General features: G+C 38.9%; 7 protein-coding genes and 4 pseudogenes across 9 annotated transcripts; all 11 read right to left on the bottom strand.

Moving 5' to 3' along the window:
* Positions 1–1,529: 1,529 nt before the first annotated feature.
* Positions 1,530–4,694, bottom strand: LOC125213825 (uncharacterized). The gene is made up of 9 exons (XM_048114570.2): positions 3,960–4,694; positions 3,849–3,881; positions 3,734–3,766; positions 3,539–3,631; positions 3,355–3,423; positions 3,242–3,271; positions 3,040–3,129; positions 2,911–2,958; positions 1,530–2,825 (listed from the first exon to the last, which is right to left on the bottom strand). The coding sequence occupies exons 1-9, from the start codon at positions 4,660–4,662 to the stop codon at positions 1,669–1,671; spliced, it is 2,256 nt and encodes a 751-aa protein (XP_047970527.2). The 5' UTR covers positions 4,663–4,694; the 3' UTR covers positions 1,530–1,668.
* A 1,222-nt stretch (positions 4,695–5,916) lies between these two features.
* On the bottom strand, positions 5,917–7,172 carry LOC148930971 (rust resistance kinase Lr10 pseudogene; annotated as a pseudogene).
* Positions 7,173–9,863: 2,691 nt separating this feature from the next.
* LOC148930970 (uncharacterized) lies at positions 9,864–11,454 on the bottom strand. Its single transcript, XM_089066671.1, has 3 exons — positions 11,382–11,454; positions 10,466–10,927; positions 9,864–10,306 (listed from the first exon to the last, which is right to left on the bottom strand). The coding sequence occupies exons 1-3, from the start codon at positions 11,452–11,454 to the stop codon at positions 9,864–9,866; spliced, it is 978 nt and encodes a 325-aa protein (XP_088922797.1).
* Positions 11,455–23,743: 12,289 nt separating this feature from the next.
* Positions 23,744–26,389, bottom strand: LOC125212473 (rust resistance kinase Lr10-like). 2 transcript variants are annotated; one of them, XM_089067760.1, is made up of 6 exons: positions 25,368–26,389; positions 25,249–25,296; positions 25,140–25,169; positions 24,971–25,056; positions 24,807–24,875; positions 23,744–24,665 (listed from the first exon to the last, which is right to left on the bottom strand). In XM_089067760.1, the coding sequence occupies exons 4-6, from the start codon at positions 25,017–25,019 to the stop codon at positions 23,821–23,823; spliced, it is 963 nt and encodes a 320-aa protein (XP_088923886.1). In that variant the 5' UTR covers positions 25,020–25,056; positions 25,140–25,169; positions 25,249–25,296; positions 25,368–26,389; the 3' UTR covers positions 23,744–23,820. The 2 variants fall into 2 exon arrangements, with proteins under 2 accessions (XP_088923886.1, XP_088923887.1); XM_089067761.1 differs by having other exon boundaries at positions 25,140–25,296.
* Positions 26,390–35,195: 8,806 nt separating this feature from the next.
* LOC125212474 (rust resistance kinase Lr10-like) lies at positions 35,196–38,589 on the bottom strand. Of its 2 annotated transcripts, none has more exons than XM_048112657.2 (7): positions 37,926–38,589; positions 37,805–37,837; positions 37,682–37,711; positions 37,493–37,594; positions 37,374–37,421; positions 36,627–36,656; positions 35,196–36,472 (listed from the first exon to the last, which is right to left on the bottom strand). In XM_048112657.2, the coding sequence occupies exons 1-7, from the start codon at positions 38,566–38,568 to the stop codon at positions 35,322–35,324; spliced, it is 2,037 nt and encodes a 678-aa protein (XP_047968614.2). In that variant the 5' UTR covers positions 38,569–38,589; the 3' UTR covers positions 35,196–35,321. The 2 variants fall into 2 exon arrangements, with proteins under 2 accessions (XP_047968614.2, XP_047968615.1); XM_048112658.2 differs by having other exon boundaries at positions 37,578–37,594; positions 37,926–38,065.
* Positions 38,590–42,702: 4,113 nt separating this feature from the next.
* On the bottom strand, positions 42,703–43,679 carry LOC148930969 (rust resistance kinase Lr10 pseudogene; annotated as a pseudogene).
* Positions 43,680–44,807: 1,128 nt separating this feature from the next.
* LOC148930968 (uncharacterized) lies at positions 44,808–45,623 on the bottom strand. Its single transcript, XM_089066669.1, has 2 exons — positions 44,945–45,623; positions 44,808–44,866 (listed from the first exon to the last, which is right to left on the bottom strand). The coding sequence occupies exons 1-2, from the start codon at positions 45,621–45,623 to the stop codon at positions 44,808–44,810; spliced, it is 738 nt and encodes a 245-aa protein (XP_088922795.1).
* Positions 45,624–48,580: 2,957 nt separating this feature from the next.
* LOC148930967 (rust resistance kinase Lr10 pseudogene) lies at positions 48,581–49,576 on the bottom strand (annotated as a pseudogene).
* On the bottom strand, positions 49,567–51,513 carry LOC148930966 (uncharacterized). Its single transcript, XM_089069467.1, has 8 exons — positions 51,375–51,513; positions 51,258–51,293; positions 51,136–51,165; positions 50,938–51,042; positions 50,599–50,646; positions 50,239–50,328; positions 50,110–50,160; positions 49,567–49,586 (listed from the first exon to the last, which is right to left on the bottom strand). The coding sequence occupies exons 1-8, from the start codon at positions 51,511–51,513 to the stop codon at positions 49,567–49,569; spliced, it is 519 nt and encodes a 172-aa protein (XP_088925593.1).
* An 8,516-nt stretch (positions 51,514–60,029) lies between these two features.
* Positions 60,030–60,989, bottom strand: LOC148930965 (rust resistance kinase Lr10 pseudogene; annotated as a pseudogene).
* An 8,161-nt stretch (positions 60,990–69,150) lies between these two features.
* On the bottom strand, positions 69,151–70,000 carry LOC148930964 (uncharacterized). The gene is made up of 2 exons (XM_089066668.1): positions 69,955–70,000; positions 69,151–69,731 (listed from the first exon to the last, which is right to left on the bottom strand). Exons 1-2 carry the CDS (start codon positions 69,998–70,000, stop codon positions 69,151–69,153), a joined length of 627 nt encoding a protein of 208 aa, XP_088922794.1.
* Positions 70,001–70,579: the final 579 nt, after the last annotated feature.

The following is a 70,579-nucleotide window of genomic DNA, read 5'->3' as shown; positions in this document are numbered from 1 at the left end:
TATAAATTTTATAAAGTATTTAATTTATCACCAATTAAATTTAAAAATGAAATCCTATAAATATCTATCCAGCCAAATAACTCGACAACAATTGATTTTGCGTACTAAACTAAATGTGAATGGAGATTTGATTTGGCCGGACTTATTCATTTTGGACAGATTATAGTCTTTTTCAATTTTAATGAAATCAATGACGTTGTTTGATTGAAGAAATTCTGAAAACTGATCCATCACAATTTATAACTCTGCGTTGAAATTTCTGTAGCATTAATTTCTATTGTCGCTATGAAAGTGCTACCTAATACTATAATTCTGTACATCTTTTTAAAATTCTTCTATCCAATAATGAATTAATTGACGGATATTTTGCATAAATTTAACCGACGAGGACTACCAAGTCACCAAACCAAACTATTTACTAAACTCATTGGTTAGATCTAGATCTATAATCTAAAAAATAAATGCTCAAAAGCATTAATAACCGGTACATGGACTTGTCTAAAATACACAATGATAGTGTGAATTTCTTTTAAGGAAAAAAATGATTAAAAAGACATTAATATTCAAAATGAGAGGTACTACTTAGCCTTCAATTAAAATATTAATTTCACTACTATAAATAAAAAATTCATTCCAATTAATTTTACCCTACAAAATATCTCCAGTTCATGTCCACAGTTAGAGGTGCCCACGGTTCAGGAACGGGCGGTTACAGTTCGGAACTGCCGCTTCTGTTTTTTCTAAATTGTTGAACCGGAACCAAACCGCGAGGGTATTTCGTGGTTACGGTTCCGGTTCCAAAACCGCCGGTTTCGGTTTCGGTTCCACACCGGCGGAGTTCCGATGGTTTTTTTTACGATTTTTCATCGTTCCGAACCGCTGTTTTTTTTACGGTTCCGGCTTGATTTCACGATTTTCCGGTGGTTTTTCGCGGTTCCGGTTTGGAACCGCTCAGAACCAACGGTTCCGGCACGGTTTCGGTTCGAAAATTTTTAAACCTAAACCGAACCACGGTTAAAAAATCGACGTTTTCGGTTTAGGTAAATTGTCACGGTTTCAATTTTAACCGCCGGTTTGATAAACCTTGGGCAGATCTATCCACGGTTCCTTGTACATGACTTACATGAGTTCAGTTTTCCTTAATTTTTTCTACTAATATACTTATCATACTTAAATTGAATAATTTCAAACAATATTATGAGCATAAATTGTTTAGGATGAAGCCAAAGTGCCAATTACCGAATCTTGAACATCTTAGTACGTAATAACATAATACTCCCTCCGTTTCATAGTAGTAGAGTCATTTTACCATTTGATACGTTCTATAGTAGTGGAGTTATTTCCTTTTTAAATAAATGCCAACACATTCTTTCTCACTTGCTTTTCCTCTCTTTTACTTTCTTCTCTCTACTTTTTCCTCCCTCCATTACTTTATTATCTTTTTATTAAATACATTACACACTTTTTTCTTAATCTCCGTGCCGAAAATAAATGCATCTGCTACTATGGAACGGAGGGAGTAGCAGATAAATTCCAAGTTCCTGATCTTTAAACTTGGATGAACATATGTAGGATTTACTATATATTCAATACCTATTTCACAAGGAATCTATACATAAGTTGTTACAAGAGCCAAGTCTATATTTATATATACTCTTGAGCAGTAATCTATGAAGAGGAAGAAACATCATAAGGTAGCCTAGATATAGAACTAGTGGAATATGAAATCTCAGTTTGATCAACATTAACAACAATATGGTTGGACTGAGATGAATACTTAGGAATCCGTAGATGTTGAACATCCCCTTCCAACATTTCCAATACCATACTCATTGATGGACGATCATTTGGATTCATTTGTATGCACCACAAGGCAACTATCGTCAGCTTCAGAGCAATATCCCTAATGCTATCATCATCGTAGCCAACACCTTCAATAGCTTTGAGCATTTCAATTTCTTTGCTTTGGTTAAAACACTCATAAATCCAATTTGGAAAATACTGATCTGGATCATCATTCACTCCTACCAAGTCTTTCTTTAAGTTTACCATTTCCACCAACAACATCCCGAAACTATACACATCAGCCTTGTATGACACTTCCCCAATACTCCTACTAATCAGTTCCGGAGCAACATACCCTATGGTTCCTCTAGCAGCCGTCATGGTCACTGCCTTCTTATCTGTGGAGAAAAACTTTGCTAGCCCAAAATCTGATATTTTGGGTACAAACTTATCATCAAGAAGTATATTATGCGGTTTGATGTCGAAATGTAAGATCTGAACATCACACCCTCGGTGTAAATACTCAATCCCTCGAGCAGCTCCCACTGCAATCTCAAACTTAGTGTCCCAATTTAAGGAACTCTTCTCTTTTCGATTGAAAAGGTACTTTTCGAGGGAACCATTTGGCATGAAATCGTAGACAAGGGCACGCTTGGAGCCTTGTGCACAATATCCCACCAATGTCACTACATTGACATGGTGTATCCTTCCAATAGTAGCTATTTCATTCATGAAGTCTTTCCCATTTCCTCCTGATTTCTCCAGCAGTTTGACTGCTACATGAAGGCCACTTCGGAGCTTCCCTTTGTAAACAGAACCATAGCCTCCTTCACCCAGTTTTTCTTGGAAACCTTTAGTCATTCTTTTCAGATCCGAATATGAGTACCTTATTGGCACGAGTTTGTTATCGCCTTGTAGGTAGCTTTCTATAGCATCATATGTGGAATAACGCCTTCTTCGGAATTTGTAAATCAGAAACCACACAGCAAAAGGACCAATGATGATCCTTGGTGCACATATGATCATACTTGAGATGACACCTAACAAAAACATAAATTTCTCCAAATCTTCATAGCGAAGAAAAAACCGATGCAATTCATAATTAGACATAGATGTAAAGCGCACCAGTGAATATGAATTTAGGTGCCACACCCGCTCCAAATGAATAGGTAACTGCAAGAACGAATATTTGACTATCAAAACAGATAAATGAATGATACTAGTAAAAAGACAAACGAATGTAAAGTTTCTTACAGTTTTCCATCAAAACAAATGACAGTACCAAAGCACCGGCAAATCCCACTGTGATCGCCACAAGGAAGTTCACTGCTGCAGTAAAACAAACTGAAGTATTTTTGACAAAATTAGAACTATAGCAATCAGACCCACTCTGTCTTCATTGATGTCACAAATTGATAAACAAGACAATACTATCAACCATAAACGAAGAGCGCACCTACAATGACGAGAGAAAGCACGAGAAGCGCTGCACATAACAAATTTCAAAATCGTAACTGCAACATAAAGATATAGCCCCCTTAAAAAAACATAAATTTAGAGATTAATTACCAATGATCACGAAATCAGATCCAATTCGAACTCCATTAGGAAATAAATAGTAAGTGAAGTAGTATGGCCCTACACAAATGCAAGAGAAACAAAAAGAAACTTATTTTTATAAACAATAGTAGAAAGACAGATAGTGAGATTATAAAATAGGGATGATCTAAACAAGATATGTAAAGATTCTCACAGTACTCCGGAAAGGTAGTCAATGAGAGTACTAAAACACCGATTAGTCCGATGATAATCGTCACTGGGAGGCTTACCCCTGCAATTAAAAATACTGGAAATGCTCTGAACAAATTAGAATTATATATATGATCTTAATTATGCACTTATTAATGTCACAAAATTGATAAATAAGATCAAATTCTTAAATAGGCACCTAGAATTGCCAAAGGAATTAGGAGAAGAAGCCCTGCAGATATATAAAGTACAATATTCAGTTAGTGAGGATCATTGAATTTGAATATGCACAGAAATAGGAATTAAGTAGTTACCATTAGTTCCTAATAACCAATTTGTGAATTTCTCTGCATTCAATTTCCAGAATACAAAAAGCGTTAGCAGCATAAACAGAGAAATTAGGATGAAATGATGAAAATCCATACCCCAATTTGTGGTTGTTCTTTCGCTGCACCACCACCACGAACACACGTAGAGTTCAAATCCGTACAAAAGAGATTCGTGAATTTCCGAAAGCGATGCGTTTCTTAAATCCCTAAATTCCCAAGACGTGAAGGCCATCAGATCAACACTGCACATGTATGGCACCTCCGAGGCTCTCATCCTGCCGACCTTGATGTAATCAAATGTGGATTGGGAAGAATTAGAGGCGCATTGAGTGTTAATCTCAGTAAAATTGGAAGAATTGGTCGAGGGATTTGGATTCCGGCAGCTTATGAAATTGATAGGCCAGGCAACATAACCACCATATGGCGCGCTATGATGGCTAAGGGTTCGGTAAGGAGAATCGGAATCGGTGAAGAAAGTGTAATTGGGGAAAGAGCAGAGAGTGCGGTTGTCAATGGAAGCATCGACCAGTCTAATTCTGGCGATGAGGTAGTTGATATCTTTGACATAATATCTGTGAGAATTTTGGTAGAGGAAGGTGATGTTGTCTTGGCAGGATAGCTCAAATCTCCGATCGCCGCAGTGGTTGGGATCGGTCTTGAGGCGGAAAGGGGAGCTGATATTGCGAATGGCGCCGCAGGCTGAAGGAGCGCAGTTGGAGTTTGCATCGCCGGTTTGAGCTTGGTAGAAAATGAGAGAGAGAATGAAGAGATATGAAAAATTGGTTGTGAATGTGATCATGATTAACCAAATCGATTGAACATCAAAACCCAAAGATATATACAAACTTACTGTTCAAAGCAGATACGCCAAGTTTAAACAACATAGATTCACTGATAGTGATTACTATTAGTGACTATGAGTCTATGAACATTTTTATTTATTAAATTTTATTTTTTATTATGAGAATGATAATATATCCGCATTAAAAATTTTATTTTAGTAGTACTTCTTAATTAAATCGATGTATTTCAAATTTCAACAGTATGCATTTATTTTTATAAGTATCAAATAAAGTTTTCTTGTGTACTATCAAATATTTTCTTCGCGCTTCATATTTGATATTTCTAATTCACGTTGAGTGTTTAAGCCTTTTTTATAATTCTTTTTAAATTATATATTCGCCCATACATAATTTTGTTATTCATGAGGCCGACCTTCATAAGATTAATTCGTGGAATTGTGTCGGCGAGCTAAACATAGATGAATCATTCAATTTGGATAAGGTAATCCAATAATGATAAGATTTTTCAAAGTAAGTTAATGATAGTTAAGTGAAGAGAAGTCTACAAACCCATCCATCAGAATTTACAACTACTGAACTACGTGTTGAAATTTTCGTCCCATTAATTTTGTTTTGGCATTATGACATATATAATTATTAATCCTATAAAATATATATTTCATATTCTCCTATAAAATAGTATATTTCTAATACACAGATAAATTAATGTTTTTTTTTTTCAATAATTCACCACCAAAAACATTTACACTGTTGAAATAATCATTTTTAACTATAATTCACCACCAAAAAAAGGTAATTAGCATATACTCAATCCGTCTCATTTAAAATAGAACATTTCTAATTCGACACGAAATTTTATATAGTGTTGTTTTGTAAGTAAAGTGAAGAAAATAAAGTAAATAGGAGAAAAAAGTAAAAAGAGTGATATTTGTATATTTAGAAATGTGTCATTTAGTGTGGCACATAACAAAAAAAATTTATGAGTAGAATATTAACTTTATACATTTTAAACTTCATTGCCAAATTAAGATAATATCATTCTAATTTGTTACAACTTATAATTATATTTTCATATTTTATAAATAACTACTTGGCATAAATGAGGGTTGTTAAACCTTTCACAACAATTCTCACACTAGTTATATATGACATGAATAAAGAATTCTTCAATATAATTAACAACACTATGAAAATAAATAAATAACTGACTAATAATATGGTAGTTCACATGTTACATGTGATTATGAACATATCACAAACACACAACCAGTGGAACCTGTTTCTAAGTAAAAATAAATGATAACACAAATACACAAATATTTCAAGCAGTACTAATAATCTCAATAATACTGCTATCATTATTATCATGCAACAATGATATGGAAGCATTTGAATCCGTAGCCCAGTTTTCTTCCTCATTTCCTGCCATAGACGCTAGATAGTTAGGGATCTCAAGATGTTCGACATCACTGTCTAACATCTTCAAAACCGTATTCATTGATGGATGATTGTTTGGGTTCGTTTGTATGCACCATAATGTAACAATAGTCATCTTCCGACCAATGTTTCTATCGTCATTTTCATCAATATTTCTAATGTCAATGTCCCTGCCTTGGTTCAAGTGATCGTAAATCCAATCTGGAAAATACTTACTAGATTCATCATTGTTCCCTGCCAAGTCTTTGTTTAAGTTTACCATTTCCACTAACAACATCCCGAAACTATACACATCCACCTTGTAAGACACTACACCAATACTTCTATTGATAAGTTCAGGAGCAACATACCCTATGGTTCCTCTAACCGTCGTCAATGTCACTGCCTCCTTGTTTGCGGCGCATAATTTTGCCAGACCAAAATCTGATATTTTTGGCACGAACTTATATCAAGAAGTATATTGTGAGGTTTGATGTCAAAATGCAAGATCTGGATGTCAAAACCATTATGCAAATACTCAATCCCTCGAGAGTCGAGCCACTTCAACGGCAATCTTATATTTCATATCCCAATCAAATGAAGAGGCTTTTTCTCGGTTGAAGACGTACTTGTCAAGCGAACCATTTGGCATAAAATAAAAAATGAGGGCACGTTTGGAACTTTCAGAACAATAGCCAACAAGTTGGACAATGTTTACATGATGGATTCTTCCAATAGTTGTTATCTCATTGATGAAGTCTTGCTCATTTGCTGCAGATTTTTCGAGCAATTTGACTGCTACAAGATGGCCACTTCGAAGCTTTCCTTTATAAACAGAATCGAAGCCTCCTTGGCCTAGTTTATCTTCAAAATTCTTAGTCATCTTCTTTATCTTCAAACCCTAATAGGAATACCTTATTGGTGCGAGTTTGTTGTCACTTTGTAGGAATGACTCTACTCCCTCAAATAAGGACATGCGCCTTCTTCGGAATTTGTAGATAAAAAACCAGAATACCAAAGGACAAATGATTATCCTTAGTGCCCATAAGATGATTTCCATGTTTACGACTGCGATAATATGAAAAAGAAAAACTTATAGACATCGTAAAGAGGCCAAGAAACTTGTGCTACAACAGTTTCATAGTTACTGGCACTAATTAATTAATACTATTGAAATGGTAATTCAAACGTACCATGTGACACGAGGTAGTAGTCTTCAATACCCCATGCATATGATTAAGAAAAAAGAATTAGAGCGTATGATAAGAAACGATAATTGATTTAGTCTTACATAAATGTAAAATATAGATAAAGCAAAAATAATAATCTTCTCCACTTCATCTTGATGTGAAATCGCCGAAGTGGTCCGGTGGACGTCTCTGGCACCGCGACCGATGCTTGGCGATGAATCGCTCTGGTTCCTTGCCGTCACCTCCGGTCATATCAAACTCTGCCTCGTCCACCAAGTGCTCTGTGTCCGTCTCCTTTAGCCTAGTTGAGGGTTGCACCGTAACAATAACCATATGAAATTTCGTATACTGCAGCGTATTGATTTTTTTATATATACCGGAAATTATGGTGTATACCATAATTTACAACATGTGACATATATGTGATTCGATACTAGGTGCGATTATATCAAACTACTACACAGTGTGGTCCAAATCTCGTAGCCAAGTGATTAGCCAGTGGCTGATGGGAGTGAAGGCAAGACTCACATGTGTAACAGCCGGCTACAGCTATACACGAGTTGTCTCACCATATTTTGTGTATACTCCATCTGTCTCATGTAAATTGAGGCATTTCTTTTGGACAGGAAGATTAAGAAATTGTGTTAAATGGGTTGAGTGAAGATAAAATATAATCTGAGAGAATAAAGTAGATGTAGAGATTAATTGCTTAGCTACAATGATCCAAAGCAAACCAATCAGAGAGGAAGTGAAGGAGCAGCATCGATCCATTCCAGCTGAATCAAGCTTCAGGAACCTTCTGATGTTGAGTTAGTCGAGATTTAATCCTAGCCGTAGGATTAGTTGTTAGTAGCCGTTAGTTTCAAACAGTATTTAAAAGGGGTTAGTTAGGCTTTGTTATTTGAGCCGAGTTATCCCGCAATTTTCAATCAAGTGTGTAATTTCTATCTGAAAACCAATCAACGAATTGTTCTTCAATATTGTTCAATCCTCCATCTTTCATTATCTTCTCCGATCGCGGCTTACAAGTGGCGCCGTCTGTGGGAAGGAGGTGCGCGGAGGAAGTTTTCCAGTTTGAGTCGGTTGCGCCCTAAATTCGATCACGATGGATTCAAGATTTGAAGTCGAAAAGTTTACTGGAAAAAATGATTTCGGTCTATGGAGGATGAAGATCCGAGCGATGTTGATTCAACAGGGGTTGGTGGATGCACTCACCAAGGAGGATCTGAAGCTGATTCTCGACGACAAAGCCCAATCAAAGCGAGCGGAAGTTCTTGCTTAAGCGCATAGCGTGGTGGTGTTATCTCTTGGAGATAAAGTATTGCGAGAGGTGTCGAAGGAGACTACGGCGATGGGGATCCTTGAAAGATGCGAAGAGTTGTACATGACCAAGTCGCATGCATATCGGCTCTTCATGAAGCAACGATTATACTCATCGATTTTCGGAGGAGAGGAATATTCTTGAGCAATTAGAAGATTTCAGCAAGGCGATTGATGATCTTGAGAACAACGATGTCAAGATCGATGAAGAGGATAAAGCCATCCTCCTACTGAATGCCTTGCCGAAGATATATGATCAAATGAGGGACGCGATCCTTTTTTGGCCGAGAAGGGACTGTCACATTGCTACAAGTCCAGTCAGCCTTGCGGGCTAAGGAGCTTCAAAGAAACGGAGATCCGATTAATCAGTGGCGGATCCAAGATTAAAAAACGGAGGGGGCGGAATAAAATAATAAAATAATAAAATAATAAATATAAAATATTAAATATAATACTTCAATATGTTTTGTAAGAAAAATGAAAGTCTATTACAATTCAAGTAGCTCTAGCATATATTTACCGAGACAACTGATTTCTACGGGTATCCATATCTTGAAAATGTTTCAAGATTCTTTCATTAGAAACACTAGCAAAGATGGATCTTTCATTGTATACTACCAAACTGTCATTCAATCACTCATCTCCCATCCTATTCCGCAAGTCAGTCTTGACAAATTTCATTTTCGAAAATACTCTTTCAACAACAGATGCAGTCGCTACAGGGAAGATCAATACCAACTCAATCAGACGATAAACCAACATAAACACTTTATCTTTCTTGGTTTCAACAATCTTCTGAGATAGGGTAGCCAAATATTCAATACCATTGAATCGTGCATCTCTTCTCACAACATCAACAAAGTTTCAAGTTGTTTAAACAATTCAGTACGTTGAGTCGATGTGAAGTCCTTTGGGTAAAGAGTAGCAAGATGAACAAGCTTATCAACATTAAAAGTAGCAAAATCATTTTTTGGAACTTAGCAACTCTGTGGATGCCTCAATGAAACGATTTTCCATTTCTTGTATTAGTAAGTCGATGACCTAATTGACACACAAGAAAGATTAAATATCAAGATGATACTAATTAATTAAATGAATAAGATATTAAATTTTGAAATTACCAAACAAAATATTTCAACGCGATAATGATGGTAGTTCTTGATGTTTGAACCATTCCTCTTACTAATCCGCTTTGGAGCATCATCATCCATGTTTGTTATTGAAATGTCATTTGCCCCACAAAAATCATTCACTTCTTGTAAGAAAGTATCCTATCCAAATTCTCGAAATGATCTTAAGCTTTCTTTAACATTCTCTTTCAAGAAAATCACATTTAAAATATCTTGATCTCTTTGTTGCAAGGCACAAGACAATGGTTGAATCACCCCCAACAAATGTTTCATCAACATAAGGATGAATACAAATTCAAAAGTCTCCATCTTCTGTACGAGACCTACAACTTTGCCCCTTGTTTCATATTCTTCTCCATCAACAAATATGTTTTCAAGTACTTCGGTTACTGACTGCCACATATTTGCAAGACGAATCACAATGACATAATGAGATCCCCATCGAGTATCACCTGGTCTCTTCAAAGAAGTTTCTTGATTTTGGCCTCTACCAGTACCAATTTCCCCATTCTCTATCATTTCAACTAGTCTATCATGCTCAATTTGTCGAATCATATCAGCCCTTTTGCAAGAAGATCCACATACTGTGACAATCAAGATAAGATAACTGAAAAAATCACAAACATATTGATTTTTCTTGCACACAGCCACACATACCAATTGAAGTTGGTAGGCAAAACAATGGACATACCAAGCTGATGGATTTTCCTTTAAAATTAGTGCTTTTAATCCATTGCATTCACCTCTCATGTTTGATGCTCCATCGTATCCTTGGCCTCGCAATCTTGACAAAGATAACTTAAACTTAGCAAATACGGAGTCAATTGCCTCTTTCAAACAAACTGCTGTAGTTCTTTTGACATGAACCAAAGCTAAAAACCTTTCAATTATATGGCCATCCTTGTTCACATATCTTATGACAATTGCCATTTGCTCCTTTGTTGAGCAATCACGTGACTCATCAACTAGGATTGAAAAGTGTCTATCTCCAAGTTCTCCCAATATATCAAGTGTGGTTTCTACCGCACAAGCATTAGCAATATCTTTTTGGATTGATGGAGAAGTCATTTGGTTATTTCCAGAGGCATTTTTCAAAATCACTTTACCAACTTCATCATTCCTCAAACCATACCATTCTAATAACTCAATAAAATTACCTTTGTTCAAAGACGTAGATGCCTCGTCATGTCCTCTAAAAGGCAAACCTTGAATCAAAAGAAAACGAACTACATCAAGAGTTGCAGTCAATGGAATTCGATATTCCTTTTCTTTTGTTGTCCTCTACTTACAACATAAGTCACACTTTGCCTTTGATTGACAAAATTTTCATATTCTATCCTTGCTTTGTTGTGTGCACTACTTTTATCCCCAACATGCACCTTGAATTTTTCTAGTGTTTTTTTTCCAATTAGAAAAACCACAACTAGTGAAGGCTTCATCTCCCAGTGCCACATAACCACGCTTGAAAAGAAAACAGTAAAAGCAATATGCGGCATGTTTCGCTTCACTATATTCTAGCCAATCATAATCTTTGTACCAAGCATCTCTAAAACTCTTATTATCTTTTCCTTGACGCGTTTTTTTGAAAAATATTATCCTTTGGTAGACAAGGGTCTTTCGCTACATATTCTCTACGAATACGATCCTAGATATTCACACCATATTCTGCAATTGGTTTTCGCAAACCAGGATCAACCTTGATTTCACTTTCATCTATATCATCATTCTCCATTAAATTTTCTTCAGCTTCTGGACAAGAATCCAAAATTGTCTTTTTCCAAAATATTTCTCCATACCTAATGAAAAAATAAAAGGTATAATTATTAAATATTATAACAAAGTAACTATCATTTGCTCACTTTATACTATCCGTGGGACCACACTTGTCATTATCATTTAGCACATGAAACCAACCCAATATTTATTACATACACTACTTCGGCACTTTCCAATATCATTTTATAGCCATTCCAATTTCCAATTCAAATGCAGCTCTGTATATTTTTTTTCTTATTCCAAGTTTCAACTATGAGTGGCTGCTGCCTTTTTAATCTTCCAAGCTACTTTCTTTATCTATTCCAAAAGGTATATTTAATCTTTCCTGAATGGCTAAATGCCTAAATCTACAAATTCAAAGACATGAATTTGAATTTTAAAACACAACACACCTTCAAATTTATAAAATTATGCTTCTAGAATTTGAGAATAGTTGGGCTTCTTCTTGAGATGAAAATTGGAGAGGCAGCAGCCAGCAGGGGCGGACTTGTGGAGTCCGGAGAGGCAGCAGCGAGCAGGGGCGGAGGAAATCGGAGCTTCGCTGGAATTTGTGGAGTCCGCAGACTCGTCACTCCCTCCGCTATGAATTTGGGGATTTCTTTGGGGCTCAAGTTTATTAATTATTACTCCCTCCGTCCCAGATAATTCGTCCCAATTTTCCATTTCGGTTCATCCCACATAATTTGTCTCATTTCACTTTTACTATTTTGGTAGTGGACCCCATATTCCACTAACTCATTCCTACTCACATTTTATTATAAAACTAATATATAAAGGTAGGACACACATTCCACTAACTTTTTTAACCCACTTTTCATTACAATTCTTAAAACTCGTGCCCGGTCAAAGTGACCCGAATTATCCGGGACGGAGGGAGTATTTATTAGAGTTTAATTTTATTGAAAAGGTGGATACTAGATTGGGCTTTTAATTCTTTTTTAATTGGGCTTGTATTGAGTTTTAAAATTTTATTTCAATTGAGCTTAGGGCGATAATGGTTATTTTTTACGGTCAATGGGGCGACGTCGGAGGCAACGGAGGGGGCGGATATGGAAAATATACATCCGGGATAAGAGAAAATTAGTCGCATGGGGGGCGACCGCCCCCTCTTCCCCCCCCCCCCCCCTCCGCCACTGCGATTAATAGTGCAGCTCTAGAAAGTTTGAATTTAGGAGACCCGGTCTTGCCATTGGTGCAAGAAGCCGGGACATTTGAAGAAAGATTGCTTCACTTAGAAAAAGAAGCAAGCTCAAGAAAGTCAGAATAAAGTGGGAATCCAAAGCCCAGATTGCATTGAAAAACAGGAGACCACACACGCCTTGAATGTCTTGGATGGCCCTTGTGGAGGATCATGGATTCTTGACTCCGGTTGCAGCTTCCACATGTGCCCGAATATCAATCAGTTTAAGGAAATATTAGAGGCAGAGGGGTTGGTTGTTTTGGGAAATAATCAGGTATGTCAGATTAAGGGCATTAGGAGCATAAGATTTTTGTTTGATGATAATTCAACTGTTATTACAAGTGAAGTTAGATACATCCCTAAGGTCAAGAAGAATCTTATTTCCCTTGGTTTGCCGGAAATGAAAGGCTCCTCTTTCTATTCTTTTGGTGGTTGTATGGAGGTCAAAAGGAATGAGGTACTGATGTTGAGAGGAGTTAGAAATGGCAGCCTATATTATCTCTGTGGTCTGGCCAGCGAGTCAGAAGATCAGGCAAACACTGTGAAATCTGAGTCCATAGAGGTTTGGCACCTAAGGTTGGGACACCCCGCTGATGGAAGTGTCAAAGAACTGATGAAGAAAGAGGTGATTAGGGGACACCAGAGCGAGCAGATCAGCCTTGTGAAGAATATATTCTTGGCAAAGCAAAGAAGTTTCCTTACCAGAAAGGTAAACATACTTCAAAGGCTCACCTTGATTATGGGCATAGTGATTTGTGAGGGTCTTTCCCGGTCTTGTCTATTGGTGGAAGAAAGTATTACATGTCTATTATTGATGATTTTCTAGAAAGACTTGGTTTATATTCTTAAAGAAAAGTCATAAGCCTTTTCAAAATTCATGGAATGGTGTCTTATTGTTGAAAAAGAAAAGGGATCTTCAGTGAAGTGTCTAAAGACTGACAATGGCCTAGAGTTTCTCTCAAAAGAATTTGAGGTTTTCTATCAGTCTAAGGGAATTAAGAGGCATAGAACTGATGCACAATTTATTAGCACTAAAAATACCTGCAAGTATACAAGATAGATCTAGTATAGCTAAAAGTCAGTACCGGGATATCGAACACAGAGATAAGATTGCAACTGACTACCATATACTAAGCGTAATATACTATCTAGAGACACGAAGATTTTTGGGTTTGGTTTATTAAACTAGACAGAAAATAAATAAACAAATAAAAGAAAACATAAAAACATATGATACAAAACAGGCGTAAGAAAGTAGAATTTTAGGATTCAAAACACAGTTGGCTTCCTTGATTTACGGTCTCTAGAGTTATTAAGTCGGTCACTTAACTAGATTAAACCCCCTCCCGAGGTGAGAAATCCGTAGATTAGGTGTAATAATTGAAGTCCCCTTCTAATTTTTAGACCTAACTCCTAAAAGATTGTAAAGACCAATGACCTCACATGAAACCTCAACTCTCCCGAGTTCTATTGAATTAAAGTGTGAATTAAACCTCGTCCAAGTCGATTATTTCGTCTCCCGAGTACTCTAATCAACTCTAGCATGTATTAAAAAGGTAGCTAATCAATTGAATTTAAAAGGCACAAGGATAAATCAAATAACTGCAAGAGCTAACACACAATCCATTGAATATCTTCACCAAAAAAATCCACGAAAGATATTCTACTCATAGACAAGTAAATACACCAATTAAAGTACAAGACACAGAAGAAATTGATAAAACCCAAGGTTGAATCTTCAATCTTTAGCCTTCTCTTGCTTGGATCTGCAGAGCTCCGCTCCAATGGAAGATGGATGGTTATGTGTGGAATATGGGATGGATGGATGAATGTGTAGAAATGGGGAACGATTGGATTATGAATTAGGTTAGAGGTATTTATAGAATGGAAAAAGGTTTATTTTTTATAATTTTTGTGGTCTACAAGAAATAGGAGAGATTTGGCTTCCCAATATACTAATTTCCTTTCTTTCGTGAATTTCCGCCTAAATTCCCGTCAGCTTTGACTGCACTGCGCAACGTTCGTAGAATAGACATAACTTTCTCCACAGAACTCCGATTGAGACGTGCGAGATATCCACGCGAAGCTATTTCGAAGATGAAGAGAACGGTATGAATTGAGAACTGATTGGACTTCAAACTCGCTGGAAGAATGGGCTCAAACAGAGGCTGCTGCACCTTGGACTTTTTGCACCTTTTTCTATCATTTATTAACAAACACATCAAAGTACCAAATGTGTAACATATGAATTTTAAGAACATAATTTGCATGATTGAAATTTAAAATAAGTTAAATCTAGCTCTTAAAAACATGCAAAATCCGTGTTTGTCAAGAACCGCCCCCTTAAATCACCAACAGAATGGGGTGGCAGAGAGAGCCAATAGAACCATTATGGAGAGGGTTATGTGCATGTTGTTCAGTTCTGGTATGGAGAAGAAGTTCTGGGCAGAGGTCCACTGCTGTAAAATTGATGAATAAATGCCCTTCCTCAAGCATTTATGGTGACACACCAGATCTGAGATGGTATGGCAGTTATGGTGATTATTCACATCTCAAGATTTTTGGGTGCAAAGGCCTTTGCATATCTGAAGCAGACAATGCTGGATGCAAGAGCCTTGAGGTGTGTGATGCTGGATGCAAGAGCCTTAAGGTCATAGGCTATGGTGTGTTGAGAACCAGAAAGTAATTGTTAGCGGGGATGTTGTTTGTGCAGAATCTGAGATGCTTTTTAAGAAGGTAGACAAGCCCATTGAAATATCTCAGACTATGGCTGAAGTTGAGGTGGAGAGCCAGGGATCAGCTGGTGTTAAGCCATCTGATGCTTCTGATGAAGATTAGTCAAAGAGTGAAGTTGGGCAGGCTGACCTAGGGAATTATCAATTGGCACGGGATTGGACCCACCATCCAGATTTGCTTACTCTGAAATGCTCTATTTTGCTTTGTGTGTGGCTGAAGAGATAGAATTTTCGTAACCTGCTTCATACAATGAAGCAATGAACTGCAAAGAGAGGGACAAGTGGCAGAAAGCAATGATAGATGAAATTGATTTCATCATAAAAAAATGGCACCCGGATTCTGGTGGACCGAGTAGAGGGCATAAAGCTAGTCAGTTGCAAATGGTTATTCAAAAAGAAGATTCGGTTAGCTGACAATGAAAATATAAGGTTTAAGGCCAGGTTGGTAGATCGGGGGTTCACACAAGAGCATGGTGTTGACTACCAGGAAGTGTTCTCACACAAGAGCATGGTGTTGACTACCAAGAGCATGGTGTTCTCACCTGTAGTTAACCACCTGTAGATCGGGGGTTCAATAAGAATCTTGTTGGCTGTGGTTGCAAAAATGGATTGAGCTTGAGTAATTGGATGTAAGAACTACATTCTTACATGGTGATCTGGAGGAGACTATATATATGTCTCAACCAGAAGGCTTTGTGAAGCCAGGCATGGAGAACAAAGAATGTCTGCTCAAGAAGAGCATATATGGCCTCAAACAAGCCAGTAGACAGTGCCATAAGAAATTTGATGATCATATGCTGAAAAATGGGTTTGTGAGGTCTAAATATGATGAATGTGTTTATATAAAGAAGAGGAAGGGAGTTGTTGTTGCTTATTTGCTCTATACATTGATGATATATTGGTGGTAGGGGCATCAAAGCTTGAGGTCCATAAGGTGAAGGATGATCTGGGCGCAGCTTTTGATATAAAGGATCTAGGTAGAGCTAAGTGGATATTGGGAATGAATATAGTAGAAATAGAGCAAAGAAGGAGATTTGGTTGAACCAAACTGACTAGAGGATTCTAAGACATCAGGTACTCCTATGGCTTTGCACTTCAGATTGTCAATTGAGCAGGCTCCAAAGAATGAAAAAGAAAGGCTGGAGATGCAATCAATCCCATATGCAAATATTGTGGGGAGTGTGATGTATGCCATGATTGGAACCAGGACAGATGTGGCACAAGCTATCAGCACCACCAGCAGGTTTATGAGTAATCATGGTAAAGAGCACTGGTTGGCACTGAGATGGATTCTCAGATATCATACGGGAGCAGGGAACATAGGGATCTTATTCAAGGCTGATGCAAACACTAAAAATGATGCTCTGATGGGGTTTGTGATAGTGATTTTGCAGGTAGCATTGACACCAGAAAGTCCCAATCTGGATACATCTTCACCATATTTGGTGTGGCTGTAAGTTGGAAATCAAGTTTGCAAAATGTGGTGGCTCTGTCTACTACATAGGCTGAGTATATTGCCCTAACATCAGCTGTAAAGGAATGTTTTTGGCTTAAGGGAATTGCTGCAGATTTTGGGGTGAAGCAATTGGTTGTGGCTGTTATAATAATGGAGCTTTGAGTTTAGCAAAGCACCAAGTTTTTCAATGAGCGAAGTAAGCACATAGATGTGCAGCTACACTTTGTAAGAGAAAAAGTTGAGAAGGGAAGAGTCAAGCTTTTTAAGGTTGATACTGCAGAGAACCCTGCAAACATGCTAACAAAGCCATTGGGAAGAGAAGAGTTTGAGTTTGAAGCTAGTTGGTATGTGCATGACAAACACGGATTTTGCATGTTTTTAAGGGCTAGATTTGACTTGTTTTAAATGTCAATCATGCAAATTATGTTCTTAAATTGCATATGTTATACATTTGGTATTTTTAATGTGTTTGTTGACAAATGATAGAAAAAGATAGAAAAAAAGGTGCAAAAAGGCCAAGGTGCAGCAGCCTCTGTTCGAGCCCATTCTTCCATCATATTTGGAGTCCAATCAGTGATTTATGCATATCATTCTCTTCCTCTTCGAAAGAGCTTCGCGTGGATATCTTGCACGTCTCAATCGGAGTTATGTGGAGAAAGTTATGACTATTCTACGAACGTTGCGCAGTGCAGTCAAAGCTGGCGGGAATTTAGGCGGAAATTCACGGAAGAAAATAAATTATTATATTGTGAAGCCAAATCTCTCCCATATCTTGAAGGCCACGAAAATTAACCTTTTTCCAGCTTATAAATACCTCTAAACCTAATTTTAATCTTCATCTCAGAGCCTCCAATCCTTCTACACATCTACACCTTCTTCCGTTCCATATTCCACACATCAATTCATCCATCTTCCATTGGAGCGGAGCTCTGCAGATCCAGGCAAGAGAGACTGAAGATTGAAGATTCAACCTTGGGTTTTATCTATTTCTTTAATGTCTAGTACTTTTATTGATTTTTACTACTTGTCTATGAGTAGTTAAATATCTTTTGTATGGTTTTTGGTGAAGACTATTATGAACATATTTTGATTTATTGAATTGAACTTTTTCCTAGCTCTTGTGATTGTTTTGCTTGTTCTTGTGCTTTTATTGTTCTTTTGTCTGGCCAACTTTAGAACTATGTCCGTTTAACTAGATTAATCGAGAGATAGCTAGTTTTACGTGGTAAAATGAACGAGTACAACACATAGGTTTATCTACACTCGAGAGAGGGGACCCTTTGTGAGGGCTTGAGTCTTAGGAACTTAAGGAGTTAGAAACTAATCTATTAGAAGGAGACTTTGATAGTTAGAGTCTAATCTACTGGATAGGTACACTCGAGAGGGGGCTTATCTGATAATCGCGACTTTCCTAATAATCCTAGAGACACATAAAGGTAAAGGTTCTATGAGATTAATCATCACTAGGTCGTAGTGGTTGGATCCTAAAACTCTACATTCTTTAGCCTGTTTTGTATTATTTTGTTTTCTTTTTTTGTTTATTTATTTTTGCCTAGTTTATAAATCCAAAACCCAAAATCTTCGCGTCTCTAGATAGTATATGATGCTTAGTATATGATAGCCAGTTGCAATCTTATTCCCTGAGTTCGATATCCCGGTACTGACATTTAGCTATACTATATCTACCCTGTAAACTTGCAGGTATTTTTAGTGCTAATAAATAGTGCATCAAGTTTTTGGCGCCGTTGCCGGGGAATATTATTGCTTTAAGCTGATATTGTAAAACGGTTGATAATACTAATTTAGAGTGTAATATTTTATATAGTTTTGTTTCAATTTTTTTTTATTTGTTTTGCAAGGAGCACGAAGCACAACAATGGATTACTCTCCGCTCCTATGGAAGATGCAATTATCTGCTACAACATTTGATATACTCCATAGAGCGTGGGTACAAAAGGCATCCCAAAGGAAGTCCCGAGAATGCGGGCTAACTTATGAGCTTCAAAGAAAGTCAAGCTAAAGACGTTAACCAAGCGCTTGTTGGGAGGCAACCCAACATTGCTATCATTTTTTTTCCTTTTTTTTTTTTTTTTTTAGTTTACTCACGTCCCTACCGACTTTTCAAACTTATTCTTAACGTAGTTTTGAATAAGTTTGGGGGGATGAAGTGGTGGACCGTGAGGTTAGTTGTTTTTGTTTGTTTTTTTTAAAATAAACCCGGGGTGAATCTTGTCATGAGCATAACATAGAAAACTTAGAAATACTCATGTTTAGGGACATCAGACCGAGTTGCCTATGATAAAAAGTTCGTTTATGTGTTGGTTGAGTTGACTTGATGCATTGATTTGAAGGTTTAGTGAAAAGGTGCACAATTAATGAATTGCTTGTTTGCTTTGAATCATACTAATACCTTGTGAGACTTGAGCCATAAATTTCTTTCTTGTGTGATTTATCTGCATTCATGTATTTGTTTCTAGAACTTGCTCCTAGTCTGCCTAAGTCTACATAGTGTTTAAATGATAAAAGAGGACGTTAGGCCATCCTTATTAGCTACTTTATATATCCAAATTATTGACCTTACTCAAAATATTTTTCTCTAGCTAGCCACTTTGAGCCTTTAAAGCCTTTTTCATTGGAAGCTAAATAAAGGGGAATATCCATACACTCGTGGTGAATTTTAGTTTATATTTTGTGAAAAGAGTTGGAGAGATAAGGTAGAGAGAAAATTAGTGTGCTTACATGTGAAAAGTGCATAGACATCTGCGATATGAAAAAGAAATTTGGTTGTGCATAAAAAAAAAAAGGATGTACAAAAGAAAAAAAAAAGAAAAGAAAAGAAAAAAAATCAAAGGAATTTGGAAAGTGAGAAGAAATTTAGACAAAGTCTAGAATTTACTGAGATTCGAATTGTTGGTGGGTTGCTAAGTTTGATGTAGTAGAACTTGATCACTTTTGCTACGTTTGGGTTTAGTCATTTTTTAGCCATATTTCCTCACCTTACCAAAGAGCCTACATTATAACCTAAAATAAAGACCTTTCGGATTTTTGATTTTAATCACATAAAGTAGAGGAGGGATTAGACTTCGAGCAAGCCTATGGTAAACGTTGCATGTTGCATGATTTGAGAGCATATATTATTTACCTTATACACTTTGAGAGTGAGTGATAAACACACTTCTAAACACGTGTGAGCGCATGTACTTCAAGGTGATCAACGAGCTAGTAATGAAAATGCACTAATAAGCTTTGCTTGATTTGATATGTATTCTTGTCAAACTCTTTATTTCTTGTTAAAATTTTTGAGGCAACTACGAAGTCTAGTTCTTAGCATCCGTGTTTCTTTATTAGTTTTTCTCTTGTTTTGTTTGAGGACAAACAAATAATTAAGTTTGGGGGAGTTGACAAACACGGATTTTGCATGTTTTTAAGGGCTAGATTTGACTTGTTTTAAATGTCAATCATGCAAATTATGTTCTTAAATTGCATATGTTATACATTTGGTATTTTTAATGTGTTTGTTGACAAATGATAGAAAAAGATAGAAAAAAAGGTGCAAAAAGGCCAAGGTGCAGCAGCCTCTGTTCGAGCCCATTCTTCCATCATATTTGGAGTCCAATCAGTGATTTTTGCATATCATTCTCTTCCTCTTCGAAAGAGCTTCACGTGGATATCTTGCACGTCTCAATCGGAGTTATGTGGAGAAAGTTATGACTATTCTACGAACGTTGCGCAGTGCAGTCAAAGCTGGCGGGAATTTAGGCGGAAATTCACGGAAGAAAATAAATTATTATATTGTGAAGCCAAATCTCTCCCATATCTTGAAGGCCACGAAAATTAACCTTTTTCCAGCTTATAAATACCTCTAAACCTAATTTTAATCTTCATCTCAGAGCCTCCAATCCTTCTACACATCTACACCTTCTTCCGTTCCATATTCCACACATCAATTCATCCATCTTCCATTGGAGCGGAGCTCTGCAGATCCAGGCAAGAGAGACTGAAGATTGAAGATTCAACCTTGGGTTTAATCTATTTCTTTAATGTCTAGTACTTTTATTGATTTTTACTACTTGTCTATGAGTAGTTAAATATCTTTTGTATGGTTTTTGGTGAAGACTATTATGAACATATTTTGATTTATTGAATTGAACTTTTTCCTAGCTCTTGTGATTGTTTTGCTTGTTCTTGTGCTTTTATTGTTCTTTTGTCTGGCCAACTTTAGAACTATGTCCGTTTAACTAGATTAATCGAGAGATAGCTAGTTTTACGTGGTAAAATGAACGAGTACAACACATAGGTTTATCTACACTCGAGAGAGGGGACCCTTTGTGAGGGCTTGAGTCTTAGGAACTTAAGGAGTTAGAAACTAATCTATTAGAAGGAGACTTTGATAGTTAGAGTCTAATCTACTGGATAGGTACACTCGAGAGGGGGCTTATCTGATAATCGCGACTTTCCTAATAATCCTAGAGACACATAAAGGTAAAGGTTCTATGAGATTAATCATCACTAGGTCGTAGTGGTTGGATCCTAAAACTCTACATTCTTTAGCCTGTTTTGTATTATTTTGTTTTCTTTTTTTGTTTATTTATTTTTGCCTAGTTTATAAATCCAAAACCCAAAATCTTCGCGTCTCTAGATAGTATATGATGCTTAGTATATGATAGCCAGTTGCAATCTTATTCCCTGAGTTCGATATCCCGGTACTGACATTTAGCTATACTATATCTACCCTGTAAACTTGCAGGTATTTTTAGTGCTAATAAATAGTGCATCAGTGCAGCCAGTGAGTCATTCATCTAAGCAATGAAGGTGGGGATTTGTGGAGATTAATTGCTTATTAGCTGCAATGATGCAAAGCAAATCAATCACAAAGGAAGTGAAGGAGTAGCGTCAAGCCATTCCAGCTGAATCAAGCTTTAGGAACCGTCCGATGTTGAGTTAGTCGAGATTTAATCCTAGCCGTAGGATTATTTGTTAGTAGCCGTTAGTTTCAAACGTTGTTTAAAAGGGGTTAGTTAGGCTTTGTAATTTGAGCTAATTTCTTCCCCAATTTTCAATCAAGTGTGTAATTTCTCTCTGAAAATCAACCACCGAAGTGTTCTTCAATCTTGGTCAATCCTCCATCTTTCATCATCTTCTCCGATCGCGGCTTACAGTAGAAGAGATAAGAGAGAGGGATTGCAAAATAAACAGCAGGAGATGCACCAGTGCAGATCCAAACCATTCAATTATAAATGAAATAAAATAATACAAGTATGTGGAAATCTATGGGAGATGTGGATCTGCACAACATCCCTTGCTGTGGATCTCAATCCAAGAGAGAGTGAATGAGGGGAAAGAATAAAGTAAGAGCGATTAAATATTTTAATCAAAAAATAAATAAATGATTCAACTTTGTTGAAAATCTAAAAAATAATACGGCTCATCATCTTAGTTAGGGCGAATTAAGTACATTTTTTTTAATATATTTACTACATTCAATATGTGCTATAAATGAATATGTGTGATTATAGTATAAGGTTTAAAACGTTCATTTCTCATAATAACATTATAATTCACCCCATGACCACTTGGGAAAACACTTTTGCATTTATACTTCTGCTCTCTTAATCTGTACTCAACTTGACCAAGTGGCATTCCTGAGTAATAAATGACCAGTTTGTGCATTATCTCCCCACCAAAACATAAAATTTGACAAAAAAACTCAATGCACTAAACATGCCTTATTAGTCATCATTTTCGAGTTTGTTATCACCTTGTAGGTAACTTTCTATTGCATCATATGTGGAATAACGCTTTCTTCGGAATTTATAAATCAGAAACCACAAAGTGAAAAGACTGTGATGATCCTTGTAGCACATATGACCATACTTAAAAAAACATAAATTTTTCAGAATCTTCAAAAAAAATACAAAGCCCATGCAATCCTGGACTTCCAATGCACAAACCGAACGCCCGATCGGGCGTTTCTCGACAGTCCCAGCACGCGATCGGGTGTTTCTCTGTTTTGCATCCTTAAGCCCCGTTCCAAGCTCGTTTTCACCTATTTTCACTCCAAGACTTCGACAAACTCGTTAGCTATATAAAATAGCAAATGAGTGAATGTAACCTATACTTTACACCTCAATTCACTCAACAAGTTGTGTAAATCACCCAAAAAACCATCCTAAACTATGAGTTTCTCAGTAGAGTGTACCATTGAATATGAATATGTGCCACACCCATATTATAAACAGAATCTTACTTCTCAGAGCGAGACCCCTACAGCACAAAGATTGAAAATAAATAATTAACTAATAATATGGTAATTCACTTCACGTTACATTATATTATGAACGTTTCACAAATACACAACCATCGGAACTTGTTTCAAGTAAAAATAGATGACAATACATATTTCAAGCATTACTAATGATATTAATAATGCTGCTACCATTGTCATCATGCAACAATGATATGGAAGCATTTGAATCTGAAGCCCATCTTCCTTCATCATTTCCAGCAACATAAGCTGGATAATTAGGAATCTGCAAATACTCGACATCACCTTCTAACATCTCCAACACTTTATTCATTGATGGACGATTGTCTGGACTCATTTGTATACACCATAATGCAACAATAGTCATCTTCCGACCAATGCTTCTATCATCATTTTCATTAGCATTTCCAATGTCAATGTCCCTGCCTTGGTTCAAGTGGTCGTATATCCAGAGTGGAAAATACTTACTCCCTCCGTCCCGGAGTATTAGACTCACTTTTTTGGGCACATGATTTAAGGAATTGATATTTAAATAGTTAAATTGGAGAGAGTAACGTATGAGAGAGGGAAAAAGTAGGAGAGATAAGAGAGAAAAAAGTAGGTGGAGAATAAAATAAGATAAATGCTTTTTGCTAAAAAAGGAAACGAGTCTAATATGTTGGGACATCCCAAAAAGGAAAGTTGGTCTAATACCTTGGGACGGAGGGAGTACTAAATTCATCATAGTATTGCCTCAAATATTTGTTTAATCCCACCATTTCCATCAACAACATCCCAAAACTATACACATCAGCCTTGTAAGACACTACACCAATACTTCTATTGATAAGTTCAGGAGCAACGTACCCTATGGTTCCTCTAGCTGTCGTCAATGTCGCTGCTTCCTTGTTTGTGGCGCATAATTTTGCTAGCCCAAAATCTGATATTTTTGGGACGAGCTTATCATCAAGAAGTATATTGTGAGGTTTGATGTCAAAATGCAATATCTGGATGTAACAACCATGGTACAAATACTCAATCCCTCGAGCCACTTGAACTGCAATTTTAAATTTTATATCCCAATCCAATGAAAGTGCGTTTTCTCGATTGAAGATGTATTTATCAAGGGAACCATTTGGCATGAAATAAAAAATGAGGGCACGCTTGGATCTTTCAGCACAATATCCAACAAGCTGGACAACATTTACATGATGGATGCTCCCAATAGTTGCTATTTCATTAATGAAGTCTTTCCCGTTTGCTCCGGATTTTCCTAGCAATTTGACTGCTACAAGATGGCCACTTCGGAGCTTTCCCTTGTAAATAGATCCGAACCCACCTTGGCTTAGTTTATCTTTGAAATTCTTAGTCATCTTCTTTATGTCCGAATATGAATACCTAATTGGAGCGAGTTTGTTGTCACTTTGTAGGTATGACTGCACTCCCTCGAAAGAGGACAAACGCCTTCTCCAGAATTTTTTGATCAAAAACCAGAATATTAAAGGAGAAATGATTATCCTTGGTGCCAAGATGATAATGCCAGAGATGATAGCTGAGATAACATGGAAAAACAAGACCATGTACATTTAGTAATAAGGCCAAAATACTTGTGCTAAAACAGTTTTACAGCCACTTGCATGAAGTAGAAATAAAATGTTAATTGATGGTCATTCAACACAAATACAGAGCGCACCAGGGAACTGGAGTTCGTCTACTTCATTTGGAACTTTGTAATAAAAGTTTGGCCGTACATGTATACCAGCTATACACATAATTAAAAAACATGAATTTAATAGTACAAGAAAAGATGATCAATTTACTCATCTTAGAAAGAGAAATGAGTGTAAAGATTCTTACAGCTGTGGATGTAAATAAGCAAGAGAAGTATTCCACCTCCAGATCCCATGATTATGAAATTGGGTTTAATGCTGCTGTAAAACAAACTGAAGATTTTTTGTGACACAAAATTAGAAGATGTATCAATCAATCTTCTCCATTGTGATGGCAGTGAGACTTAAGTGCGTACCTATAATTACCACATAACTCACGCAAGAGGCTGCAGACATATATAGAAATTCAAAGTCATCTGATCACTAAAGTCTGTAGCATTTACAACGTAAATTTAGAGAGCATACCATAGAATGTAATGTAATCAGTTGCTTCCTGAGTCTGATAGTAGTAGTCTGCGAATTACAAAGGAACCTTTGAGAACTTAAGAGAGGTTTAAGAAAAAAATGAAATTGATGATTCTTACATTCTTGTATCCCTGAAGTTAATGAGAGTAGTAATAGATAAGTAATTCCGATGATGATAGTAACAGGAAGGCTTTCCCCTGCAATTATGAAAACTGACGGTATTTCTTTCACAAAATTAGATCTTTTTTTGACTGATGTGACAAAATTAGAACTATTCAACGGAACGGGGCAGCTAATCAAGTTAACCAACCAATCCTCAAAAGTAAACATAAGGAATATAGTATGGCAAATCAGGAGGTGTGTAAAGCAATGAGTTGTATGAAGAATTGATAAGGGAAGATGTTAGGAACCTAAATTCCTAACGAATTGATAAAACGGAAAATAACAATATAAAGAGAATCCGGTGACCGTGAGGGTCGGCGGGGATAAGCATCTGGGCGGCTGTGACGAGTTCCAGCCCGTCGGGCAACGGCTACAGATCAGATATACGTTTCCGGCTGTGCACGGAGAGATTCCGTCAGGCAACCGGTGACGTATGGAATTTATGAAACGTATCACACATGGAACTTCGCCAAAATAATGTATTCATTGAATGAATATTATGCAAGACTCACACATATTTATAATATGAAAACTGACGGTATTTCTTTCACAAAATTAGATCTTTTTTCGACTGATGTGACAAAATTAGAACTATTCAACGGAACGGGGCAGCTAATCAAGTTAACCAACCAATCCTCAAAAGTAAACATAAGGAATATAGTATGGCAAATCAGGAGGTGTGTAAAGCAATGAGTTGTATGAAGAATTGATAAGGGAAGATGTTAGGAACCTAAATTCCTAACGAATTGATAAAACGGAAAATAACAATATAAAGAGAATCCGGTGACCGTGAGGGTCGGCGGGGATAAGCATCTGGGCGGCTGTGACGAGTTCCAGCCCGTCGGGCAACGGCTACAGATCAGATATACGTTTCCGGCTGTGCACGGAGAGATTCCGTCAGGCAACCGGTGACGTATGGAATTTATGAAACGTATCACACATGGAACTTCGCCAAAATAATGTATTCATTGAATGAATATTATGCAAGACTCACACATATTTATAATATGTGTGGATACAAAAAAGATATGATAATCCCTAAAATAACTCAACAAATTAAACAACTAAAGACTCGTATCAACTCCCCCTCGGTTGAAATCCATCTTGTCCTCAAGGTGGGAACCACATAACAAGTTGATGATAACAAAAGCATTGAGACTTTCCCTCCTGGATCGAACGCGACTACATACACCACCTCCAAATCTCGGCGCCCTTTCCCAGCCGAGAATCTCGGCAAAACAGAGTCAGCCCTTGTTTTGCCTGCTGTGAATGGCTTAGTTTCCTTTAGTTGCAAGAAACAAATAGCAGCATGTGATGCCCGGTAATTCAAGATGTCCTGTTTTCTCATTTCTTTTGTATAGCTCTTGTAGAATCTCTGGATTCCATCCCTCACATCCTTGAACCTAATCGTGTGATTAATTTTATGAGGCCTCAAATTTTCAATCATCTTAGGAGTTACAGAGTCCTCAGATATCGTTGGAAGACATCCGATTTCGCAGCTCTCAAGCTCCACCGTCATCGGCTGTACCAAATTATGTTGTTGGGACGAAACATCTACTTCATCAACGTCTTCTTCATCATCTGAACCCCAACTCCTCTGTTGTGAACTATTATCAACACATGATGGTGATGATGATGAATCTCTCTCTCCAAATTCAAATCCACATCATCGCTCACGTTCACAGATCGATGCTGCATTTCTATTAACTCATCACCATCAAAAGTGGCCTTATTGTCATAATCTTCATCTAATAGAGATGATTTTGATTTATCAACCTTATCAAGAAAACTGCCCATCCGGTTCAAGGAATTATTTTTTTCCATTTTGTGATGAGCATCCAATTCTTGATCAAGGCTTGAAGAATGGTAGCTGGGAATCAATTCGGTTTCATAGCACAATTCAACATCTACCCTCTCCCCTTCACCTCGAAAATTCTTATCTTCCTTAATAGTTCCACTCAATGGATGCTGGCACGAGGGCTGGCGAGCAGATTCATCCTGCAGCTGCTGTGCATAAGGGGGCACACCGTAGGGCTGATCATGGGCCGCAATTCCCCGTGATTGCCGCTGGCCAGGAGGGTCCCAACAAGTAGGCCTGTGGGTCTGCACAAGTGGCTGTTGATGAAATGGTGTAGGCGTGTACTGTGCCGGTGGATCCGGCAGCGGAGGAGCACGAATCTCATCAACACGGCGACCGTGTGTTCGAGATGGTGGATCCCAGCATGTTGGACGACGCCTGGGCGGTGGTTGTGGTGGCTAGGCAGCGTTGTTAACTCCAGAATTGAAGGCCGCATAAGGTTGCCGTCCATGTGCTGCTTTTGACGATTGCAATTTTTTTACACGACGATTGATTTCTTCACATCGAGATTCCTGCCTGGAGGTAGCGGCGTCCAATAGATCGACCAGTTGTTCATAACGTCCCATTCCGGTGTGGTGCGGTATCTGCCCGGAGATTTTGCTGTTGCGGCATCTCGAGGCGAGAAGGCATCCTTCGGAGATGTGGTGGCTGAGGCTGGTCATAGGTCCGTACTCCCCTCGATCGTCTCTGTTCTGGCAGGTCCCCGGTCGACCGTCTCGGCTGCACCAATTGCTGGTGGTGGGACCGATATGGCGGATCCCAACAGCTCCGGAGAGCAGTCATGAAATGATGTTAACAAGGAAGATGGAGGGTATAAAATAGAGAATTTGTGCTTCTGTTCGGAGGTGTAGGGTGATTTTTTTATTTTTTATTTTTGATATTGGTGATTTATTTGGGGGATATGGATGAACGAAGACGGAAGATGAGCTCTGAATGAAAGCACCAGTTGCCAGTTGTTAGGAACCTAAATTCCTAACGAACCCATAAAACGGAAAATAACAATACAAAGAGAATACGGCGCCCGTGAGGGTCGGCGGGGATAAGGATCTGGGCGGCTGTGCGCGGGTTCCAACCCGTCGGGCAACGACTATAGATATACGTTTTCGACCGTGCGCGGAGAGATTCCGTCTGACAGCCGGTGACGTATGGAATTTATGATTCAACGTATCACACATGGAACTTCGCCAAAATAATGTATTCATTGAATGAATATTATGGAAGACTCCACACATATTATAAATATGTGTGGATATAAAAAAGATATGATAATCCCTAAAATAACTCAACAAATTTAACAACTAAAGACTCGTGTCAGAAGAGTAGATTGTATCATCGTTTATGGAAGCATCAACCACCCTAATAGTGTTCTTGTGGTAGTTGATATCTTTGACATCGTATTTGATAGAATTTAGATAGATGGAGGTCACATTGTTTTCGCAGGTTAGTTTGAATTTGGGATGGCCGCAGTGGATGGGGTCGTTCTTGAGGCGGAAAGGGTTGCTGATATTGAGAATAGCACCACAGGACGAAGAAGGACAACTTCTGTTGGGGTCAGTGTTGACGCGGAAAGGGTTGCTGATATTGTAAAGAGCATCACAGGCAGAAGGACTGGACTTGTTTGCACCAGCAGAATGGAAGAAATGGAGTGAGAGAGTCAAAGTGGTGAGGAAGAGGATAAGCTTCTGAGTTGTGATCATGGCTAGATAATGTGATTCACCTACCAATAAGGCCAAACAATATTTGTAAGTTCATACTAACACAAACACAAGCTCTAATTATATAGGAAATTAAACCAGTTACTACATTTTCCAAGTTTGCCATATACGACACAACAAAAAAACGCTTATTGGAATTAATGACGGCGACTGACAGAACAAGATTTTGTGACGGATAAATGGCTTGAGCTTCAGTCATTACTTATTGACAGATAACACAAAACTTACCATGGCAACCGCTACGTTTGCCATCATTGAGTGGGTAGTGATGGACAAATCCGTCACTAAAAATTTGTAGGGACAAGCTTTTTAGTGACGGATCCATCAATACTTTATCTTTCAATAAACGCGTTTAGTGAAGAAATTTCACTGATTAGTGTCGGAACTATCCGCCACTAAATAGTGAGTTTTTTGTAGTACAATTTTTCAATGGTGCTGGATAATTTTAATGTGGCTCTGTCCTTATTATTGAGTGGAGTTATTCATTTTGGACAGACTAAGTCAATGATCGTAGTTGATTGCTACACACATGGTATATTAATGTTTATACTTCACTCGTCCAAAAAAACAGTGTAATTTATAGACGGCACGGGTTTTAATGAAAAATTGATAGAGTAAGAGATAAAAAAAAGTTATAGGTAAAGTAAGAAACTGGATTAGATAATTAGGTTTATACTCCCTCCTTCCAAAAAAAATTACATTAAGGTAGTAATCATCCTAACACAATCTTTCCTACTTGTTAAACGAAAGAGTTGCTCATCTGTATCATTCTTATTCATTGTAATTAGACGATAGAGATTACAAGGATATATAGGCTACACAATATCTACATATGGTAAACCTAATTTACAATAATTACTCCTCTATTTTAGGTTGAATATACTCCCATATCTTCTCATGATTTCTTGTAATATCTTCAAACACTCCCCCTCAAGCTATGTAACGGGATTGCCGATACTTAGCATGCACAGTACATCTTGAAATGTAATTTATAGACGGCACGGGTTTTAATGAAAAATTGATAGAGTAAGAGAGAAAAAAAAGTTATAGGTAAAGTAAGAAACTGGATTAGATAATTAGGTTTATACTCCCTCCTTCCAAAAAAAATTACATTAAGGTAGTAATCATCCTAACACAATCTTTCCTACTTGTTAAACGAAAGAGTTGCTCATCTGTATCATTCTTATTCATTGTAATTAGACGATAGAGATTACAAGGATATATAGGCTACACAATATCTACATATGGTAAACCTAATTTACAATAATTACTCCTCTATTTTAGGCTGAATATACTCCCATATCTTCTCATGATTTCTTGTAACATCTTCAAACACTCCCCCTCAAGCTATGTAACGGGATTGCCGATACTTAGCATGCACAGTACATCTTGAAATGACTTCGAGTTCATTACCTTTGTCAATATATCAGCCAATTGATCTTCAGATTTAACATAAGGCATTTCCACTACCTTTGCTTCAATGTTCTCCTTTATGAAGTGTCGGTCTACTTCCACATGTTTTGTCTTGTCATGTTGTACCGGGTTTTCTGAGATACTAATAGCCGCCTTGTTGTCACAGAACAGTCTGCACGGATGGGTCGACCGAAGGCCTAGTTCTGTCATCACAAACCCTAAAACCTAAACCCTAAACCCACTCTTAATTCCTCTAAATTCTGCCTCGGCACTTGAGACGGCTACCACCTTCTACTTCTTGCTCCTCCACGTTACAAGATTTCATCCTACAAAGGTGAAATACCCGGCAGTCGATTTTCGGTGATTTGGGTTGCCCGCCCAGTCTGCATTAGTAAAACCGTGTATCTCCATGTGTCCGTGTTTCTTGAACATAAGCCCATGCTCCAAGTTCCTTTCAAGTATCGAACAATCCTTAGAACTGCTTCCCAATGTTCTTCCTGTGGTGCATGCATGAACTGGCTTACCACGCCGACTGAGTAAGCAATATCTGGTCTAGTATGAGAAAGATAGATCAGCTTCCCAACTAGCCATTGGTACCTCCCCCTGTCCGCCTGTTATGCACCTTCCTTTATCTGCAATCCATGGTTTTGAACCATAAGAGTGTCTACTGGCTTACAATCGATCATCCCAATCTCTGCCAATAAGTCTAGTATATACTTTCTCTGATTTATAAAGACTCATTTTCTTCAATCTAAGTACCTCTATTCCCAAGAAGTATTTGAGGAGGCCCAAATCCTTCATTTCAAACTCCTGAAAAAGATTCTTCCTCAATTCAGCTATTTCATCCTCATCGTCTCTTGTAATGATCATGTCGTCTACATAGATAATCAAACAAGTGATCTTCCCATTCTTCTTCTTAAGAAAGAGAGTGTAGTCTGAATTACTTTGTTTATAGTCATACGTCTTCATCACCTCGGTAAATCTTCCAAACCATGCTCTTGGAGACTGTGTCTTCTAGAGTCGACAGATCTCCCCTGCGCCGAACTCACCAGCAAACCCGGGTGGGGGTTCCATGTATATAGGTTTCGGCAGTTCTCCATGCAAAAAAGCATTAGTCACATCGAACTAGTTTAGTGGCCAATCTTTGTTTGCCGTGACTGAAAATAATACTCTCACGGTGTTGATCTTCGCTACGGGTGAGAAGGTCTCGGCGTAATCAACTCCATACGTTTGAGTGTGCCCCTTTGCCACTAGTCATGCTTTGTATCTTTCAATTGTACCATCTGGCCTTCTTTTGATTGTGAATACTCATCTGCATCCAACAGTCTTCACTCCTTCCGGTAACTTTCCTTTCATCCATGTATTGTTCTTCATAAGTGCCTTCATTTCGGTAAGCATCGCTTCTCTCCATTTTTTTATGTTTCATTGCCTCTTCTGCTAACCGTGGAATTTCCTCTTCCTCATATGGTGCAGCCTTGAATGCCCGTGTCATTTTAGTCAGATTCCTTTGCACAAAATTTGCTACTCTATAGCGACTTTTCTTCCCAATCTTCTCAGGGGAGTAACGTTTTGGAGGAACTCCCCTTATAGTCCGATGAGGAAGTATGTGATGCAAAACGTATAGAAGAAATTGACTTAACGGAGAAGAAACTCAGAGAAACCCTAGTTTCAATGAAAAACGAAATATTATAATCAAAATTCAACTGCGGCCCGATACAAAAGCAACGCTATTTATAAGCGTCTAAAAAACCCTAGAAGTTCATAAGGAAATAAACATAAAATTAAAAATTAAAAATAATATCGAAAAAACAGTAAATTGCAGTTTTCGCCCCCTAAACGATGTCAGATGGCCAAAATCCATCGTTCATTAGCGCGACTGGGTCACGATGAGTTCGATCCCAAATTGCGTTTCGCATGTACCGTGCGAATTTCAAAACAATCTGACACCGCCACTTTTTGCCCGATTTCTACGTTGAAACTGCATCATACTCCCCCTCTTGAAAAAGACTCGACCTCGAGTCTGCTTCATCCGCTGCTGCCACCACTTCATTCATGTCAACTGCTTCATCCTCACTACCACCTTCATATGGAGATAAATCAGCAACATTGAAGGTAGCTGACACATTGTACTGACCTGGCAAATCCACCTTATATGCATTATCATTTATCCGTTTCAGAATACGGAAAGGACCATCCGCCCTTGGCTGTAACTTTCCCCAACGCCCTCCTGGAAAACGTTCCTTCCTCAGTTGAAACTGCATCAGGTCGCAGGTCGCCCAGAGTTCGATCCCAAATTGCATTTCGCATGTGCCGTGCGAATTTCAAAACAATCTGACACCGCCACTTTTTGCCCGATTTCTACGTTGAAACTGCATCAGTATGTATCGCCCCGTGTCACCATCAACTGTGTTATCCTCGTCCATGGGCTTTGTATCAATAGATTCAGTGGTAACCAGATTCTTAACTAGACTTGGTTCAGGATTTACCTCGGGTATCGTCGGAGGGGGATTGCCTGGGCTTGGATGAGATGACTCTTGTGGTGAGACATGCTCGGCGTCGGCAGTGATGACCTCTGGTTCTGTTAGATCCTCAATCGAGGAGCTTGGCATTGGCACAACCCAACTTAGGTAGTCCATCGTACTACCTGATCACTCCCCCCTGACTACTAAGGTGGGTATGGTAGAAAAATTCGGTTTCCAAAAAATTGCAGTTCATGGTTGTGGTAATTTTCTTGGTAAGTGGATCAAAATAACGATAACCTTTCTGTTTTACCCCGTACCCCACGAATACACACTTAGTCGCACAAGGTGAAAGCTTGGTTCTCTCATGTTTGGGAATATGAGTGTAGACGGTACATCCAAAGACTCTGGGTTTGAGGTTCAAATGTTTAGGGATGTTGGCTTGTATAGATAGTATATCGAGAGGAGTTTTCATGTGAAGGGTTTTGGTGGGTAGACGGTTGATGAGGTAGATGGAAGCGGTGATTGTCTCTGGCCAAAAATGTTTGGGGACTTTAGATTCAATCATGAGAGCCCGGTTAATTTCTAGAATGGTTCTATTTTATCTCCCAGCCACCCCGTTTTGTTCCGGTGTATATGCACAAGAAGTTTGGTGGATTATGTCGTTATGTTTACAGAACTGGTTCATGGTACTGTTAACAAATTCCCTCCCATTATCTGACCTAAGGGTTTTGATAGTGGTATGAAATTGTGTTTGGATATGTTTAAAGAAAGCGACAAATCTATCATATACTTCAGATTTTTATGTTTCAAGAAATAAATCCACGTCATTCTAGTACAGTCATCAATAAAAATCACAAAATATCGATAACCGTTCCCCCCAACAATAGGTGCTAGCCCCCATACATCAGAATGCACCAAAGAAAACATGAATTTCACACGAGTGTTTGTTGGTTTAAATAATTGTCTGTGGCTCTTGGCCAAAACACAAGTTTCACAAGAAAAATCAGACGGAATAGAAAGGTTCGGATAAAGCAATTTAAAATAACCAGGAGAAGGGTGTCCTAGTCTTCGGTGCCAAAGCCAAGTTTCCTGTTTCGTGGACCCGTGAGCCAGCATTGCACTGCCATGTTGAGCTATCTCGTCCACGTAACAGAGCCCTTCCTTCTCAGTGCCACGCCCTCCTCGTCTGAATATCCTGTAAAATACAAAAGTCGGGATGCATCAGAAGTTTGCAATTCAATTCCTTGGTCACATGACTAATAGACATCTGCCTTTGAGATAAAGTATGGACATATAAACAATTTGTAAGTCGCAGAGTAGGTGATATTTGGATTGTGCCCACCCCAACAACGGTGATCAATTCCTCATTGGCAGTTCTTATATATATTTTTGCCACTTCACTAAAATCAATAAAATCATCTCTGTCGGGTGTCATGGTATCAGTTGCTCCACAGTAAAAAATCCAACCCTTGAACATGGAATGCAGCGGAAATTAAGGGGGCAAACTAATTTTTAGACTCAAATTTCGGCCCAGTTTGGGATATTTGAGAAGTTCTGGGTTCAATTTCGGATACATAGTAAACTGGGGGCCGACATGATATAAAATGGGGTCTCATTTCATATTTTAACTTTTCATGGGGAACAAAATTAGAATATCCAAACTTTGAATTAGGGTTTGGTTTAAAACCTAAGCCTTTACCTCTACTCGCGGCAGCGCCGCTGACCGATTTCGTCCGTCCCATTCGTCGAACCCTTTGCTCCCTGGGTTCGGTGGCTTGTTTCGTGACCAAAGGGGGTAGTTCTTTCCATTCAGTTTGAATGCGACAGTGATGCTTTTGCTATTCCTTAGGCTTGTTATCTGTTCTAGAATTGATTTTGTATCCTCCAAGTCTGACATTTTTTTGATGTAGGGTTCTGATTTCTGGATTGGTTTGGTTTTGGCTGAAAAGGATCGGGGAAGGTTTTGATTTCTGGCTTGATTTTGGCTGGAGAAAGGCCGGGAAAGGTATTATCGGCTATGATGAACTTTTTCTGAGGCAAGGATCGATCTGCTCTGATACCATGTTAAATTAAAGAGTTGGTAACCTGTATCATTCTTATTCCTTGTAATTAGACGATAGAGATTACAAGGATATATAGGCAACACAATATCTACATATGGTAAACCTAATTTACAATAATTACTCCTCTATTTTAGGCCGAGTATACTCCCATATCTTCTCATGATTTCTTGTAATATCTTCTAACACTACTTATATTTAATATTGCGATATTTTATAAATTAAACTGGATTAGATAATTAGCATGTATAGACATGTGTCGGCATGAATTACACCATTAAAATAAACTACTCTATTTGATAGTAATATGGTAATTCATTCCACAATACATCTAATTATGAACAAATTACAAATACACAACTAGTGGATCTTTTTTAAAGGAAAAGTAGATGACATTCCAAATTCAAACATTACTAATAATCTGAATAATGCTGCTATCGTTGTTATCATGCAACAATGATATGGAAGCATTTGAATTTGTTGCCCAGTTTCCTTTCTCATTTCCTGCCATATGCGTTGGATAATCCGGAATCTGCAGATTTTCGACATTACCTTCTAACATCTCCAAAACTTTATTCATTGATGGACGATTATTTGGACTCATTTGTATGCACCATAACGCTACAATGGTCATCTTTCTACCAATTTTTCCATCATCTTTTTCATCAGCATTTCCAATGTGAATGTCCTTGTCTTGGTTCAAGTGGTCGTATATCCAGTTTGGAAAATACTTGCTAGATTCATCATTATTTCGTGTCAAATCTTTGTTTAAGCTCACAATTTCCATCAATAACATCCCAAAACTATACACATCAGCCTTGTAAGAGACCGCACCAATACTTCTATTGATAAGTTCCGGAGCAACATACCCTATGGTTCCTCTAGCCATCGTCATTGTCACTGTCTCCTTGTTTGTTGAGCATAATTTTGCCAACCCAAAATCTGATATTTTTGGAATGAACTTATCATCAAGAAGTATATTGTGAGGTTTAATGTCAAAATGCAAGATCTGGATATCACAACCATGGTGCAGATACTTGATCCCCCGAGCCACTTCAACTGCAATCTTAAACTTCATTTCCCAATTTATTGGTGATGTTTTTTCTCGATTGAAGATGTGCTTGTCAAGGGAACCATTTGGCATGAAATCAAAAACAAGGGCATGCTTTGATCTTTCAGCGCAATATCCAACAAGTTGGACTATATTTACATGATGGATCCTTCCAATAGTTCCTATTTCATTAATGAAGTCTTGCCCGTTTGCTCCGGATTTTCCAAGCAATTTGACTGCTACCAGATTGCCACTTCGAAGCTTTCCCTTGTAAACAGAACCGAAGCCACCTTGGCCTAGTTTATCTTTAAAATTCTTAGTCATCTTCTTTATGTCGGAGTACGAATACCTGATCGGAGCCAGCTTGTTGTCACTTTGTAGGAATGACTCTACTACCTCGAAAGAGGACAAGCGCCTCCTCCGGAACTTGTAGATCAAAAAGCAGAATACCAAAGGACAAATGATTACCCTTGGTGACCAGATGATGACTCCAGTGATAATGGCTGAGATAACATGAATAAACAAGACAAAATACATGTTGTGATTAGGCCAAAAAAACACTTGTGCTAAAACAGTTTATAGTAAATTTGCATGAATGAAGTAGAAATGAAAGGAAAACTGATGCAAATTATAATATAGAAATGGAATTCAACGTACCAGGGAGTTCGAGGTTCTTAACTTCATTCCCTATATGCATGAAAAAAGAAAAAAAAAATGGAATCAGAGTATAAGAAGCGATAATAGATTTAGTCCTATCGAAAATGAGAAATGAATTTTATAGACTCTACATTAATACCAAAAGAAAAAAGAAAAGAGAAATGAATTTTATAGATTCTACATTAATAGATGAAACTACTTCTGTTGCATAGGGTAGATGGACTTGTGCAAATTAGAATTCAAAGTAAATAGTACTCCTAGGTGGTGTTCGCATAACAAAAAATTCGCTTATTAGTGACGTAATTAGTGACGGTGACTGCAGATCAAGATTTTATGATACATGGCTTGAAAGCGTCTGTCATTAATTATTGACAGATAAATCCGTCACTAACACAAAACTTACCATGGCAGCCGCTACGTTTAGTGATGGATCTGTTAGTACTTTATCTGTCAATAACAGTGTTAAGTGAAGAAATTTCGCTGATTAGTGACGGATAGTTCCGTCACTAAATAGCGAGTTTTTTGTAGTGTTTTGTTTCCAAGATCACATAATACCAAGATACAATCTAGGATTGAGATTATTTTAGTCATATGAGGTTAGCTATGACTTATTATTCCATGATTATTTATCTAGGATTGAGTTGTGGGGTTGAATCTCTTGAACCAAACACACTACAAATTTAATCTCGGATACAATATTGCAAACTGAACACCCCCCTACAACATAAATATAAAGAGCATACGTACCATCGAATGCTCCGTAACTTTGAGATGGCCGTACCTGATAGTAGTAGTCTGCAAATTAAAAAGGAACATTTGAGAAATTAAGAGACACTAAATAGAATAATGAAATTAAAAATTCTTACAGTATTCTATATCATCCCAAATTGTAGCAAAGGAGAAAAGTAATAGACCAGTAGTTCCAATGATGATCGTCAAAGGAAGGCTTACCCCTGCTATTATGAAAACTGAAATTTGTTCGACAAAATTAGATATCTTCTTGATTAATTGATGTGATAAAAATTGATGAAAGGAAAAAAATGTTAAGTGGGCACCTAGAATGGCCAGAGGAACTAGTAGATACCCTGCAGATACATATGACATATAATCATTAATTATGTTGTTATAAACACAATTATACTATATATGTTGTTAGAAATCCAAGGGTGAATACTTACGAGTAGGTGCTAATATGCGATTCAAGAGTTGCTCTGCCATTGTCAAGAATTAAAAGTGTTGTTAATGATGAAATAACATATCTTAATTACCATTGTGAATAAAAAATATTAGTTTTCTTACCCCATATTGTGGATTTTTTGTAGCGATTATAACCGTATTGGATTTCAAAGCCATACAAGAAATATTGGTGGATTTCGGAGAGTGAAACTTTCTTCAGATTCATGAATCCCTGCCCTGATATCTCGACTGCTAGATCTACTCCACACATATGTGGTACCTCTGAGGCCTTGATGCGCCCAACATTTATGTAACGAAATCCGGGATGTGATAAATTAGAGGCACAATCTTGACTAATATCTGTAAAGATGGAAGAATTGTTCAACGGATTGGGGCAGCTAATCAAGTTAACTGACAATTCTCCACATAGGTAAGAATCGTAGTATGAGGAAGTGATAGGGAAAGAGCAGATGTCGTCGTTGTTTATGGAAGCATCAACAAGCCTGACGGTGGAGTTTTGGTAGTTGATGGATTTGACATAGTACTTGGTGGAGTCCCATTGGAAGAAGGTGACATTGTTTTCGCAGGTTAGTTCGAAGTTGGGATGGCCGCAGTGGATGGGGTCGCTATTGAGGCGGAAAGGGTTGCTGATGTTGCGAATAGCCCCGCATGCTGAAGGACTGCAGTTTGCATCAGCAGCAGCATGGAGTGAGAGAATCAATAGAGATGAAGTGATGAGAAAGATGAAGTTATGTGTTGAGGCCATGACTGGATAATGTGTTTCACCAATTTAGGCCAAACAATATTTGTAAGCAAATAATTTACTTTTTCCTATTTTTTTACTCTATTTTTCATTGTGGCTGTCCTTTTTAATTGGTGGAAGAATTATTCATTTGTGGCTGACTAAGTCAACGTTTATAGTCTTCCTTTTTTCAGTTGAAGTCAATGAGTCAATGCGTGTAGTTGATTGCTGAGAAATGACCATATTATAATATTAATTGTAGTTAGTGGACAGATAGAGATTACTTTATTAGAATACTTTTTTTTTATATATATTTTAGAATCAATACACAAATTTTCACATTCATGACCAAAATATTTTTAACTTTGAAAACTTATCAAAACAAATAACATTACAATAGGTGTTAGAGCAATTCCTTTATGAAAATCTAAGCATCAATTGAATTCAAAAGATAAGCCTAGAAAATAGAGAACAAAAATTTCTTCACTGATATATTTTATTTTAATTACTATACCCTCTGTTAAGGACCTTCTCTTTAACTGCGATCTGCAGCGTGTTTACGGCGATCGAAAAGTATTCCGGTGCCCTTCTTTGGTTGGCGGAAATAATAGTTTCGAGTTGTGCGCGGGTTCCTCCCGTCGGGCGACGCAATAACTAGGCGGCTGATAGAATACTCTGACGTCCAATCAGGATCGACGGATGGAATCCAAATTAGGATTGGAAAACATGCGTTATCTTTGGAGAGAAATAATAATTCATTAATTGATTGAATGAATGAATACAATATCTCCTATTTATAAGACTAGAATACTAAGAAACAAATATCTAAACAAATATATAAAAGATACGGTAAATCAAAATATAACTAAATAATTGGGATTTCTAAAGATATGATATGGGATCGTATCAACTTCCCCACGGTTAAAATCCACCTTGTCCTCAAGGTGGAAACCAAGAAGCAACGGAGAGTTGAAAGAAGAAGCTTTGGCGAATAATCTCCTCTTGGATCAAACACACACCGAGCAGCTGAGCGTTTCCCTTCATCATCCCCATTAAATTTCCGAGCATTAGTGAAGACAACATGTTTGGCAAGCACATGTAGCAAGATGCGAAAGGTTTCTACGGCGGCAAACAAGCACTTGATAACTTCTTCTAGTGGCAGCTCTTTCTCGCTCTCATGTAAATCCGATTTTTCCATCTGCATAGCAAGAAATCCATACTTTCGTTTGCTAAAACTGACACATATACCAGGATCGAATGCGCGCAAAATGGTCACTTTGATCATCCTAAATATATCACTGTCTTCCTCATCTTTACTCCCAACTAAACCCTTCGACCCCATCTCATTTTCTTTCCATTTATCTTTAACAATGTTCTTCTCTCCCACGACATCATGAGAACAAGGCACAACTTTCTTTATCAAACCATACTCATCAACATTTTGCAGATTCGTATGCCGCTCCTTTGAACTTGAGCTCGTGACAGCAACTTGCGGAAGACGATTAGAAGCCAACAATGGAGCTTTCTCCGGCAACGGTTGCAAGGGCTGAGAAGGTCCTGGAGCGGAGCAGGGCAGCAGCTCCAAGGGCGGTGGAGGACTCGGCTGCTGTGGCTGGCGATCTGATCTGGGCAGTGTTGGCGGCGGTTAGTAGTCATGGTGGGGCTGCTTTGCGACAATGGTTGCTGGTTAGGGCAGATTCGAATATCGGACAGAAGCTGCAACGGGCAGCAGCGCTACTGAATTGCAGTGGCTCGTCATGCTCGAGCGTTGTAGTGATTGGAGATCCGATCTGCAATTGGTATCCTTGATTGTGCAGTGTCGCGGTGGAGTCGACGAGACATTAGGGGGTAAACCCGACGGCACAAAAGAAACCATGGTACTTCTCGATGGAGGATATTCTATCTTCCGAAGCGACGGAGATATATATTGCCAATCAAGATCGGGCTGTTGCGACGATCGGGATTTGCTCACCCGACAATCAGCGGCAACGACACGAGCGTCCATCCTGTCAAACGTCTACAATTTTGTGTGAATTGGGTCCTTCGCTGTGGTGGCTGGACCATAATCTGAATATCCTCGCGATGCACGGCGAGGCGGTGGTTCCCAACAAGAGGGCTGCCGCGACTGTGGTGGCACGTAACACGTGGCTGGCCAATTAAAATGCTGATCATACCCACCTATTAGGTGACGATGTTGTTGAAATCCTGGTGGGTCCCAACATGCTCCCCTGCGATTTCTCCCCTCGCGACGATATTGATCTCTCTGCGGGCTGTCACGCGCGCCAAAATTAGGGTTTCTGCGGGACACCCCATCTCCCAATTACGTCTTCGTCGTGCCCCATCACCATCAAAATCATCGTCGTCGTCATACCATGTTCGCTGATCACGCCTACGGTTCGGGTTTGGTTCAAGATTATCGAACCGGCGATTCGTTTCATCACTCCAAGAATCAAATCTATCCAGTCCTAATGGCGTCGTCGTTGTTGCCGTCATCCAAAGGTCGAGTAGACGGCTCCTCGTCCAAGGGCGGTCGCTGAAGTCCCAGATAATCACAACGGACACCGACGTTGTTGCGGCGGGAAGAACCGTTCGGAAAGTGTCCGGGCGGTGGCTCCCCCAAGTTCCTTTCCCGTTATTATGAAAGCGGAACATGAGTAAACCGATGAAAGCACCGGTTGTTAAGGACCTTATCCTTAACTGCGATCTGCAGCGTGTTTACGGCGATCGAAAAGTATTCCGGCGCCCTTCGTTGGGTCGGCGGAAATAATAGTTTCGAGTTGTGCGCGGATTCCTCCCGTCGGGCAACGCGATAACTAGGCGGCTGATAGAATACTCCGGCGTCCAATCAGGATCGGCGGATGGAATCCAAATTAGGATTGGAAAGCATACGTTATCTTTGGAGAGAAATAATAATTCATTAATTGATTGAATGAATGAATACAATATCTCCTATTTATAAGACTAGAATACTAAGAAACAAATATCTAAACAAATATATAAAAGATACGGTAAATCAAAATATTACTAAATAATTGGGATTTCTAAAGATATGATATGGGATCATATCACCCTCAAGTCTAAATAATCTAATTTTTTTACTTTAAGATTTTCATAAAAAATAGTCTAAATTATTTAGCTTATTTAATCTCATTTTTTAGCTTATCACCAATAAATAGGATATATAATTGCAATTGACATTTTTATGCTTAATGAAATGAAAACTATCCTTCTCTCTTATCTCTCTCTCAATACGTTGTAACTGCCGGTGAGCATCTCCGGTCAGGCTCCGGTACCTTCTTCGGTGGCTGTTCAGATCCCAGCCGCCCTAGTCCGTACCAACAAATAAACTAAAAACTAATTTATGGTCAGCCACAATGTGGCACCATTTACTGAAATATATATCCCATCTTCTATCCAAAAATGAATTACAAAATAAATGCTCAAAAGAATCAATAACCGATACATGGACTTCATTAAAATAGTCAATACCTCCATGCAGCATGTAATTCAATGACGATTGATTTTTCAAAGTAAGTTAATGATGATAGTTAATTAAGTGCAAAGAAGTCTACAAGTACAAACCCATACATCAAAATTTATAACTCCGTGTTGAAATTTTCGTCGCATTAATTGTCTTTTTGGCACTATGAAATATAATTATTGATCCCATAAAATACATCTTTCATATTCTTCTATTAAAATTAATAAATAAAAAGAAATCTGTAATTCACCACCAAAAATATTTACAGAATTGTGAATTAATCTGTTTTTAACTATAATTCAACACCAAAAAGGTAATTAGCACATACTCTTAACTCTGTACATTTTGAACTTCATTGCCAAATTAACATAATATCATTGTAATTTGTTACTACAACTTATAATTATATTTATATACTTTATAATTTTAAACTGGACAAGGTAATTACCATGAATTGCTATACATGCTTGGCATAAATGGGGATTGTTAAACCTTTCACAACAATTATCACCCTATTTATATGTAGGATGACTAAAGAATTCTTTAATATGTAAGTAAATAACTAACTAATAGCAATATGGTAGTTCACTTCATGTTACATATGAGTATGAACATATCACAAATACACAACTAGTGGAACCTTATTCTAAGTAAAAATAGATGAAAGAACAAATAGTTCAAGCATTACTAATAATCTCAATAATATTGCTATCATTGTTATCATGCAACAATGATATGGAAACATTTGAATCTGTAAGCGTAGCCCAGTTTTCTTTCTCATTTCCTGCCATATACGCTGGGTAATTAGGGATCTTTAAATGTTCGACATCACCTTCTAACATCTGCAACACCTTATTCATTGATGGACGATTTTCTGGACACATTTGTATGCACCATAACGCGACAATAGTCATCTTCCGACCAATGTTTCTATCATCATTTTCATCAATATTTCCGGTGTCAATGTTCCTACCTTCATTCAAGTGGTCGTATATCCAGTTTGGAAAATACTTACTTGATTCATCATTGTTCCTTGTCAAGTGTTTATTTAAGTTTACCATTTCCATCAACAACATCCCGAAGCTATACACATCAACCTTGTAAGATACTGCACCAATACTTCTATTAATAAGTTCAGGAGCAACATACCCAATAGTTCCTCTAGCAGCTGTCAATGTCACTGCCTGCTTGTTTGCGGCACATAATTTTGCAAGCCCAAAATCCGATATTTTTGGAACGAACTTATCATCAAGAAGTATATTATGAGGTTTGATGTCAAAATGTAATATCTGGATACCACAACCATGGTGCAAATACTCAATCCCTCGAGCCACTTGAACTGCAATCTTAAATTTCATGTCCCACTCCAATCTTAAAGAAGATGCTTTTTCTCGATTGAAAATGTACTTGTCAAGGGAACTATTTGACATGAAATCATAAATAAGAGCACGCTTGGATCTTTCAGCACAATATCCAACAAGTTGGACAACATTTACATGATGGATCCTTCCAATAGTTGCTATTTCATTGATGAAGTCTTGCCCGCTCGCTGCAGATTTTCCAAGCAATTTGACTGCTACAAGATGACCACTGCGAAGCTTTCCTTTATAAACAGAACCAAAGCCTCAAGTTTATCTTCAAAATTCTTAGTCATCTTCTTTATATCCGAATAGGAATACCTAATTGGAGCAAGTTTGTTGTCACTTTGTAGGAATGACTCTACTCCCTCGAAAGAGGACAAAAGCCTTCTCCGGAATTTGTTGATCAAAAACAAAATTATCAAAGGACTAATAATTATCCTTGGTACCAAGATGACGATTCCGGAGAAGATGACTGAGATAACATGGAAAAACAAGAACAAGTACATTTAGTAATAAGGCCAATAAACTTGTGCTAAAATAGATGCAAGAATAGAGCGCACCAGGAAACTCGAGTTCATTAATTTCATTTGGAATTTTGTAATAATAATTTCGCCGTATACCAGCTATACACATAATTAAAAAAAAAAAAAAAGTGAATTCAATAGTACAACAAATATGATCAAATTACTCATCTTAGAAAGAGAATGTAAAGATTCTTACACTCGTGGATGTAAATAAGCAAGAGAAGTATTCCACCTCCAAATCCCATGATTATGAGATGGGGGTTTAATACTGCTGTTAATAAAACTGAAGATTTTTGTGAGACAAAATTAGAAGTTGTATCAATCAATCTTCTCCAATGTGAGACATACTAATAAATTAAGTGCGCACCTATAATTGCCACACAACTCACGGCAAAGGCTGCACACATAAATACACAAATACAATATACAAGGATTAATAATGTTGAAATTTAAAGTCATCTCACTATGTAAACTCTGTTGATTTTAAGATAGTTATAAATTTAGAGGGCATACCAATGAATGTAATGTAATTAGTTGCTTCCACAGTGTTAATGTAGAAGACTGTGAATTACAAAGTTACATTTAATAAGTAAAGAGAGACTTAACAGAAAAATGAAATTGAAAATTCTTACATTTTTGTATCCCTGGAGTAAAAGAGAGTAGTAATAGTACAGTAATACCGATTATGATCGTCACAGGAAGGCTTATCCCTGCAATTATAAAAACTGAAATATCTTTCACAAAATTAGATCTCTTCTTGATTGATGTGACAAAATTGATGAAGGAGGAATAAAAAATGTTAAGTAGGCACCTAGAATGGCCAAAGGAATTAGGAGATACCCTGCATATAAAATCATTAATTAGGTAGTTATATAAATATATAGAGAGAGTATGTTGTTAGAATTCAAAGTGTTTATCCTTACGATTAGATCCTAATAAGTTATATCTGATTTTCTCTGCATTTAACAGAACCAAAAGCGTTAGAATATATGCAAAGAAAGGATTAGTCGATGTGATAAGCAAGCGTGTCATACCCCACAATGACCGTATCATTGTAATTCTACAAGTAGAACAGAAGTAAAGATCAAGTCCATACAAGAGAGACTGATGGATTTCTGAAAGTGAAACATTCTTCACATCCATAATTCCCGGCCACGATGTTAGGACAATTAGATCTACTCCACACATATGTGGTACCTCTGAGGCCATGATTTGTCCAACATATACATAACGAAATCGGGGATGTGGTAAATTAGAGGGGCAATCTTGAGTAATGTCTTTAAAGAGGGAAGTATCGTTCAACGGATTGGGGCAGCTAATAAAGTTAAGTGACAAGTTTAGAATGGGATTCGGATAGTAGTATAGACTAGAAGTTAATTCGAGATACGAGGAATGGATGGGGAAAGAGCAGATGTCATCGTTGTTTATGGAAGCATCAACCACCCTGATGGTGGAGTTTAGGTAGTTGATTGCTTTGACATAGTACTTGATAGAGTCTATATAGACGAAGGTGGCATTGTTTTCGCAGGTGAGTTCAAATATGGGATCTCCGCAGTGGATGGGGTCGCTCTTGAGGCGGAAAGGGTTGCTGATATTGCGAATAGCACCGCAGGCTGAAGGACTGAATTCCTTTGCAATAGCACAATAGAAGGAATGGAATGAGAGAATCAAGGTAAAGAGGAAGATTATGAGCTTCTTCTGAGTTGTGATCATGCTTGAATGTAAACTAGTGAATCAACAACTAATTATGCACTACATTTATTGAGTCTTCTTAAAATCAATAAGAATGGGATTAGTAAAATATTATGATAACTATTTTGTGTCGATAATAATAAGATCCAAAATATAGAATAACTATATTTAAACATGCAGGCGGGCAGAAACGCCTTCAGTTATGGACTTATAGTAAAAGTCAAAACATATCAAAGGAAACGTAGAATAATTAAATTAAATAACGCATAAAGTTGATGAAAAATAGGCAAAAAATGACTTATCATAGTCCCTAATCTGGCTGGAAGCTTTGTCATTCTTCTTGGCCTTGCCCTGATATTGTCATCAAAGACCTTTTGTTTTCACTTCTTGGTGTGCACCACAGTCTGTAGTCCTTGACTGTTGACTCCCTCTTGATACCCAAGCATCACTTCACACACATTACTGCTCTACTTCCAAAAATTTTGTACCTGCTATAATTGTCAAGCCTGCCATGCCATCCATAGTTGGGAGTGTCATTCAAGAGGGGCAGATATTTATTTGTAATTTCTGGCATCCCAGCAGTGAACAACTTACATATCATTTGACAAAAACTCCATGTCATTGTCTTTGAATTTATGCACATTCATTGCTTATTCACGGTTGATTTTTGCATCTCCTTCAACTTCCTCAAGAGTTACGGTTTTTGCAGCCCCGTCTTCTCCTTCGGTTCAATTTGCCTAAATGCATCAAACAACCCCGGTTGAATCAACATGGCTTTCTCAACCATGGTGCAAATACCTGATCCCTTGAGCCACTTCAACTACAATCGTAAACTTTGTATCCCAATCCAATGAAGAGGCTTTTTCTCGATTGAAGATGCACTTGTCAAGTGAACCGTTTGGCAATGATGAGGGCATAGATAACATGGAAAAACATGACAAAATAATACATTTGTGATGTGCTAAAACAGTTTTACTCAACTTGTAAGACGAAGTATAAACGAATGGAAAACTCATGCAAATTTTAATATAGAGCGCACCAGTGAACACGAGTTCACTAACTTCAGAGGTGAGAAAGAAAAAGTAAATAAAAAAAATACGAGAGGGAGTAGAAAAAGTAAGGAAAGAATGAGCCAAAGTGAGTTAAGTATAACGAAAAATTTTATTTTTGAAATAAAACTAACAAATTGAATGGAGTATAATTTAAGTTTAGTGGCGGAGTCACATGAGAAAAAGGTACCACTGTACCCCCAAAATTTGTAATTATAATGTATTTAGATATACCCATTAACAATTCACATACTTGGTCCAGCGGTAGTCGACGCCAAGTTCGAGACACGGCAAAAGCCCCGAGTTCAAGACCGTCAACATCGTCACTATATTCTTTTATGTTTTGTTTATTTAATATCCTAATGCATTTGAAACCTACACAATTCACATATATATTTATTAGGGATGTAATCAATTGCTAACTAACCGTCAACATCGTCACTATATTCTTTTATGTTTTGTTTATTTAATATCCTAATGCATTTGAAACCTACACAATTCACATATATATTTATTAGGGATGTAATCAATTGCTAACTAATTATCAATCCCAAATTAAGACCAATTTTCGACCATTAGATTAGAAGATCTTGTGGTTAATATAATGTCAAGTGTAATATATTTTAAATTTAAATAATTATTAATTAAATTAAAAGGGTATTAATGTCAAATCCTACGTATAGTAATTATAACTAACTACTTTCTCTCTCCTCAAAATCATCTCAAATCTTTAAATTTACGTAACTCTCTCAATTTAAATTATTTTTTTGCAAAAGATATATCAAATTAAAGATAATTTAATAAGGATTCCAACGAGATCTCAATTGCATATGTTTCGACGATGTTCAGGTGATGAAATTTGATAAATTATATTTCAATTTTCGTACATGTTGATAAGCAGCTTTTATCAACAAATGCAACAAACAATCTCAATATATTGTAGGCAAAATCTCAATAAAAATGTGTTGATATTTTCTTGTCATTGTATTGATATTATAATGTCATATTGTTGATATTTGTAATACACAATGTTGATATAAAAAAACACCCACGAAAATTATCATATGATAACATAATGACGATATTAACCTTTTGTTGATATTTTGTCTACTATTTATTGAGATTTGTGAGTTTTAATCTCATCCACTCATTTTAAAATCCAAGGGTGGAGATTTAGTCTTGATTTTGGATTAGGGTGTTATAAGCATTAGAATAGGACCCCTATATTTATTATTCTATTCAAAATTTTTAAAACATTTTTTATACCTTCATCGCTTTAGCTTTTTTAAAAATATTTTAATGCATTTGAAACCTACATAACTATGACTCACACATGTATTTATTCTTTCTGTTTTTCCAATCGTTAAAAGAATATTTTATATCTTCTTTAGCCTTTTTGAAAATATTCTAATGTATTTTAATTTCATATCGTTACGGTATAATATATAATTAGTTGTTATCTTTTTAAATCTCTTCTAATACACATCTTTGTGATGTTTTTAATAGTAAAATAAAATCATAAATTTTGACTGAGAAAAAAAATTAAAGAATATAAAAAGATCGGTTAAATTTGGAAGCTTTGAAGTGCCATAATTATTTTCGTACCCTCGAACGAAAAATTCTGAATCAGCCTGTGATTTAGTTTACACCTCTAATATCCACACAACTCACTGCTAGCGCTGCAATACATACACAAGTTCTCTTCACTACTTGTGACGATTCTCTTCAAATAACTCAAAACCCTTTTTCTGGCTCAAAAACATGCCAAAACTATCCTCATATTGTAACTTGGTTAATCACTAGTTATATGAGATGAATTCAATAAATTCATCAATATAATTCACAAGACCATAAAAGTACATAACTAATTAATGGCATGGCAATTCACTCTGATTACGAGAAGCAATATACTGGTACAAGAGAGGCCGATCAAGCATTGCTAATTATCTCGATAACGCAGCTACCACTGTCATCATGCAACAATGATGTGGAATCATATGAATCTGTATTCCACCATTTTTCCCCATTTTTATCCATATACACTGTTTGTGACGGATAATCAGGAATCTGCAGATGTTCAACATCACCTTCTAACATATTCACTACCTTATTCATTGATGGACGATTATCTGGACTCATTTGTATGCACCATAACGCAACAATAGTCATCTTCCGGACAATATTTCTATCATCATTTTCATCAGCATTTCCAACATCAATGTCCCTACCTTGGCTCAAGTGCTCGTATATCCAGTTTGGGAAATACTTACTAGATTCATCATTTTTTCGTATCAAGTGTTTGTTTAAGCTCACCATTTCCATCAACAACATTCCAAAACTATACACATCAGCCTTGTAAGACACTCTACCAATACTTCTATTGATAAGTTCAGGAGCAACATACCCTATGGTTCCTCTAGCGGCCGTCAATGTCACTGCCTCCTTATTTGTGGCGCATAATTTTGCCAACCCAAAATCTGATATTTTTGGAACAAAATTATCATCAAGAAGTATATTATGAGGTTTGATGTCAAAATGCAAGATCTGGATGTCACAACCATGGTGCAAATACTTAATCCCTCGAGCCACTCCAACTGCAATCTTAAATTTCATTTCGCAATCCATTGGAGAAGTTTTTTCTCGGTTGAAGATGTGCTTGTCAAGGGAACCATTTGGCATGAAATCAAAAATGAGAGCACGCTTGGATCTTTCAGCACAGTATCCAACAAGTTCGACAACATTTACATGATGGATCCTCCCAATAGTTGTTATTTCATTGATGAAATCTTGCCCATTTGCTCCGGATTTTCCGAGCAATTTGATTGCTACAAGATGGCCACTTCGAAGCTTTCCTCTGTAAACAGAACCGAAGCCCCCTTGGCCTAGTTTTTCTTCAAAATTCTTAGTCATCTTCTTTATGTCCGAATAAGAATACCTAATTGGAGCGAGTTTATTGTCACTTTGTAGGAAGGACTCTACTCCCTCAAATAAGGACAAATGCCTTCTTCGGAATTTGTAAATCAAAAACCAAATAATAAAAGGACAAATAATTATTCTTGGTGTCCAGATGATGATACTAGAGATGATGGCTGGAAAAGAAGAAGAATGCATTTAGTAAGATGACCCAAAAAACTTGTGCTAAACAGTAAAAAGTAGAACAAATTCCTTGATTCATTATAAGTGAAATGACTGGAAAACTAATGGAAATTATATCCCTAGGTCCATGATTGGTGTCTTATTTTCTTTAGATACAAAATTACAAATTTTAAGAAATGTAAAGATGAAAAAGTTAATGAGACATGAATAAAAATGAATTAGTGGAATATGAGGTTATATTACATTTTAAGTAAAAATGAATTAGCGGAATATGAGGTTATATTATATTTTAAGTAAAAATGAAATGCAATTGGTACTAGTAGAATGACCGAAATGACAAAATGAAACTCCTATTACCATACCTGAGAACATGAATTGAGTTGCCAAGCGCGGCATATATCTGTTCCCAACAACTACATCAGATACACAAGACATCACCATTATCGTCATCATTATAAGTAACTAAGAGAAATGAATTTAAAGATTCTTACAGCTATGGACGATATTATAGAGGATTAGCAATACAACTCCAGATCCGATGATGATAATAACAAGGGGATTTAGAGCTCCAATAAAACAAACTGGAGTTATTTTTAAGAACACAATGTTAGTAACTTTATCCGTTGTGTTTGTAGTGAGACATTAACTAAATTGCTTACCTATAATTGCCAGACATGTCACGACAAGCACTGTGGATATACATAACACAATATATAAGAAGCTAGGATTATAAGACACCCAATATGCTAAAATTCACTAAACTTGGTTGCATTTAATTCAGGTAATACTAATATCTTTTCTTATTTTGAATTCTTCTTTCAAATACTACAACATAAATTTGTAAAACTTACCAATGAATAAAATGTAATTGGCTGATAACAGACCTTGATGGTAGAAGCCTGCCAATTAAAAATGAACATTTGAGACATCAAGATTAGAAAGAAAATAAAATGTGTAGTAGTCATTTAAACCACGTTTAATTGAAAGGAGAAAATAAATATTTATTTTAATGAAACATGTTTTAAACATTATCAAAAGACACATTTTGTACAAAATGGGACCATTGAGAAATATTGGAACTTAGTAACTTATATTTACGATTTCAAACTTTACCAAAATTTGATCAAATTACATAATTTAAATAAGGACAATTAATTAACTCAAAGAAAAATGAAATCGAAGATTCTTACAGTTTAGTATCCTTCCCCAAACGGAACTGAATACGAATATTACTAATAGACCAATAATTGCGATTACGATTGTCACAGGAAGGCTTACCCCTGCAATTATGAAGACTGAAATTTCTTTCACGAAATTAGTTCTATCGTAATCTTATGGCCATTATTAATAAATCTTGAGAAAATTGATGAATGATAAAGAAAAATAACCTAGAATGGCCAGAGGAATTAGGAGAACTCCTGCATAAATTGATAATAATCATTAAATTAGGTAGTAGTGATTAATGTGAACATAATTATATGTTGTTAGTATTCAAAATGCAAATCCTTACGTGTAGGTGCTCCTAATAACTTATATAAGAGTTTCCCTGCATATATTTTCCATAATCAAAAGGATTAGCATTAGCAAATTAAGATTAGCAGTGATGAAACTCAACTAACATTCTTGCTTGGTTTCTTACTCCACATTATGACTTGTTCACTGCAGTCAGAACAGAAGGAGAGTTCAAATCCATACCAGACAGATTGCTGGATTTCTTCAAATGAAACATTCTTCTTCGAATACTCGAATCCCGGCCAAGATGTCATCACTATCAGATCCAATCCACATGTGTGTGGCACCTCTGAGGCCATGAGGCGCCCGACCTTTACGTATCTAAATCCAGGAGTGGATGAATATGAGGCGCAGTGTGGAGTGATGTCTGTGAAAAGGGAAGAAGAATTATGTAATGGATCAGGGCAGCTAATTAAGTTAACCGAGTGTTGTAGAATGGAATAGTAATTGTAGTAAGGATCCATGGAGTTGGAAGGAGCTGGAGGAGGAGGAGATGAGGAAGGGATGCAGAGTGTGTCATTGTTTATGGAAGCATCAATCAGCATGACGGTGGATTGTTGGTAGTTGATGGATTTGACATAGTATTTGTGAGAGTTTAGGTGGAGCGAGGTGGCGTTGTTTTTGCAGGTTAGTTCGAATCTGGGATGGCCGCAGTCGTTGGGATCGCTCGTGAGGCGGAACGGGTAGCTGATGTTGCGAATAGCACCGCAGGAAGAAGGAACGCAGTTTGCTTCGATGGAGAGAATCAAGAGGGATGAAATGATTAGGAAGATGAAGTGATGAGATGTGATCAAGGCTGGATGTGAAGTTTGCATATTTGATTGAGTCTAGCTTCTCCAAATCAATATGAATATGAAGGGTAGTAGCAGGCTTGTATTCAGCAATGATAACAAACACTACAATATCTAATTATTATACTCATGATGGAAGTTCAAAGTCATCCAAATTAAAAATATAATAATTTGAATGATGCAGGCCAAACAGAGTGCAAAAAATAAATGAGCCAAATATAAAGATGTGAATTATGGTAATGACTTATAAGTCCAATAGCAAGCAATGCACTTGAATGTTTGATCATCCAATAGTTTCTTCTCAAAGAAAAACAACAATAGTGTCAAAGTGATAGAGAAAGTGATGTTAGGACTATTAGATCTACCCCACACATATGTGGTACTTCTGAGGCCTTGATATGTCCAACATATGCATAACGACATCCGGTATGTGATAAATTAGAGGCGCAATCTTGAGTGATGTCTTTAAAGAGGGATGTATCGTTCAACGGATTGGGGCAGCTAATCAGGTTAAGTGACTAGTTTAGAACGGGATTCGGATAGTAGTATAGACTAGAAGTTAATTCGGAATACGAGGAATGGATAGGGAAAGAGCAGATGTCATCGTTGTTTATGGAAGCGTCAACCACCCTGATGGTGGAGTTTTGGTAGTTAATTGCTTTGACATAGTATTTGATAGAGTCTATATGGAAGAATGTGGCATTGTTTTCGCAGGTGAGTTCAAATATGGGATCTCCGCAGTGGATGTGGGTCGCTCTTGAGGCGGAAAGGGTTGCTGATATTGCGAATAGCACCGCAGGCTGAAGGACTGCATTCCTTTGCATCAGCACAATAGAAGGAATGGAATGAGAGAATCAAGGTAAAGAGGAAGATTATGAGCTTCTTCTGAGTTGTGATCATGCTTGAATGTAAACTAGTGAATCAACAACTAATTATGCACTACATTTATTGAGTCTTCTTAAAATCAATAAGAATGGGATTAGTGAAATATTATGATAACTATTTTGTGTCGATAATAATAAGATCCAAAATATAGAACAACTATATTTAAACATGCAGGCCGGCAGAAACGCCTTCAGTTATGGACTTATAGTAAAGGTCAAAACATATCAAAGGAAACGTAGAATAATTAGATTAAATAACGCATAAAGTTGATGAAAAAAAGGCAAAAAATGACTTATCATAGTCCCTAAATCTGGCTGGAAGCTTTGCCATTCTTCTTGGCCTTGCCCTGATATTGTCATCAAAGACCTTTTGTTTTCACTTCTTGGTGTGCACCACAGTCTGTAGTCCTTGACTCCCTCTTGATACCCAAGAATCACATCACACACATTACTACCATAAGCTCTACATCCAAAAATTCTGAACCTGCTATAATTGTCAAGCCTGCCATGCCATACCATCTATAGTTGGGAGTGTCATTCAAGAGGGGCAGATGTTTATTTGTAATTTTTGGCACCCCAGCAGTGAACAACATACATCTCAATTGACAAAAACTTCATGTCATTGTCTTTGAATTTATGCACATTCATGGCTTATTCACGGCTGATTTTTGCAGCTCCGTCTTCTCCTTCGGTTCAATTTGCCTAATTGCGTCACACAACCCCTGTTGAATCAACATGGCTTTCTCAACCATGGTGCAAATACCTGATCCCTTGAGCCACTTCAACTACAATCATAAACTTTGTATCCCAATCCAATGAAGAGGCCTTTTTTTAGATTGAAGATGTACATGTCTAGTGAACCGTTTGGCATGAAATCAAAAATTACGGCACGCTTGGATCTTTCAGCACAATATCCAACAAGCTGGACAATGTTTACATGATGGATCCTTCCAATAGTTGCTATTTCATTGATGAAATCTTTCCCTTTGTCTGCAGATTTTCCTAGCAATTTGACAGCCATAATATTGCCACTTAGGAGCATTCCCTAGCCTAGTTTATTTGGAGTGAGTCTGTTGTCACTTTGTAGGAATAACTTTACTCCCACGAAGAAGGACAAACGCCTTCTCTGGAATTTGTAAATCAAAAACCAGAATACCAAAGGACAAATGATTATCCTTGGTGTCAAGATGATAATTCCAATGAAGAGGCCAGAGATAACATGGAAAAACAAGACAAAATACATATTGAGATAAGGACTTGTGCTAAAATAGTTTTACTCTTAACCTGTAGTAGTATGACGTAGAAATGAATGGAAAACTGATGCAAATTCTAATATTGAGGGCACCAGTGAACACGAGTTCATTAACTTCAGAGGAGAGAAAAAGTAGATAAATAAAACGAGAGAAAGAGAAAAAGTATGAGAGGGAGTAGAAAAGGTAAGGTAAGGAGAAAAAGTGAGTAAAATATGAAAGGAATTTTTTATTTTTGAAATAAAACTATTTTTCGTGGACGTATGAAGTATAATTTAGTTCGCACCTGTAATATCCACACAACTCTGTGCAAGCGCTGCAGTACATACACAAGTTATCTTCACTACTAGTGAGAATTCTTTTCAAATAACTCAGAACCCCTTTCTCTAGCTCAATAACATGCCAAAACAATCCTCACATTGTAGCTTGGTTATTCACAAGTTATATGGGATGAATTAAATAAATTCATCAATACAATTCACAAGACCATAAAAGTACATAACTTATTAATGACATGGCAATTCACTCTGATTACGAAAAGCAATATACTTGTACAAGAGAGGCCGATTCAAGCATTGCTAATTATCTCAATAGTGCAGCTACCATTGTTATCATGCAACAATGATGTGGAATCATATGAATATGTATTCCACCATTCTTCCCCATTTTTATCCATATACACTGTTTGTAACGGATAATCAGGAATCTGATCTATGTTCAACATCACCTTCTAACATATCCACTACCTTATTCATTGATGGACGATTATCTGGACTCATTTGTGATAAGAATAGGTTTTGGGAAATTGATTTCATTATTGGTTGAGGAAATACAAGGATTTACACGCCTCATATAGGCTTCAACATTCTCACATAAGGTAAGATAATAATGCTAGACCTAATTCTATACAAGGTAAAGATATCAATCAATTACTAATTTTCCTCTTAATTTTGATTGTGTAGGATCTCCTCAATATTTGATTGTGTAGGATCTTTCCTTCCAACACTCCCCCTCAAGTTAAGTAACGGGATTACCGATGCTTAACTTGTCCAATACTCCGTGAAAAGATTGAGAGCCCACGGCCTTTGTCAAGATGTCCGCCAGTTGATCTTCTGACTTAACGTATGGTAGCTCCACGATTCTGGCATCAATTGTATCTTTTATAAAGTGTCTGTCTACTTCCACATGTTTGGTTCGATCATGTTGAACTGGATTTTCAGATATACTAATGGCTGCCTTGTTATCACATAGCAATCGACACGGTTGGGTTGATTTGAGCTCCAGCTCAGTCATGAGTCTCCTAAGCCATAGTACTTCAGTCAATCCACTTCTGATCCCCCGAAACTCTGCCTCAGCGCTAGACAAGGCCACTACCTTCTGCTTCTTGCTTCTCCAACTCACAAGATTACCTCCTACAAAAGTGAAGTAGCCAGCTGTCGACTTCCGATCATTCAGATTTCCTGCCCAATCCGCATCTGTATATCCATGTATCTCCAAGTGATCATGTTTCTTGAATAACACTCCATGTCCCGGTGTGCCCTTCAAGTATCGTATTATTCTCAAAACAGCCTCCCAATGTTCTTCCTGTGGTGCATGCATGAACTGGCTTACCACCCCCACGGCATAGGCCAAATCCGGCCTTGTGTGGGATAGATAAATGAGTTTTCCAACCAATCTTTGATATTTTCTTCGATCAGCTCGCTTAGCCCCTTCACGGATCTGTAATCCGTGATTTTGAACCATTGGAGTGTCCGCTGGTTTACAATCTATCGTTCCTGTTTCTGCAAGGATATCAAGCACATACTTCCGTTGATTGATAAAAATACCCTGTTTCGATCTCATCACTTCAATGCCTAAGAAGTACTTCAAGGCACCAAGGTCTTTCATTTCGAATTCTTTGAACAAATTCTTCTTCAACTGACTTATCTCCTCTTCATCATCCCCAGTAATAATCATATCATCAACATAAATAATAAGACAAGTAATCTTACCATTTCTCTTCTTAAGGAATAGGGTATGGTCTGAGTTGCTTTGTTGGTATTCATACTTCTTCATCACTTCAGTAAATCTTCCAAACCAAGCTCTCGGAGATTGCTTCAAACCATATAAAGTCTTCTTGAGTTTGCAAACATCCCCATTAAGAAAATCTCCTTCGAAACCCGGGGGAGGTTCCATGTAGACTGGTTTAGTCAATTCGCCGTGTAAGAATGCATTTGTTACATCAAATTGATGTAGAGGCCAGTCTCGGTTAGCTGCAATTGAGAATAACACCCTCACTGTGTTGATTTTGGCTACTGGTGAGAAGGTTTCAGCGTAATCAACACCGTAAGTCTGCGTGTATCCTTTTGCTACCAACCTTGCCTTGTATCGATCAATAGATCCATCTGGTTTTCTCTTGATAGTAAACACCCATCTGCATCCCACAGTTGTTGCTCCTTTGGGTAGTTTGCTGACTTCCCAGGTTTTATTTTTTAATAATGCATCCATCTCCACAAGCATTGCATCCCTCCAATGCCTTTTTTGCCAAGCTTCTTCCGCTGTATATGGAATTTCTTCCTCCTCATAAAGGGCCGTCTCGAAGGCCCTTGCCATCTTGGTTAAGTTTGCCTGTGCAAAATTTGCTATAGCATACTGACTCCTTCTTCCTATCTTTTCTGGGGAGTATCTTTTTGGTGGAATTCCCCGAGTACTCCGTGGGGGACGAATATATCGCCCCGTGCTCTCATCTAGAGCAGTCTCTGAATGAACAAGGTTAGGGGAAGTATTTTCTTGAGGAGGATCAGAAATTACCTCAGGTGCCTCGGATATTGGTTGAGGAGGATCATTGGGCGGCGGCGGTTGAGAAGACTCGGTGGTAGAGACATGCTCGGTGGCCGTGCTAACCTTTTCTGTTGAGTCCTCGTTGGAGAGATTTGACCGAGGCACAAACCAACTTAGGTAGTCAAAAGTTTTGTCTGACTCACTCTCCCCCTGGCTACTAAAGTTGGTGTGGTAAAAGAATTCGGTTTCTAAAAAATTGCAATTCATTGTGGTTATTACTTTTTGTGTGCTTGGGTCATAGCATCTATACCCTTTTTGATTAATTCCATAACCCACAAAGACGCATTTGGTGGCACAAGGTGATAGCTTGGTTCTCTCGTGTTTTGGGATATGGACATACACTGTACATCCAAAGATTCTGGGCTGGAGGTTCAAGTGTTCAGGAATTTTGGTGAGTTTGGTCAAAAGGTCAAGTGGTGTTTTTTTGTTTAGAATTTTTGTAGGGAGTCGATTTATAAGAAAAATGGAGGTGGCAACAGCTTCGGGCCAGAAGGATTTTGGGACTTTGGATTCAATCATCAAGGCTCGGGTGATTTCAAGAATGGTTCGGTTCTTTCTCTCGGATACCCCATTTTGTTCGGGTGTATATGGGCAAGAAGTCTGGTGGATCAGGCCTTTTTCAGTAAAAAATTCGGTCATTTTTTGGTTCATAAATTCTCTACCATTGTCAGATCGAAGGGTTTTTATGGTGGTCTGGAATTGGGTTTGAATAAGTTTAAAGAAAAGTATGAATTTATCAAGTACCTCGGATTTGTGCTTTAGGAAATATATCCATGTCATCCTAGTGCAATCGTCTACAAAAATCACAAAATACCTAAAACCATTCCCACCAACAACGGGTGCAGGACCCCAAACATCAGCATGAACAAGGGAAAAAATAGAATTCATACGAGTATTTGTAGGTTTAAACGATTGTCTGTGGCTCTTGGCCAAAACACAAGTCTCACAAGAAAAATCTTTTGGAATAGAGAGTTTAGGAAAAAGTAAACTAAAATAACCAGGGGAGGGGTGTCCCAGTCGTTGGTGCCAAAGCCAAATCTCCCTTTTCGTGGACCCGTGAGCCAGCATCACACTTCCTTGTTGAGCTATCTCATCCACGTAGTAGAGTCCTTGGCTCTCAGTGCCACGCCCAAGTATCCTCCTCGTCCGAATATCCTGTAAAATACAGAAGTTAGGATGCATCAGTAAAGTACAATTTAACTCCTTCGTCACATGACTTATAGACATCAATCTCTGGGACAAGGTAGGAACATAGAGGCAATTTGTAAGTCTCAAAGTCGGGGATATTTCAATAATTCCTGTTCCGGCTACAGTGATCAGTTCCCCACTAGCAGTCCGTATATGTGTCTTAGTAATATTACTAAAACTAATAAAATCATTTTTATTTGGGGTCATAGTGTCGGTGGCCCCACAATCAAAGATCCATCCCTTTTTCTCATCCCCATTTCCATTTTTCACAATATATGCAGCGGAAATTCGGTCTAAGGTCTCAAACTGATTTTGAAGGTCGATATGACTAAATTGGGCAGTTCTAGAAATATCAGGGGGCTCTTCACAATAACTCATAAATTGGGGGTCATCATGCAAGTCATTATAAGTCAAGGGACCATTCAGCAAATTATGGGGTCTAATATCTAATTTATCAAAAAATTGGGGATTAATTGGAGAAGTATTAAAGAAGTTAGGGTTAGGGTCGTGAATCCCCAACCCTTTACCTCCAATTCCGCCGCCTCCCCCTCTCTCGGTCCATGGTGCCCTCTCGGCAAAGTTGCCGGCGCCGACGCCTCCGCCTCCGCCGGAAGCTTCCGGCCCAGCGTCCTTCTGTTTCCCTCGCCCATTCGGCATCTCCCGGTTGTCTGGATTTTGTTTTCCCGTCTCATTTCCGACGGTGAAGCTGACGGCCATCTTGCCCCTCGCCGTCTGCCTCTCCTCCCACCAATCGGGATATCCTACTAGTTGAAAGCATGTCTCCCGCGTGTGCTTTTGCATTCCACAGTGGGAGCACCAAAGTTTCGATTTATCCACCGGCTTGCTTCCCGGGCGTTGAGTAGCGGCGGTTGGCCGTGCGGTTCCGCTCCGATGAACTTGTCTCTGTCCATGTGCTGCGAGTCCGTGGCCGATGCCTCCTGCCGATGAATCGGCTCCAACGTGACCGGTAATGGCAGTTGAGTGGTCCGGTGGCCCAAGTCGCCGTCGGGCGGCCTCCTTTTTAACCCACCCATAGGCGGTTTCTACCGGAGGGGGCGATACCTCCTTTAGGATATCACGCCGGACTCCCTCGTGCTCTTCATTCAGCCCCGCCAGAAATCGGAGCAATCTCTTGGTGTTTGAGTAGACTCTGAACTGGTTTACTCCCTTCTCACAGCAGTCGACCGGTTGTTTCTGACACCGGTCGATATTGATCCACATCCCATGGATTTTCCTGTAATATGTCTCCAGATCCATGTTCCCCTGTTTAATTGTGTTTGCCTTGTCCTCCAGGTCGTACACGAGATAGAGATCAGCCTCACTCTCGTATGTGGTGGCTAGGCTATCCCAGATTGCCTTGGCTGACTGATGATGAGCGAAGTCCGCAATGATATCTGTTTCAATATTATCCACAATCCACGAGAAGACGATTAGATCCGTCTCCTCCCAGTCATCGTACTCCTTGCTTCCCGGCAGCGGCGGTGCCGGTTTTCCGGTTATATGAGAGTAGCCTCCCCTACTCCCTATCGCGACTTTCATCAAGCGCGACCATAGTGGGTAATTTCCTCCGTTGAGTTTGAATGCAACTGTTACATTCTTGCTTGCTCGTATCTTGCTGTTTGATGATTCTGTCGGTTTTTCGTCGTCTGACATTTTGGATACTGATTTGGTATGGTTTGCTCACTCGTTCTTTGTTGTTTGGCTGAGATTGGTATGGGGCGATGATGAAAAGAATTCTGAGCCCTAGTTTAAAACCTGCTCTGATACCATGATAAGAATAGGTTTTGGGAAATTGATTTCATTATTGGTTGAGGAAATACAAGGATTTACACGCCTCATATAGGCTTCAACATTCTCACATAAGGTAAGATAATAATGCTAGACCTAATTCTATACAAGGTAAAGATATCAATCAATTACTAATTTTCCTCTTAATTTTGATTGTGTAGGATCTCCTCAATATTTGATTGTGTAGGATCTTTCCTTCCAACAATTTGTATGCACCATAATGCAACAAAAGTGATCTTCCGAACAATTTTTCTATCGTCATTGTCATCAACATTTCCAACGTCAATGTCCCTACCTTGGCTCAAGTGATCGTATATCCAGTTTGGGAAATACTTACTAGATTCATCATTGTTTCGTGTCAAGTGTTTGTTTAAGCTCACCATTTCCATCAGCAACATTCCAAAACTATACACATCAGCCTTGTAAGACACTCTACCAATACTTCTATTGATATGTTCAGGAGCAACATACCCTATGGTTCCTCTAGCCGCCGTCAATGTCACTGCCTCCTTATTTGTGGCACATAATTTTGCCAGCCCAAAATATGATATTTTTGGAACGAAATTATCATCAAGAAGTATATTGTGAAGTTTGATGTCAAAATGCAAGATCTGGATGTCACAACCATGGTGCAAATACTTAATCCCTCGAGCCACTCCAACTGCAATCTTAAATTTCATTTCCCAATCCATTGGAGAAGATTTTTCTCGGTTGAAGATGTGTTTGTCAAGGGAACCATTTGGCATAAAATCAAAAATAAGGGCACGCTTGGATCTTTCAGCGCAGTATTTAACAAGTTCAACTACATTTACATGATGTATCCTCCCAATAGTTACTATTTCATTGATGAAGTCTTGCCCATTTGCTCCGGATTTTCCGAGCAATTTGACTGCTACAAGATGGCCACTTCGAAGCTTTCCATTGTAAACAGAACCGAAGCCCCCTTGGCCTAGTTTATCTTCAAAATTCTTAGTCATCTTCTTTATGTCCGAATAAGAATACCTAATTGGAGCGAGTTTATTGTCACTTTGTAGGAATGACTCTACTCCCTCATATAAGGACAAATGCCTTCTTCGGAATTTGTAAATCAAAAACCAGATTATAAAAGGATAAATAATTATTCTTGGCACCCAGATGATGATACTAGAGATGATGGCTGGAAAAAGAACGAAGAATGCATTTAGTAACATGACCAAAAAGGCAAAAAACTTGTGCTAAACAGCGAAAAGTAGAAACAGATTCCTTTATTCATTATAACTATTACTCCTCCGTCCATAAAATGTTGTCCATTTTTTTTTCCCTTTGTGGTAAATTGACCCTACCGTGCACCAACTCGTTTTATTATAAAATAATATATAAATGTGGGGTCTACATTCCACTAACTTTTTGCACTCATTTTTCTTCACATTTCTTAAAACCTGCACCGAGTCAAACATGGACAAAATTTTACGAACGGAAGGAGTAATATTTAGAAATGACTGGAAAACTAATGCAAATTATATTCGTAGGTCCATGATTGGTGTCTCCTTTTTTGGATACAAATTTTAAGAAATGCAATAATGAAAAAATTAGTGAGACGTGAATAAAATAAATTAGTGGAATATGAGGTTATATTACAATTTAAATAAAAATAATTTGTGATTTGTATTAGTAGAATGACCAAAATGACAAAATGAAACTTCTATTATCATACCAGATAATAGAAATTGAGTTGCCAAGCGCGCCATATATATGTGCCCAAGAACTACAGATACACAACATCGTCATTATCGTCATCGTCATTGTCATCATTATAATAAGTAATTAAGAGAAATGAAATTAATGATTCTACGGTTGTGGATAATATTATAGAGGATTAGCAATACAACTCCGGATCCGATGATGATAATCACAAGGGGGTTTAGAGCTCCAGTTAAACAAACTGGAGTTATTTTTAAGGACACAAAGTTAATTAGCAACTTTATCCATTGTGTTTGTAGTGAGACATTAATTAAATTGCGCACCTATAATTTCCAGACATGTCACGACAAGCACTGCAGATATACATAACACAATATATAAGGAGCTAAGATTATAAGAAGTAAATTTGGTTGCATTTTATTCAGGTAACACTAATATCTTTACTTATTTTAATATCTTCTTTCAATAGCTGACTTATGCAAGTTAAGAATACTGCAACACAAATTTATAAAACTTACCAATGAATACAATTATGTAATTGGCTGATAGCAGCCCTTGATGGTAGAAGTCTGCAAATTAAAAAAAAATGGTTTGTAATAGTCATTAAATCACGAAGTTTGGTCAAAATCCAATAAGGTCTAGTACATAAGATTTGAAATCGTAAAAATTAAATAACGACATCCATTATCAAAAGACACATTTCGTACAAAATGGGACAATTGAGAAAGACTGGAACTTTGTAACTTATATTTACGATTTCAAACATTACGAGACTGGGATCAAATTTCATAATTTAAATAATACTACCCAAAAGAAAGTAAAGATTCTTACAGGTTTGTATTCGTCCCCAAAAGGAAGTGAATAAGAATAATACTAACAGACCAATAATTCCGATTATGATCGTCACAGGAAGGCTTACCCCTGCAATTATGAACACTGAAATTTCTTTCACAAAATTAGTTCTCTTGTAATCTTATAGCCATTATTAATAAATCTTGAGAAAATTGATAAATGATAAATATAAATAACCTATAATGGCCAGAGGAATTAGGAAAACTCCTGCATAAATAGATAATAAACATTAAACTAGGTAGTTATGATCTATGAACATAATTATAAGTTGTTAGTATTCAAAATGTGAATCCTTACGTGTACGTGCTCCTATTAACTTATATAAGAGTGTCCCTGCATATATTTTCCATAATCATAACCATTAGCATTAGCAAATTAAGATTAGAAAGTGATGAAACTCAACTAACATTCTTGCGTGGTTTCTTACTCCATATTATGACTTGTTCAATGCACGCAGAACAGAAGGAGAGTTCAAATCCATACAAGATAGATTGCTGAATTTCCTCAAATGAAACATTCTGTTAGAGGTCTCTTCCCTCAACGTCTCAGAAAACACTCAAGAAACTCGACCCGGGGTCGACGAGCGCCCAAGAGGTTTGGGTCGGCGTATTCCTCCGGCGATAAGGGTACCGTTCGCGAGAGAGATTCTCGTCGACGGCGGTAAGGAAGGGTTTCTTGATGCACAAATAAATTGGGCCGATAAAAATGAATTTCATAGAATACTTCAACAATGATCGAAAGGCCCTATTTATACTAAAGACCCTAGGGTTGGTTCGACCTATCCTAAACGTTCGGGAAAGAACCAACTAAGAAAACCCGAACGAGGCTTATAAAATGCCCGACTCAATTACAAGAGAAAAATAATAATAACAATAATTCCATACTAAAATAAACATAAAATAAGCTGAGATTAACTATTGAATTCATCGCTACTTGGCGACGTAATTCGCATACTTCTGAGGCGCTTTGATTTGCTCCCTTGGTCTCAGCGTTCGTGCCGCCGCTTTGCTCTTCTTCTTCTTCTTCTTACTCGGCGGAGTTGCTTCCGGGTTCGCAGCACGTTCTACCTCAACTTCTTTGGGATGCTCGTCGTTGATGTCGTGGGGGACACTCTTATCAACTCCCTCCCGGTTAACAGCCTCCTTGACCTCAAGGTTGAGATTGGGAAAACGCCTCCGAATCACTTCCACCGGCTCCCACGACGGCGAGTCGGTCCCATCCGACCAACGCACCAAAACATGCTCCACAGCCTTGCCATCATGCCACATTACCTGCGAATCTGTAAAAGCAATTGGATAAACAACAGGTCTACCTCCCACAAAGTCAGATGGCAATGCTACATGAGGAACAAAGTCCTCCCCTGCCACAAACTCGCGAAGGAGACTGACGTGAAAAACGTCATGGATTCTGCTTCCCTCCGGCAAACGCAGACGATATGCGACCGGCCCCACCCGCTGCACCACTTCGAACGGGCCATAATAACGCCTAGCAAGCTTGGCAGACAACGGTTTCGCCACCGAGTGTTGGCGGTAAGGCTGGAGCTTAAGCCACACCATATCACCTTCCTCAAACTCAACGTGTCGTCGATGTTTATTTGCCGAGTCTTTCATGCGTTGCTGGGCACGGTCCAGATTATCTCGCAGCTCACGCAAGAGTGCCCCACGCTGGCGGATTAAGTCAGCCACCTTAGGAGGGGTGGCGGCTGAAGGCGGCGACGCCACTAGCAAGGGTGGTTCCCGGCCATAGAGGGCTTTAAAGGGCGAAGTTCCGAGCGCGGCATGGTGGAAACAATTAAGGGCAAGTTCAGCCCACGGCAACAGATTACACCACTTGGACGGCCTATCCGCGGCGAAAGCTCTTAAATATTGCTCTAGTCCCCGGTTGCGAACCTCCGTCTGGCCATCGGATTGTGGGTGATAGGCCGTAGAGAAATGAAGTTTTGTGCCGCTGAGGCGAAGCATTTCTTCCCAAGTTGCGTTTAAGAAAACCGAGTCCCGGTCAGAGACCAAAGTCTTCGGGAAGCCATGATGTCTGACCACAGTATTAATAAAAAGGTTCGCCACCCGTAAGGCATCAAACTTGGTAGGGAGAGGTGCAAAATGCGCGTACTTGGAGAGACGGTCAACTACTACCATAACCGTGGTATATCCTCGTGACGGAGGCAGGCCGGTAATGAAGTCCATGGACACATCTTCCCACACTTGCGATGGAATAGGTAATGGCTGCAGCAAACCTGCCGGTTTTTGGGTAGAATACTTAGTAGACTGACACACTGCACAGGAATCCACAAACTTCTTTACTTCCTTGCGCATATTTGGCCAATAAAATCCGGCAGAAAGCAGACGAAAGGTGCGCTCATGCCCAGGATGCCCAGCCATAGGCGTGCAGTGGTGCTCTGACAATAGAGTCTGTTTAAGCCGAGAATTGGCGCTGAGGAGTATTCGACGCTTGAAATAAACAAGGTCGTCAACGAATGACAGATGGGCTGGTGCAGTGCCAGCCTTAATTTGGGCGACCAGCGCACAGAGGTCAGGCAAGCTCGTTGTCTCCGCACGCAAGAGCTCCATAATTTTGGGAACCGGATGGCCGATGGCAGCCAGAAATGTTGGCCCATCCGATGGCCACTGCTCCAGGGGTTGATCACCTGTACCGGTCAGCTCTTGGGGCTCGCCAGTGCATGAGGAGTCCCCACTATCCTCACGGCGGGACAAGGCATCCGCGACCTTGTTGGTGCTCCCCTTTTTGTACTCGATCGTGAATCGATACCCCATCAATTTCCTCACATAAAGATGTTGATCTGGGGTCTGCACCACCTGCTGCAGGAGATCCTTTAGACTCTTCTGATCACAACGAATAATGAAATCCCGGCCGAGGAGATATTGTCTCCATTTCTGCACCGCCTCCACGATTGCATACAATTCCTTGTGATACGTCGAGGCCACCCGACGTCGGGGTCCCAACTTCTTGCTATAAAACGCAATGGGGTGTTTATCTTGAAGTAGGACTGCCCCAATGCCAACATCTGAGGCGTCGGTCTCAATACAGAACGGCTTGTCAAAATCCCGAAGTCTCAAAACAGGGGCTGTAGTCATTGCTCCCTTGAGGGCAGTGAACGCCTCTTCCGCCACCGGGGACCACGCGAAGGCCTCCTTTTTGAGCAGATCCGTGAGGGGAGCTGCAATCATGGCGTAATTCGCTACGAAACGACGGTAATAGCCCGTCAATCCCAAAAATCCACGCAATTGCTTAACCGTCTTCGGTGGAGGCCAAGTAGTCATGGCCTCGATTTTGGTAGGATCAGCTTTGAGAACCCCGTCGGAAACTAGGTGCCCCAGATACTCAACTGTCGTGCTGCAGAAGGAGCACTTGGAAAGTTTGACGAAGAATTGATTTTTTTGGAGCAAGTTTAATACTTCTGTCAAGTGAGAACAATGATCTACTAAGGATGAGCTGTAGACCAGTATGTCGTCGAAGAATACAATCACACATTTCCTTAGCAACGGTTGAAAAATCGCATTCATCGCCGCTTGAAAACTCGACGGGGCATTAGTAAGGCCGAAGGGCATGACCAAGAATTCAAAATGCCCGTCATGAGTTCGAAAAGCCGTTTTGAAGACATCGGCGTCATGCATCCGTATCTGATGGTAGCCCGACCGTAAGTCTAATTTCGTGAAAAATTTCGCCCGCCCAAGCTCATCAAAGAGTTCATCCGCTGTCGGAATAGGAAAATGGTCGGGCACTGTCGCTAAATTTAGAGCCCTGTAGTCGATGCAAAATCTGAAAGTGCCATCTTTCTTCCTGATTAATAATACCGGGGACGAAAACGGGCTATGACTGCGTTGAATAATTCCCTGATCAAGCATTTCCCGCACCTGCCGCTCGATTTCATTCTTCTGAAAGTATGGATACCTGTACGGCCGCACATTGACCGGCTTAGAATTGGGTAGCAGGTGAATGCGGTGATCAAACTCCCGGCGTGGAGGCATGCCTGTTGGCATGGTAAAAACCTGCCTAAATGTCTCCAACACGGTTCGAACCTCCGGTTGAATTGTAGGAGGAAAATCCTCCTCTGCTGCCAGCAGAATTGCGTCCCCCTCTGACTCCACTGGAATGATCTCATAAAACTCGTGAGCCGGCGAATGAGAGGTGAGCATAGCTAGTGATTGCAACGAGATGAGGCGTGGCGCAGGCTGAACTCCGTGTATAGCCACCCGGACCCCATTTTGACAGAACTCCAAGGTTTTTCCTACAAAATCAGCGGAAATTTTGCCTAGTGATTCCAACCACGCCATTCCCAACACAATATCCGGGCCGTGCACTTCCATGATGTGAAGATCTATGAGAAAGTCGACTCCTTGCACCGAAAGTTTGGTACGGCGTGCTATATGTGAGCAAACCAACGAGGCACCGTTGCCTACATACACCCGGAAGGGTCGAATAGGAGTTAAGGCCAACTGCAATTGCTCCGCCACTCTAGGGTGAAGGAAATCATGGGTACTACCCGTATCAATGAGGATGCTGACAGGGGTCTGCCCGCCCGATTGTGCCAAAAACATTGAACGGTCGAGCTGTGCCGCCACCAGTCAGGGTGTGGAGGTGTGACAAATCGGCCCTGATCACTGCGTCATCCTCCTCGTGAAAATCGGAATTATCAGATTGGTCGTCATCGTCCTCGCCGATATATGATAACATTTTCTGCTTGCAAACGTGCCCAGGTACCCATTTCTCCGGACAGTGATAGCATAGCCCTTTCCGTGAGCGATCAGCCTTCTCCGCGTTTGAAACTCGAATTGGTTTGAAGCTGGGCTTAGTGGCATCCTTGGGAGGCAGACCGGACTGCCCAGCAGGCGTGTTCTGGGGGGCAGCAGTGTATCGCGATTCGCGGCTGCCCCATTTGCTGCGGTTCGACTGGGGGTGCCGTTCCTCGCGGGAAGCCGCAAGTCTCAATGCTAATGCCATTGCCTCGGCCAGAGATACCGGTTGTTGTAACTCCACTTTCTCCTGGATGGGCTCTTTAAGACCTGTAATAAAAATTGGTATTAGTGCCTCCTCGGATAAGCCTTGAACCCGATTGAGGTAACGTTCAAAGGCCTCATGGTATTCGGCGACGGATCCTGTTTGAACAAGCTTGGAAAGTGGCCCGATGCTATTCCGAAAACTTTGTGGATCAAACCTGTGGCGAACGTCTTCTAAAAACTCGAGCCACGTCACATATGGGTTATTGTCCCGGTAATTAAAAATCCACTCAGCAGCTGGGGGCTGAAATAGCATAACCACATAGTGTAGACGCTCAGAATCCGGCATTTGCAAATGGTCAAAATAATATTCGACTCGTGAAATCCAATTTGACGCATCCGATCCATCAAAACGAGGCGCCTTCATGTTGAGATCTTTAGGTCGGTCTCCTCTGCCCGGTTGATAAGTGGGTCGGGTCAGGGGAGAATCCCAAGACGTGGGCTGGCGATAGCCGTGAAAACCGCGGTCAAGATCGGGGGGATAACGACCGTTCGGTCTATCCCAGTTTGTTCTTTGTGTTGGGTAGCGACGATCGCGGCGAGGGATGGGGGGCGATGGCTGATATGGGCGGCGACCCTCGCGCCGGATTCTGTCACGCTGCATCCCTCGTCGTTGGCGGGGGTCCCCACCACGAGCACGCTGGCCGTGGTTGAAAAACCGGGGGACCGGTCCATCGTCAGCCGAGAAGTCAAGTCGATCACGATACCCGTCCAATTCGGCATCCTCAGAGTAATAGGGAGGGTCTGGATCGGGCAGTATCGGTCCTTCCAGATTATCCACGCGTCGATCAGTAGACTCCAATTGGAATTCCAATTTATCGAATCTGGACATAATTTTCTCAAAACCTCGGGTTAGTGGATCGTCTGAACCCCCTGTATCCTTTGGTTGTACGCTCGATTCCGGTTCATCGCGCAGAGGAGGGCGAGGGCCGCCATTACGACGACGGTTACCCACCTGAGTGGTGAGCGGTTGACCCGCCAATAATTCTTGCGCGTTGCCTCCCGTGAGCAAGCCCGATGGTGGAATCGATTCTTCAACAATCTCCATGATGAGTACACAATGAAAGACACCAGTTTGTTAGAGGTCTCTTCCCTCAACGTCTCAGAAAACACTCAAGAAACTCGACCCGGGGTCGACGAGCGCCCAAGAGGTTTGGGTCGGCGTATTCCTCCGGCGATAAGGGTACCGTTCGCGAGAGAGATTCTCGTCGACGGCGGTAAGGAAGGGTTTCTTGATGCACAAATAAATTGGGCCGATAAAAATGAATTTCATAGAATACTTCAACAATGATCGAAAGGCCCTATTTATACTAAAGACCCTAGGGTTGGTTCGACCTATCCTAAACGTTCGGGAAAGAACCAACTAAGAAAACTCGAACGAGGCTTATAAAATGCCCGACTCAATTACAAGAGAAAAATGATAATAACAATAATTCCATACTAAAATAAACATAAAATAAGCTGAGATTAACTATTGAATTCATCGCTACTTGGCGACGTAATTCGCATACTTCTGAGGCGCTTTGATTTGCTCCCTTGGTCTCAGCGTTCGTGCCGCCGCTTTGCTCTTCTTCTTCTTCTTCTTCTTACTCGGCGGAGTTGCTTCCGGGTTCGCAGCACGTTCTACCTCAACTTCTTTGGGATGCTCGTCGTTGATGTCGTGGGGGACACTCTTATCACATTCTTCTTCGAGTACTCGAATCCCGGCCACGATGTCATCAATATAAGATCCAATTCACATGTTTGTGGCACCTTTGAGGCCTTGAGGCGCCCGACCTTTACGTATCTAAATCCGGGAGAGGACGAATACGAGGCGCAGAGCGGAGTGATGTCTGCAAAGAGGGAAGAATTATGTAATGGATCGGGACAGATAATTAAGTTAACCGACTGTTGTAGAATTGGATAGTAATTGTAGTAAGGATCCATGGAGTTGGAAGAAGGAGGAGATGTGGAAGGGATGCAGAGTGTGTCATTGTTTATGGAAGCATCAATCAGCGTGATGGTGGATTGTTGGTAGTTGATGGATTTGACATAGTATTTCTGGGAGTTTAGGTGGAGGGAGGTGGTGTTGTTTTCGCAGGTGAGTTCAAATTCGGAAAGGACGCAGTCGTTGGGATCGCTCGTGAGGCGGAAAGGGTAGCTGATGTTGCGAATAGCACCGCAGGAAGAAGGAACGCAGTTTGCTTCTGTTGAATATTGATGGTCTACTTTTAGTTGGACCTTAAGTATTTAATCTTGCATTGGGCCTGACCCAATTGATTAAATGCTGTGGCCCAATGTTTGTGTAATGGTGGCCCAATCCGGCTTGACCCATTACTTACCTTGACTGCACTGATGTCTGCCTCGTGTATCTCTCACCTGGATCCAGCTTTGTGGCCGTTGATTCTGTGTTGTGTTTGTTAAGTGAGAGGCCGACCTCTCACTTACTGGAATTCAGTCTCTCTCCTCTCACACTCCAGAACTTTCTCTCCATCTTCTCTCTGCTTTCTCTCTCTTGTTTTCAGGCGACTTCGCCGGTAAACTCCTCAGATCTTTGGTTTACACCGATTGGTCCTTGTTTTAGTGGATCTTATCGGTTTAGATCTTGAGTTAGGAGACTTTCTCGGTTTCCAACAGAGTGCTCGAAGGATTCTCACTTAGGGTTAGAATCTGGTGAAGAGCAGTGGTCAAGAAGTGAGTACTTGAGAGGACCTTGTGAGTTGCTGGTGATTGTGGAGTGCTCTGATAGTCTGGGTTACATTCGGTGTTCTGACATAGTATTCAAAGGTTTCTCATCGTGTGACTTGTGGTAGAAGCGTGTGGGGAGGTCCTTGGCCTAGTGTAGTCACTGTTGTGACCTGAACCATATCCTTACTATTCTGTCTTTGTTGCATTTGTTTGTTGCTACTAAGATCCGAAAGGATCTTGTGTTGATTTACTGATCTATCTACTTGAGTGTGCTCAGGTGCTAATTGGGCAAGGACTTGAATTCAAGATTGGTTGAAATCTTGGAATAGTTAGGGCTTCAATTAGGGTTCTATACCTGTAATAGTTAGATATCTCAGTGGGTTAG

The sequence above is a fragment of the Salvia hispanica genome, chromosome 3, assembly GCF_029641045.1.
Source record: "Salvia hispanica isolate PSC_SH4W2 chromosome 3, Shi_PSC_v1, whole genome shotgun sequence".
In the NCBI taxonomy this organism is placed as follows: Eukaryota; Viridiplantae; Streptophyta; class Magnoliopsida; order Lamiales; family Lamiaceae; genus Salvia; species Salvia hispanica.
The sequence above is the reverse complement of the archived record's forward strand: the minus strand, read 5'-3'. Positions and strand labels throughout refer to the sequence as shown.

Bases quoted from the DNA above. Each gene is read 5' to 3' on its own strand.
- LOC125213825 (XM_048114570.2), bottom strand. From the start codon at position 4,662: ATGATCACATTCACAACCAATTTTTCATATCTCTTCATTCTCTCTCTC. The intron at 3,882-3,959 runs GTATGGATTTTC...AATTGAATGCAG, and splicing joins AAGAACAACCACAAATTGGG to AGAAATTCACAAATTGGTTA. The intron at 3,130-3,241 runs GTGCGCTCTTCG...AAAATACTTCAG, and splicing joins GCTTTCTCTCGTCATTGTAG to TTTGTTTTACTGCAGCAGTG.
- LOC148930970 (XM_089066671.1), bottom strand. From the start codon at position 11,454: ATGGAGAATGATGATATAGATGAAAGTGAAATCAAGGTTGATCCTGGT. The intron at 10,928-11,381 runs GTGTGAATATCT...TTTTGATTCAAG, and splicing joins AAAACCAATTGCAGAATATG to GTTTGCCTTTTAGAGGACAT. The intron at 10,307-10,465 runs GTGAATGCAATG...TGATTGTCACAG, and splicing joins TGGAGCATCAAACATGAGAG to TATGTGGATCTTCTTGCAAA.
- LOC125212473 (XM_089067761.1), bottom strand. From the start codon at position 25,019: ATGGGATCTGGAGGTGGAATACTTCTCTTGCTTATTTACATCCACAGC. The intron at 24,876-24,970 runs GTAAGAATCTTT...TTATGTGTATAG, and splicing joins GCTTATTTACATCCACAGCT to CTGGTATACATGTACGGCCA. The intron at 24,666-24,806 runs GTGCGCTCTGTA...ATGTTATCTCAG, and splicing joins AGACGAACTCCAGTTCCCTG to CTATCATCTCTGGCATTATC.
- LOC125212474 (XM_048112657.2), bottom strand. From the start codon at position 38,568: ATGGCCTCAACACATAACTTCATCTTTCTCATCACTTCATCTCTATTG. The intron at 37,422-37,492 runs GTAAGAATTTTT...TTTAATTTGCAG, and splicing joins TTGGGATGATATAGAATACT to ACTACTACTATCAGGTACGG. The intron at 36,657-37,373 runs GTACGTATGCTC...TCATGCATATAG, and splicing joins AAGTTACGGAGCATTCGATG to GGAATGAAGTTAAGAACCTC.
- LOC148930968 (XM_089066669.1), bottom strand. From the start codon at position 45,623: ATGATCACAACTCAGAAGAAGCTCATAATCTTCCTCTTTACCTTGATT. The intron at 44,867-44,944 runs GTATGACACGCT...TGTTAAATGCAG, and splicing joins AATGATACGGTCATTGTGGG to AGAAAATCAGATATAACTTA.
- LOC148930966 (XM_089069467.1), bottom strand. From the start codon at position 51,513: ATGACATCTTGGCCGGGATTCGAGTATTCGAAGAAGAATGTTTCATTT. The intron at 51,294-51,374 runs GCAAGAATGTTA...AAATATATGCAG, and splicing joins AATGTGGAGTAAGAAACCAA to GGAAACTCTTATATAAGTTA. The intron at 50,161-50,238 runs GTAAGAATCTTT...TATCTGATGTAG, and splicing joins CTATAATATCGTCCATAGCT to TTGTTGGGAACAGATATATG.
- LOC148930964 (XM_089066668.1), bottom strand. From the start codon at position 70,000: ATGGAGAGAAAGTTCTGGAGTGTGAGAGGAGAGAGACTGAATTCCA. The intron at 69,732-69,954 runs GTAAGTGAGAGG...AACTAAAAGTAG, and splicing joins AGGAGAGAGACTGAATTCCA to ACCATCAATATTCAACAGAA.